This window comes from Thermobia domestica, chromosome 9 (genome assembly GCF_964235325.1).
Source record: "Thermobia domestica chromosome 9, izTheDome1.hap1.1, whole genome shotgun sequence".
NCBI classification, from domain to species: Eukaryota; Metazoa; Arthropoda; class Insecta; order Zygentoma; family Lepismatidae; genus Thermobia; species Thermobia domestica.
The window spans coordinates 20909796-20970743 of record NC_137462.1 but is presented as its reverse complement, the minus strand read 5'-3'; the positions used below and the strand labels follow the sequence as shown (position 1 = coordinate 20970743).

At 36.9% G+C, this 60948-nt stretch overlaps 1 protein-coding gene across 4 annotated transcripts; it reads left to right on the top strand.

Moving 5' to 3' along the window:
* Positions 1-561: 561 nt before the first annotated feature.
* On the top strand, positions 562-21425 carry LOC145694451 (uncharacterized). 4 transcript variants are annotated; one of them, XM_081770713.1, is made up of 4 exons: positions 562-1060; positions 2817-3453; positions 6907-7405; positions 17105-21425. In XM_081770713.1, the coding sequence occupies exons 3-4, from the start codon at positions 6975-6977 to the stop codon at positions 18777-18779; spliced, it is 2106 nt and encodes a 701-aa protein (XP_081626839.1). In that variant the 5' UTR covers positions 562-1060; positions 2817-3453; positions 6907-6974; the 3' UTR covers positions 18780-21425. The 4 variants fall into 4 exon arrangements, with proteins under 4 accessions (XP_081626839.1, XP_081626837.1, XP_081626838.1 ...); XM_081770711.1 differs by having other exon boundaries at positions 562-1262; XM_081770712.1 differs by having other exon boundaries at positions 2817-2914; positions 17105-21424.
* The last annotated feature ends 39523 nt before the right edge of the window (positions 21426-60948 follow it).

Below are 60948 nucleotides of genomic sequence, written 5' to 3'. Positions count from 1 at the left end.
TTTGAAAGGAATATACACACATAAAAAGCGTTATGAGAAAATAAATTATACGAACAATGATTTACAAAGCATTTTACTTTTCAAAGCCAGATCAGGGAGCCTTGAAACAGGGGTAAGATTGAAAAAATTTAAAGAAGTGAACGAAAAATGTCAATTATGTTTTATAGAAGATGAAACATTAGAACACGTATTGTTAAAATATGAAGAAACCCAAAAAATCAGGGAAAAATGGAAATGGATCGATGAAATGAAAGAGGAAGGAAATTTGGTTAAATTAGCTTGGAGGCTAGGTTTTAATGCAAATGGAAGGGAACTAAGTGAGAAAGAAATAGAAAATACCAAAGAACTTCTTGAATTTTGGTGGAAAAAGAAAATAAAAAACGTTAAATGAAAAAAAGAGCAATATTTACTTTCTTTTTTTTCTTTTTTCAGGATCCAAACTTCCGAAGAGAAGGAAGGAAAATACCTTGAACCTTGAACCTTGAACCCTGTTCGTAACTTCCGCCCGATTATAAATGCGCGTAAGGGAGTTTGATAGAGGCTGTACTAGTGAGTGCATCGTGGCTGGTGATACTCCGTCAGGAAGGAGATTAAGTGGGCCCTGTGATACACCTACACTACACTTACACTTTCTGTTCCATTTACACGTACATACATTCCCTTCTTTTTCCTACACTTTCTATTTCTCCTTTATCTTTTCATTTTATACTTCCCACTTTCCTCTACTTTTTTGCCCTGTTCACCTTGGCTTTTCGCCCTCTTTCCCTGTCTGACCTCCTTTCCCGACTTTGACTTTGACTTTTTCCTGATTTTGACTTTTTTCCCGACTTATGTCCTTATCCCGATTGTGTCCTGTATTTTATTCTATTTTGCTTTTGAATCATAAATTCTCTGTTTGAGGTACAATTTGACCATTTTTGCAATGGTAGCACATATGACTAGTGAGCCGGTGCACCGACCTATTTGACCGATAATGGTTTACGACAAGACACGACAGGGATGATCGCATGGAAAAGTGCCTTCGCAAGGACCGTTAACTTCTATTAAGCAGTTTATGAAAGTATGAATGATCAATGTCAAGTACTAACCTGACTCGTGCTTATAAATACAAAAGATATAAACATAAATGCCCGCATATGTAAAAATGACAAACCAAAATTTTTTGTAGGGTTGTGCAAGAAACAGTAGAAACAGTGATGTTAGTTAGTACCAGCTTTGTGTCATAGAATGTGCAATTTTTAATTTCTCAAATAGAAACTAAGGTAAGGTGCAGATTTTTTGTAGGGATCCATACATACATTCGTTGAATATATACGTCATTTTAATCAAATCATCTATCCGTATTAAACCATTCATGGTGATGAGAATATGCACATCTCTGTACAGTTTTAATTTAGGTTTGCTTCAATATACGTACACGAAGTATTGTGTCAAAATAAATAATAAATATTGCTAGGTGTAACCGAGGCATGACAGCGGACTGAACCGATACCGAGAGGGAAAGTCTGTAGGGAGCAGGCTCGTCAGTGATTGTGTGTATATGTATAAACAAGAATAGCACATCATACTGTAATAGCAGGAAAACTCCTACGTTACATGTTGGGTTATATATTTATTAGTTAGTAAAAATCTTAAGGTGACATACCGATGTTTTTATTGCTTGTACATTTGTGTTCCAAAGTAACAGCATGTTACTAACGCAAATTACGCATTACGTGGTCCCTTTACTCTTGGACGCTTTTGTGTTTGTGCGTCATGAGTTAGCACGATATTTTGAAACATTTATTTAGTTTGTTTAATATGTATAATGACTTTATGGATAAAACTGTGCATCTCAGGTTAGACTTTATTTAACGCATCTCAACGGGTAAATACACAACATGTCTCGATTGTTAACACTCTGGTTTATTAAAATATAAAGCAAAATATTTTTAATTAAAGTATTCTGCATTTTGGGTAGAACATTCACAGAAACTTATTACCAACCGAACCAAACCGTACCTACTATGTACAAGTAACATTGATCTTATTCCTTTTCCAGGCCATATCCTGTGACGAAACCTTTTGTTCTGTCCAAAGTACACTCTTACTAAATATTATTAATTTTTTTTTTTTTTTAATTTTACAAATAAGTGGATATGTATAAAAATTCTGGACCGAAAACATCTATATTGAAAACTAAGTGAGATTACTTCTTAAACCCTATGGCCATTCTTGGTTTTCGCTCCTCTATCGCACACTTTATGTTAATGGCAAACATTTCTCATCCGCTTTCTTATAATTTCCAAATTATATAAACAGGTTTCCTCAATATTATCGTTTTTTTTTTTTTAATTTGTAGATATTGGCAACCGTATTCTTATTCTGCATTGCGCTTTACTGCTTTGTTATTTTTAGTATTTTTTTTTTTTTTTTTGAATAAACTCAATAGATTACTAATTACTGTTATTGTTCATAGCTGCTTTAGATTGGTTTCCTGCGGGTATAGGAACGACCGAAATTTAAGCGTACTTTTTAATTTTTCGCTTGTGAGATCTGCATTTGTAGTAATGACGTACGTTTTACAACTTGAAACAAGCAATTTGGTACATTCTTTTTACTAATTATCACTACACTGAGCATAAATTGTAGGATTTTGTAACTCTCCAAAGGTTCGTTAAAAAAAGAAGAAAGTTGAAGTATATCAAGTATGGAATAGGAAAAAAGACCCGTCGCCGTCCCTTGAAGCACCAAATATTCAATCTATGCAAAATGTAAATATATATAAACTGTAAATATATATGATGCAGTTATAATATATTTCTTTCTTATTTCAGGTATAAAGAATGGCTGGTGGAAGTGATTACACCATTGAAAAACGTAGCGTCACAAGAATTTAGGATTAGAAAAGGCCAGAAGCAGAGAAACGTAACAGGTGTGTATAGGTTTCCCCCTACGATTCGGACGAGACAAAGAGAGGAAGGATGAAATAAAATCAAAGTGTCAGTGGAAAGATCACCAGTGAAGTATACTCGTAAGGATCGCGGAACCTCGTATCCTCTATGGGCTCTGCATAAACCTATGAAACATGAATTAAAATTACGTCTGCATTGAAATATTTATATAATTATTTTTTCATGATTTAAACCGAAGAATGGAGGCATAGTTTTGTTTGGTTTATTTTATTTTCATCTGTTCTGTACATAGAGGTTGCAGAAGACCAAGCACATAGGACACGTCAGAAAATAAAACATCAACTTAAAACGATAATAGTAAAAAGTAAAATAAACTAAAAGAAAATTAGATTACAGTTAATAACAAAATAATGGTACCAAATAATTCACCTAAGTATATACTTAGTTTAAGAATTACACTGTCAGTATTGAGAAACACTGTAAGAAGCTTTATCTACAAAAAAATTGAACATCTCATTCTTAAACACTTTTATTTTCTGAATGTTTTTAAAATGCTGTGGTAAGTGATTGTACAATCTTGTACACATAGAGTACACACTATTTCTAGTTGAGCTATAATTTTGTTGCGAGACATAAACATCCGTAGCTTGCCTTGTATTATATGAATGTACAGAAGATGTAACGGTAAAGGAATGTCAATTAATCTTAGTAAAGATAATGCTTTTGTATATGTACAGAGATTGGAGCGTCAGAATTCTATGGAGTTCAAGTGTTTCTCTACAAGATGACCTTGGTTTCAAGTTAAAAATAATACATGTGGATTTTTTCCGTATGTGGAAGGTGGATAGGCAAGGTGCAACGCTCCCTAAAAAATAACACCAAAACTGAGAAGTGAATATATCTTGCAATAGTTTAATGAAAGTAAAGTATGTCGAGAAACGGTGCATTGTAGTCTATATAAAACTAAATTTAGACTGCATAGTTTATTGTTTAAACCTAAAATATGTTCTTCCCAGACAAGTTTATCTTGAATAATTAACCCTAAAAGTTTTGCTGAAGAGGAATAACTTAAAAGTTGAGAATCGTTCTGTATTGATGGAGTTTTTAGCAGTCTGGGTGAAAGATGAAAATATAGTACCTTAGATTTGTCCAGACTTATCTCTAAGTTGTTACAGGATGCCCACGTTGTCAATCTTTCTACGGTTAGTTTAAAGTTATTTTCTAGCTGCGACATTGTGCTTCGTTTGACTAAAATATTTACATCATCTGCATATAAGACTATATCACGAGAGTCCAGAAATTGATGTAAATCTTTATGTAAATTAAGAAAATAATACGGACTGCAATAGACCCTTGAGGAACACTGTTCTGAATAATACCAGGAGATGACTCGTACTTTCTAAGTCGGCCGTTTTGTGGTCTTGAAATTTGAACAAGCTGTTTCTTCTTTAACAAATATGAAAATAAAGAGTTGTTTTCTGTACCCCTTATGCCATAGTTGTAAATTCTTTGTAAGGCCTGGTGATTCACGTTATCGAAACCTTTAGAAAAATCGTTGAATATGTCTATTGCACATTCCGTATCATTTAATATCTTGGAGACTTTCACCAAAAGTTGAAAAGGGCGGTGTCTGTTTATTTAGATTTTTGAAACCCGTGTGGAAGGAGCGAGATAATATTGTGGGACAGCAGAAAGCTATTTAATGTTGATAGTACACAATATTCAAAACTTTCGAGAAAACGGAGAGAACAGATATCGGCCGGTAATTTTTACATCATCTGTATTGCCCTTTTTGTGAAGCGGTATAACTTTCGCTTTCTTTATTTTATCAGCAAATATGCCACTTTCGAATGAGGATTTTATTTGATAACACAATGACTGCAAAAAGAAAAAGCTGAATACAGTTTTTAATAACAGACGATGGGATTTCATCTACACCTTCGGGCCGAGAATCCGAAAGATATTTTAGAAGAGAAAGCAGTTCACTTGCTGTAACAGGTCTTAAAAACATACTTCTGTTGTCTGAGTTTCTTGCTGACGTTGAGGAAATATACATATGAGATACAGTGATGGGGAGCAACTTAAAGAAAATTATCATTAAATATTTTTGCCATTCACTTGGGCTCATTTGTTATCAAATAGTTTTCTTATCTCGTTAGCTTGTGCCCCTTTCATATTCGCGTTGAATAATCGCTACGCAGCTTTTATTGTGCATATGAGCTCTTTTGTATCATACCGAACGCAGAAAAATGGCTGAGTTTTGAATATGCCATTAACTGAACCTCCCGAGCAAGAAATGACTTTTGGTCAAAGCAAAGGCATTATGTATATGAGAACATTGAGCATAACCCTTCTTCTTCAATGATACGGTTGGCACAAGGCCGTAGCCTGCCCAAAAGTGTAGAAGGTGTAGTAAAAGTTAAGGGGGACAGAGCCAACCTTATAGTAGTTCATTACCATTTGTAAGCATTTGTAAGACAAAATGTTACCACTCATTTGAAACACTCAACAGGTAGCGATCCCCACTCACTCACCATTTTCTAACTCTTCAGGAGTATATTTTTATCGGGAAACGTAAGCTTATACTGCACACAATCAACGTCGTTTCAATCAGCAGTCTTTCCAATGCTCTCAAGCGCTAAAACATACCTTAATGGCAATAGTTTTCTCATACCAGTCGCTGATTTCTGAGTTGCACAAACGTTGGTGTTTTGGTGCCGTGTCATGTTATTACAGAACAATTAGTTTGTAGCTACACTAGCAAATTGTCGTTTACCGTTTTCCAACTTTTATATCTTTATTGCTACCAAACATTTCCCGTGATTGTTGCCATAAAACATTGTCTCTAATGAAAAATATGCTTCCAGATATTTAGAGGGTAATGTGTATCCTTTTATTTTTTATTTAATGATTGATTTCAGTAATATAAGGGAAGACTATTTGTAATTTCATAAAAGGAGAAAGGGATATTATTGTGTTATAAGTATCATAACGATCCTTACATTTTCTTTTATGAACTAACAAATCCTCTTTTAGTTATATTTTAAAAAAAATCTAAAACAGAAGAGTGTTTATGAACTATACCGACGATCTGTAAGAGGTGACTCCTAACATCAAAATAAGAGAAAAAGTTCATATGGACCGATGGCAAAAAGTGCATAATTTCAAATCTAGAACTGTCCAGAACCGCGAAAAAGCCAAATTTCAGTATGCCCTGTTTTGAATTCCAAAAACTGTTGATAGCGGTCCTTATCATGCGCAATCCAAAGTGTATATTTCATTAATTTTCAGTGGGTATACAGCCTATTCCATACAGGGTGTCGGAAGTGTTAAGATCGTCAGTATCACAGTTTCTGTTACTCGGGAAAACGCATGCTGCAATATTTTCTTTCACGCTTATAAGTGAATAAAACTTATAATATGCCATGACGAAATACATCACATCACGCATTATTCCCAACACAAAAATACATGGATCTGCCCGCTCCTAACACTTCCGACTTCCCTCCGAAGTATTAAATGCCCATTGTTGTCAAGGCTTACCTTCTGTCTACTTTGGACATTGAAATCCTTGTATATCTGAAAACTCTATTGGGAGCATATGTGAGAATTACACCCTGTAGGAGATACCCTCTATAAATATTAAAAACTGACGAAATATGCACTTTGGATTGTGTATGCATGGCCTCCTTTACGCTGATAAGCACCACCATCTACAGTTTCAGGAATTCGAAATAGGGCCTATTGAAATTTGGCTTTTTCGTGATTTGGACAGCCCTAGCTCTGAAGCTATGCACAATTCACCATAGGTCCATATGAAATTTTCTCTTATTTTTATGTGAGGAATCACCTCTTACAGTGTCTCGGTATAGTTCAATAACACGCTACATATATATATATATATATATATATATATATATATATATATATATATATATATATATATATATATAATCAAAGTTGGAACGCTCTATATATTTTCAAAACTAACAATATTTTTTATTACTTTCAGAATTGTTTGTGTCTCTTGAACATTAAATACTAAAAGAGTCATACGTATATAGTTATTGAGTTTACGAAATGGCTCTTGATTATTTCAACTTAAATTCTAGAAAAGTTGGAACTAACACAGAAGACGTTCCTATTAAAGTTGAAATAAAAACAGAAAACGAATTATTACAAGAACCTTATTATAAACTAAGTACTAGTAACACTAGTGATAATAGAGATCCTCTTGCAACAAATTTAGAATGCAAGAAACAAGAAAGTGCAACAGGGGAAGAAAATATCGCTTCAGAAATGAAAGAGGATAGAGCAACAGCAGAATGGGACTTAACTTCAACAACACATATCAAACATTTTCATAGTAATAACAATGTGAAATTAACCAATTTTACAAGCAACACTGAAGAGTCAAGCAGTTATATATCTGACACTACTGGAAACCAAAATGAAGAGAACGTTCAAGGGACTTATGGTCTAAAAGCAAATAGCAATTGTCACTCCTTGAGGTACGTTTCCATGCGTTCATTTCTTAACTTATGTTTTGTATATATATTTTTTCCAAGTAGCGATGCTTTGTTAAATTATTGTTGCATGTAATTTAAAATGGGACAATAGAATTGTAAACAGTTATGCACACAAAATAACAACCTTTTGTTCACTTTTGCAAGAGGCGAGACAGTTTAGCAGTGAAAAAAATGTTCAAATGTAATGGTAACTTGCTTTAAACCTCTTTATTACACCAAGCTTTGAGAATTTGGATTGTGTGCTGACACGCTGGTGAGTAATGTTAAGAACTACTCTTCTTATATATCTTTAGAACAGCGATCACTTAGAAGCAGTATCTTAAGCAAGATATAAACCATTAATTAGTATCAAGACTACTTAATAATACTCAGCTGCTATCTTCTTAAGAGAAGAATTCGCTAACAAAGGTCTTATTATTAAGTTTTCCAATAACTAAGTTTCAAAAGTACACACGCCTTTTTTTCCGTCTAACAAGCTTTAAACTATAATGTCAAAAATCGTATATTTTCTCAATTGCCAGTCTCATATATTCTGGAGACAAACTATCTATAATTATTTGTACATCTCTCCGAAAGGGTTCATCCTTATCATTGCGTACGATAAGATTGCACTTAGCATAAATATATATCACATAATACTTTCACCCCGTTTTATTCCTTTGTGTGCATTTAATGCTTTCCTATGTGTGGCAAAGCGTGTCCTTGAAGGCAGCTATTAGACTTTGCTTGAACTTTTCGTAAGATAACTAAGGAAAACCTGTTTGCTTGGAAGTGTTATTAAACCTGTATGCCCCTGAGCGTTTTAGCAGCGAACCTAAAATCATTGTTTTTGTCTTCACTCCAATTATTCACCTGCGCTAATACTTCATACTGATCTTCATCGTATATCGTCACCCATTAATCAGAAAAAGCTCTGATCTAAAAATATCACTTAGAATGCTGGCATCTTGTTTTCTAGCCACAGCCATATCTACAGTAGAATCACAATTTAGTGAATTCAAATAAGGACTTTCAATAAGCGAAAGCGATTTTGTAAATTGTAATTGCTTCTTAATTGCTTAAAGCTGTTGTGTGAAATGTATGCCGCTTGGAGATCATGGAACAGTGTGTTCAACAGTGTTGGGCAAATTTCATTTGAATTAACAATTAACAATTGATCTGTAAATTTAATTGTTAATTGCAATTAACAATTGAAGTAAGTAATGGTTAATTGCAGTTGGCCAGTAATAAAGGAGAATCAATTGCAATTGATTGAAAGTAATTGCAGTGGATAGTAATTGCAATTGAATTCTGTAATTCAATTGCAATTGAAATTAATGGCAATTAATTCAATTGCAATTGATTTCCACAGCAATTACTTTCAATTGACTGATCAATTGCAATTGATTTTCACTGATTAATTTTCAACACTATAGTTCAGAGAGGGCGTGGGGCAATGAAAACTTTAGCCACGACCAATTGACTAACCACTCGTCGTGACACACGACCCACCGTGACCCACTCTGACCCACCACCCACCATGAACCACTCTTACCCACTGTGACCCACAGACCCACCAAAACCAATTGTCATCAACTCTGACCTATGATTCACGCCCGCTTCTCTACCGACTAAAATGTTTAAACTTGTAATAAAACAAGCCTATAAAATTATCACTCATCGGAGTTTGAATTTTTACCATTAACCGCTCAAGCACCGCACTAATACAATAACGGCGGATCTGACCTTTCTAATATAAATAAAATAGAGTTTGTTCGTGTGTCTGTCCGTCTATCTTTGTGCGGCCCGTGGACCAGACGAGTGGACCGAAACTTTTCAAAATTTGGTCACGGGTAGCTTGGTCTAGGCCCCAGACCAAGACCAAGAGTTTTTTTTTTTAATTTTCGAACTAGTGGTCTCCAGGGGACGTTTACCGAGACTTGCCTGGGGACCAGACAAATCGACCGAGAGTTACCAAATTTTGGTCAAATATACCTTGGTCCAGGTCCTACACCAAGGCAAAACGCTTTCGACAAAATTCGAACCAGGGGTTCTCAGAAGGGCGTTTACCCGGACATGTAAAGGTAGTAGAAAATGACCGATATCACTGTCGGTTTCATAGTTTTCGCGGTCGCTGAGATCAATGGTGAAACTCCGATCGCATTAACTTTCAAATTCACCCTATTCGGCTGCGGGCAGTGGGTCAACGGGAAAGGGGGGGGGAAAGTGATACCGAAACGTAAAAGTAATCCAAAATGACCGATATTAGTGTCAAATCCATAATTTTCGCGGTTGCTAATATCAATGGTGACACTACCATTAGTGATGTCTTTCAAATTCATCCACCGTTGTATGCGGGTCTTGGGTCACCAGACGGGGAAATCCCGAGATATGTAAAAATAATCGAAAATGACCGATATTAATGTCAAATCCAGTTTTCGGGGTCGCTGAGCTCAATGGTGAAACTCAAGACCGCGTTTACTTTCACATTTAGCCCCCATCAGCTAAGGAACGGGGGCATTATGAAGGGGATCACGAGACGTATAAATAATCCTCAGTGACCGATGTCAAATCCGTAGTTTTCGCGGTCGCTGAGATAAATGGTGATACTTTCATTAGGGATGATTTTGAAATTTAGCCACCATTGTATGCGGGCTGGGAGTCACCGGGGGTGGGGAATTGCGAGACATGTAAAAATAATGGAAAATGACAGATATTAGTGTCAAATCCAGAGTTTTCGCTGTCGCTGAGATGAATGGTGATACTTCCACAGGCGTTGATTTCCAAATACAGCCCCCACCGGCTGCAGTCCAGAGCCGTTGTTTTTTTCAAAATTGGAACCAGAGGATCATAAGGGCTTTTACCGGGATATGTAAAAAGTATTAGAAAATAGCAGATGTTAGTGTCACATTCATAGTTTTCGCGGTATTGATTGGGGGCCAGATGAGATTTTTTCACAATTCGAACCAAGTGGGTCTGAGGGGACGTTCACTGGGACATGTAAAAGTAGTACAAAATGACCAATATTTGTGTCGAATCCATATTTTTCGGGGTTGCTCAGATGTATAGTGACACCCCCTATAGTGTTTACGTTCAAATTCATTCCCCACCGGCCTTCCCAATAAAAACACATGTACGTTGTTGGATATATATTCATACAAAATATATCCAACTTTAGAAATGTTTCTTAATTGTTATCCCGTTGTTCAGTTTGTTTACATTGATATTTTATCTGATCCATGCGAAGAACGGGCAGAACAGCTAGTACGAAATGGTAAAGTGTTTGTTATGGACCAAATTACAATTCAATTATATAGATAATTATTATTATTATTTCCTTGTTGAATTATAGATACTTTTCAGTGGAAAAAAAGAATAAAATTTGAATCCCAAATCAACGTAAAGTATACCAACGTAAACGCCAAATGTATAAAATTTTCCATATAATTAAGCTTATAAACTTAGAATTTCCATGTAATTAAGGTAAATTTTCATTTTTGTGTCGTTTTGTGCTTCCTACAAATATGGCGGAACAAGTTAATGCTGCTCCGTCAGGAACGATTTCGAGGTCGTTTCCTTTACATCATATTTCTACCGTTTTGTAAGCCTATTTCCACGTTTTGTGAATCAATGGTAGTGGGTCAAAATGGGCATTCAATGTGGGAAGAAAAATTACCCACTCTCCCACCAGTATCGAATTTCGAGGTCGCTGTTTTCGCATTGTTTAGTGCATGTTTTTACCGTTTCTGCGCATATTTTCACGTTTTGTGCGCCAACGAAAGTGGGTCAAAGACGACCTACAAATATGGCAGAAAAAGACGTATTCATTCCACTTTCAAGATCCATTTCGACCCACTTCCACTGATGCACAAAGCGACCCACATCATGCATAAGAAATGTGAAGGAAACGACCTCGACATTCGATGGTGAAAATGGCGCTAGTGCATGATTTGTGCTCTTATTCCGCTATACTTGTAGGACATTTTGACCAATTTTCGTTGTCGCACTAAAGTGGAAATAGGCGCACAAAACGATACAAAGCAGGCACTATACGATGCGAAAGAAACGACCTCCAAATTCGATAGTGGCGGAACAATGGCTCTATTTCCTCACACCTTGATGGACGATTTTGACGCATTTCTGGTGATGCTCAAAACGTGGAAGTAGGCGAACAGAACGGTACAAAATACAGACTAAACGATGTGAAGGTAACGTCCTCCAAATTCGTTGGTGGCGGAACAGCATTAACTTGTTTCATTATATTCGTAGGTCCACTTTCACCCACTTCCGGTGACGCACAAAACTTACAAAACAGGCACTAAACGATGCTAAAGAACCAATCCCGAAATTAGATAGTGGCAGAACAGTGAAACATTAAACTCCCATTTTAAAGGCCCGTTACACTCACCTCGGTTGATGCACAAAACGAGAAATAGGTGCAGAAAATTTCTTAAAAAAGCCACTAAACGATACGAAAGTAACGATCTAGAAATTCGATAGTATTGGAACAGTGGGTCATTTCCGTCACACCTTGGAGGCTCATCTTGACACACTTCTGGTGACGAACAAAACGTGGAAATAGGGGCACAAAACAGAACAAAATAGGCACTAGTCAATGCGAAAGGAAGGACCTCGAAATTCGGTAGTGGCGGAGCAGTGAGTCATTTTCGTCACACTTTGGAGGCCCATTTTGACACTTCTAGTGACGCGCAAAACGTGGAAATAAGGGCACGAAGCGGCACGAAACATTCACTAGTCGATGCGAAAGGAAGGACCACGAAATTCGGTATTGGCGAAGCAATGGGTCATTTTCGTCACACTTTGGAGGCCCATTTTGACACACTTCTGGTGTCACAAAAAAACGTACAAAACAGGCAGTAAACGGTGCGAAAGAACTGACCCCGAAATTCGATAGTGGTGGAACAGTGGGCCATTTAACTCCCACTTTAAAGGCCCGTTTAACTCACTTCCGGTGATGCACAAGACGAGGAAGTAGACACAAAAAATAGGCACTGAACGATGTGAAAGAAACAACCTAGAAATTCGATAGTGGCGGAACAGTGGGTCATTTTCGTCCCATCTTGGAAGTCCATTTTGACCCACTGCTGGTGACGCACAAAACGTGGAAATGGGAGCAGGAAACGGCACGAAAATTCACTAGTCGATGAAAAAGAAAGGACCTCGAAATTCGGTAGTGGCGGAGCAGTGGGTCATTTTCATCCCACCTTCGAGTCCCATTTTGATCGTCTTCCAGTGGCGCACAAAACGTCGAAATAGACGCAGAAAATGGTGCGCAATGTGAAATTAACGACCTCGAAATTCGATAGTGGCGGAACTTTTGGTCACTTTCGACCCATCTTGGAAGCCCATTTTGAGCCACTTCCGGTGACGCACAAAACGTGGAAATACGTGCTCTAAACGGCAAGAAACTGACACTAAACGATGCGAAAGTAGCGACCTCGAAATTCGTTGGTGACGGAACAGTGATTCATTTTGGTCCCACCTTGGGGATTCATTTTAACCCATAGCGTAGTCGCTAACGCTCTCGCCTTCGGTGCGAGCGGTCCCGGGTTCGATTCCCGGTGAGGGAACTCGGTTGAAAAAGCGTAACAGCTTTTTCAGGCCAGCCACCCTGAATGAGGTTTTCCTGGGTTTTCTTCATTCACACAGGCAAATGCCGGGGTGGTACCTAACTTATAGGTCCCAGGACTCTTCCTTCCTTCCCTTCCCCCGGATAGTGTGCTCGCCGACGGACGTTATCCCTCAAACGTGACGGGCTAAATGGCCTTAGATGCCGAAAGCCCAGAAATCTAAATTCTAAATCCTAATCATTTTAACCCACTTACCATGACGCACAAAACGTGGAAGTAGACGCACAAAACGATGTGAAGGAAACGACCTCGAAATTCATTGGTGACGGAAGAGCAATAACGTGTTCCGCCATATTTGTAGGCCCAATTTGACCCACTTCCGGTGATGCACAAAATGTGGGAATAGGCGCATAGGCGGCACAAAACACGCACAAAAGATGCAAAACAAAGTACCTCGAAATTCGTTGGTGCCGGAACAACTTAATGACGCCGTGAGCACCAATATAAGTATATACTGTAGTTCTTATCAGGGGGCGCGGTGGCTCAGTGTTAGAGCGTTCATCGCCGGTGCTTGAGGTCCTTGGTTCGCTCGCGCCGTGTGGACTTTGTTGTGGGCAAACACCGTGCGCGTGTGTTTTCTCGGGGTTCTGCCGTTTCCTCCCACTTTCTTCATTCAATTCATTTCCCATCATCACCGTCTCCTTTAGCCTAACCGGCATAACTGTGGGACGTAAAACTAAAGATTTCATATCATTTTTTGTAGTTTTTACCATCAGGGCTGAGAACTGCACGGTTCAATTTTTTAGCCAAAGTAGAACCTCACCGGGATAGTGATGTCAACCGGCTCGGCTCGGTTCAACTGAGCGTACAGCTTGAGCTGGCTTGGTTGGGATGACCCATCGACTGGGCTCAGCTGAGCCAATGGGTTGAACCGGCTCGGTAGAGACGAGTCATCGACTCGGCTCGATTGGAGCCAATGACTTGAACCAGGTCCGTTGAAACGAGTCGATAGGCTGGGTTCGAGTCAGCCTAACTGAGCCGATGGCTCGAACTGGCTCGGTTGGGGTAAGCAATCAGCTCGGTTCGGTTCGGCTCGTGAGAGCCATCGGCTGGTTGAGCTGTAAGCTCGGCTCACTTCTGGGTTCGGCTCGATAAGTGAATGAGCTGTGAGCGAGCCGCTTGAGTCGTTGACAATCCTAAACCCGGGTCGAGCAGTTTTGAACATGTTTGGCTGGAGTCCTATAACTTTTAACAATTTTTGGCTCGAGCCCGAATACTTGCTCCTCCTGAACTCAAACTTAGAACCTCTTGACCGATGTCCTTGCCTCCTAAAGATTTGTTGACGACCGTCAACTAATTTTTAGTATTCAGATACAAACCGCCTATATTCCATGTTTATACAGGTACACGGTGTTATAATAATATATAGTTACAGTAGTAGTATCATTGATAATTACTTGTATATTGTCTATGTAGGATACTTGAAGATAATAGTACTTGAAACTACACAAAGGATTTAGCTGGAATTGGCTCGACTCGGCTGGAAGCTCGATCCGAATTTGAGTCGAGTTGGGGGAAATTTTTCGAGCCGAGATCTCGAGTCGAGCTCAAAGATGTATGCTTCGAGTCGAGTCGAGTTTTAAAGAAAACTCGCTCGAACTCGCTCGTGCCCATTCCTATTGTATGCATGACAGATATGTAGAGTTCTTTCGAGGGGAATAGATCCATAAACATAATATATTTAAAAAATACTTAGTTTCACGGCTTTCTTCCCAGGGGGGAAAGGGATAGTAGGTATCCAGCATTTCTTGTAAGTACCTTATTTGTAATATGTAAAACAGTAACAAGTGGACAATACAATATACACACATCATCTTATCTTCAGCTTTAATTGCTAATTTCAATTGCAATTAACAATTACAATTAACAATTACAAGTTTCAATTGTCAATTGCAAATAACAATTAAATGTTTCAATTGCACCCTTTGCAATTGACAATTAACAATTAAAAATTGCAATTGCCTGGTGACCAATTAACAATTGACGGAAATTTAATTGTAAATTTTATGATTGAATTCAATTGCAATTGAAATTAATTGTCAATTACAAATTGAAATCAATTGCAATTGATTTTCAGAGCAATTACTTTCAATTGATTGATCAATTGCAATTGATTTCAATTGATTTTGCCCAACACTGGTGTTCAACAACTTGTATCATGTCTAAATCTTCGTTCAAGTCAGAAAAAATGAACATTGTCGTCCTCAAAGTAACTCAAACATAAACAAAAGTAAGCATAACTAATAACACTCTAAATCAACGTAGTAATAACCTGTAGCCAAGGCATTAAGGTGAAAAACTTCAATTATTAGCTTTTTCAAACAAAATAAATTGCACAGGTAGAATAGAAATCTCAAATGTAATATAACACGACGTGTTAACAGTAAGGTTAAGTAAAAGAAGAACTCAGCCTTGAGAGATACCTTGCAGTTAATATATTTCGAAGGTATTTCTTCACCACCAGTTTTCATAGATAAAATATAAATGAATACCAAATTCATTAGTATCAATCGCAAATTCGCGTCTATGTTAAATCTGGGAAATATATTTCAGAGTTAAATTAATGGAACAAAATATGAACATAAATTCATTTTCAACAAAGTACAGCAGATGTGGATAGATATTAGAGAAATTAGAAAATATTTCAAGTGTAGCGTTGTCACTGAACTTTAACTGTAATTGCAAGTAATCCTATTTGACCTACTCGTAGATATTGATCGTGTAGACATCTTAGTCGAAGTGCTCGTCTGCCTTTAAGCAAACTCTCTTTTTCTAAGAAGGAGACACAAACCACACCACTTCACTTCCTCCTTTCTTTATAAGGATAACCGTTAACCTCTTACCTCTCTGTTAATAACGTGTTCGTAACGTTAAAGGAGAAGTTAGTTTGGATGAGTGGTAAACGTCTTGGCTAAGTTATCAAAATAAGGCTTCATGCGTCATTTCTTTCTGAAGAAATGTAATTCGGAAGGCCAAACCCCATGAACTAGCAATATCATTATTTAATTCCTACGTTAATAATCGCAAAGATGGTCATATGAGAAATCCTTAATAATATGAAATCGCCATTCTAAACTTGTAGAGTGTAAGGTGACCAGGTATTTTATCTCTACAGACAGTACATCATCGTTGGCTTGTTCGATATATTTTGTGATAAATTTTGGTCAAATTTGGGGTAGAGCGGCGCATTATTTAAAGATTCTTCCGTTTATTTTGTTTTATTCCTTGCTGTAGTGAGCAATTGCAGCAACCAATTGAACAAAACTAGCACTACGTTATTGCATGAAATTCCAGTCTGAGCAGAAAGGTAATGATTCATTTTTTTAATTTGGGGTCTACGCTTACTACTGATTAATGATATTTTCTATGCCTAGACATTATGATATTTTCTATACTTACTGGGAACCACACTAGGATTTGCGTGATGCAATTGGTGTTTACGAAAATCTAATGCAAGGCTACGTTGACGGAAGGTGGTTTTTCCCTCCTATAAAGCTGGGTTACAGAACATTTTCACAAGTTCAGGGTATAATATATTTTATGGAAGCGTGAGTTGGTTAATTTAGGGAAGACGAAATTTTGAATCAGTTAACTTGAGGTTCACTAAAATCAATTTATATTGCTATAAGCATATCTGATCTTTACAATAGGACGACATAACAGATTATGATACAACTAATGAAGTTGAGATTTTTATGATAGTTGAGTCACGTCCTTGGCATGGCTAATACACACGGTATAAAAGTTCCAATTGTAATTCTTTCAATTTCTAATCCTCCTGCTCAAAGATGGCCTACTAAAGAACATTGATATTTGAAAGTTGTAAATTTTTAAATAACTAATTTCCATACTGTAATATAAATGCTTTTGCACTCTTAATACCAGCTTTTATTTTATTACGTTATTTGAGTGCGTTAAATTAAATACTGAATAAAAACTTTATTCAGAAGAATATATATCTTTATTAATTATGGATTTATATGCAAATGTTTGCATTTTTTTGCTCCAAAAGCTTATGTTTCGATATCAGTGAATTCTTTTTTTCTTACAGGTTCCATAATCTTACTCATTCCAGAAAAGGAAAAACCTCTAGTACACGAACAAAAACTATTTCACTTCTACCTAAAAGTTCTAATGTTTGCGAGGAGTCTCACAAAGAATGGACGCGAAGATCAGGTTCGGGAAGAAACATGTTAACACCTACAAGTAAAAAACAAATTGTATGTCAAGATTGTAGCAAAGGCTTTAATGAAAGATCATATTTAGTAACACCTGTAGTAACATATACTGGTGGAATACCTTTTACCTGTGAAAAGTGTGGTATCGAGTTAAAAGGAAAGTCAGCCATGGTGACACACACCAGTAAGAAAATTTTTTTTTGTCAAGAATGTGGTAAGGGATATAGTCGAAACTCCCGTTTGAAAATACATATGTTAGAACATAGTAACGAGAATAATTTTACCTGCCAAGTGTGTAACAAGGGATTTACTATAAACTCACATTTGGAAACACACATGTTAGAACATAGAGGTGTGAAACCTTTTACCTGCCAAGTGTGTAACAAGGGATTTACTCTTAAATGTAATCTTGTAACACACATGTTAATACATAGCGGTAAGAAACCTCATATTTGCCAAGACTGTGGAAAAGGGTTCTGTACAACATCAGATTTGGCAAAACACACAGTAACACATACCGGTGAGAAATCGTTTTCGTGCGAAGATTGTGGAAGGAGTTTTGGTCGACGTTCAAGTTTGGTAACACACATGCTAGTACATACTGGAGAGAAGTCTTTTACCTGCCAACATTGCGGGAAGGGATTTGGTGTTCGTTCAAGTTTGGTATCACATATGTTAACACACAGCGGGGAGAAACCTGTTGTGTGCCAAGACTGTGGAAAGCGTTTTAGAAGCAGATCACATTTAAGAATGCACAGTGTAATACATCGAGTTGAGAGCTTTTATACATGTCAAGAATGTGGAAAGGAATTTAGAAGGAGAACTGATTTGGCAAAACACATGGTAATTCATATAGGTGAGAAATCTTACAAATGCCAAAAATGTGCTAAGTCATTTAGTCGAAAGTCATATTTGGCAAACCACATGTCAACACATACATGTAGTAAGGCGGTTACATGCCAAACGTGTGGGAAAGGTCTTACTCGACGTTCAAGTTTGGCAACACACATGTTAACACACAGTGATGAAAGACTAGCTGCGTGCCAAGAATGTGGGAAGCGGTTTAATACAAGATCATATTTGACACAGCATATGAAAACACATACTGTTGAAAAATCACTTTCATGTGACGAGTGTGGAAAGAAATTTAGAAGACGTTCAAATTTGGCAAAACACATATTCACACATTTTGGTGAGAAGCCCTTTACTTGCCAGCACTGTGGGAAGGAATTTAGTCAGATTTCCTATATGAAGAGACACTTTTTAATTCATACAGGAGAGAAACCTTTCACATGCCCAGAGTGTAGAAAAGGATTTAGTCTTAAAAGTAACTTAAGAACACACATGGCAATACACAAACATGAGAAATCTTATACATGCCAAGAATGTGCTAAGAAATTTAGTCGAAAAGAATATTTATCAAAACATATGTTAGTACATACAGGTATTAAACGTTTCACGTGCCAACAGTGTGGTAAGGGATTTAGAATAAAATGCTTTCTGATGAATCACATGCTAACACACACTGCTAAGATACCCGTTCTGTAACAACATTAGATAAGGCTTATTGAAAGACCAAATTAGGCAGCATAAATATTAAGCGTAATATTGTGAACAGCCTACCTATATAGACTAAGTAAGGATTGTCAATGCCCGCACTTTACAAAGATACACGTCAAGGGAACGTTGAAAATTCTACTGCAAGCAAAAAGTATAAAAAGATAATGAAAGTTCAAATTGAATCAGATACATATTAAAACATGCAGATCGTTAGTATTATACGTGTCGATGATGTGGAAAGAAATTAGACTGGACGCTATGTATTTGCAAATGAAGTTCTCATATACATGTAACACGTCTTACGTTTAAGAAGCTCAAGAAGAGATTCATTACAAACACGTGTATGATCAAAGATATTGCAGATGCGTCGGAACGGATTTAGTCTGAGTTTCCATTTTGCAAGTGTTGAAACGGAAGTGTGAAAATTCTGTTACCATTTGCAGATCACCAAGGCTCGACACTGATTTTAATTGAATTTTGAACTCTAGCATGATAGAATCAATGCTAGATGTAGTTATAAATAAACCGTTCAATCAACAAATTTGACGAGCTCCCTAATTTCTATATTCTTATATTACGTTCCTTTTAGGGGGATTTTAGGTTTTGATTCCCGGTGCAAACTCAGTTGATTCTGATACCGTTGAGAAACGAAAAACGTTTCATACACCCTTTCTGCTGGAATGAAAGATAAACTCTGAACCAAACTACTCCCATGTACTTCTAACTCGCATAACTCAAAGATCGAAGACGTTAAAAGAAAAAGCTAACCTGCTTCAAAATTAATTAAAAATAAATTGAATTTTAACACACATGTACACTACCTGTCACTACTACCTTCCGTACTAATAACATATTTATTATGGATTAACTAAAATATTTTCGAAAGGAATTTCAGTGGATAATTTTTAATGCATTAGCGAATTACATAGTATATGGAATGGAAATCGTGGGTTTGATTCTCTGTGACTATAGATTTTATTTATATCATACCTCAAACTTCGTAACTACTCAGAGGTTAGTTTGGGACATTCTGTCCTGAAAACTCATGTTCGTTTTTCTTAGGAGTATTTGTGACGGATACAAACCCCCGAGTAGGAATTCCGGTTACACATTAAATAATTTATTTATTATTCTGTATTCTAATTCGTTCATTATATTGAATGACTGATTCTTTGTGATAAATCTCTTCTTTTGATACGTTTATCCTAGGTAATAAACAGGAACTTTTAATTTTAACTCGTGCTATCTTTCACATTTCATACAGTCGAAGTTTTTTCGTAGTTTTTTCTTTAGAGAAGTGTAAATAATTAAATACTTGAAATCGTAAATTAGAAAGACTACCATAAAGTAAAAGGAAATTAGATGGGAGTATAGTTTATACTAACTGTGAAACTATCGGTAGTTTGTACTAACTATCGGTATATATGATACAGAATAATGACATGTCTATTTTGATTTGAAGTGTGTTTTTCAGATTCACTTTTTTTTATTGACTTGTTGAAATATACCGTGCCCTGAGTTTATAAGATGTATGTTTTTCAACTGATGGAATGAAATCCACCATGAAGTGTTAAAATTTGAAGACTGGTCCACTGTATAGTGGACCCAGAACTCCAGACTAGGGATGGCCATATCCGGATAATTTTTATTCGGATATCGGAGATAAAATTATCCGGATTTGCAATATTCGGAGGACGGATAACAAAACGGATAATATCCGGAAAATAGAAGGCTTATAATATCCGGGTAACTGATAATATCCGTTTGACGGATAACGGATATCTCGATAAGGGATATATCCGAATGACGGATAATATCAGGACAACGGATATATCCGGATAATGGATTTATCCGGAAGATGCATAAAATTCAGATAACGGATAATATCCGGATAAAAGAACATTCGGATAACTGATAATGTCCGGATGAGAGATAAAGGATGATATCCGGATAACTGATATGGTTTTAAAAAGATCATATAGGAGAGGGATATATTAGTCTATTCTGCTCATGCACTAGAGCTCATTCGTGGTTAAGCGGTTAGCATACGCGCCTTTGGCGCGGGAGACCCGGGTTCGATTCCCGGCCGGAGCTCATGTGGTTCGGATTCCACGTTAATCAGTAGGTCCACGTCTCATATAGCCTCGCTGGTGAACGGGACGTAAAACCCAAAAAAATCAATCAATCTGCTCATGCACTTATTAAAAAATGATTATCGGGTAGTGATTTTTTCTTTTAAAAAGTATTGCTTGTTAAATGTTTCCTAGTAACTTCTAACCTTCTTATGTTTTTGTTGTGGAACACGGTGGCTCAGTAGTAGAGCGCTTCCTCTTATGCGTGGCGTCCTTATTGTTTCGATCCCCGGCCAAGTAAGTTTGTGGTGGACGACATCGTATCCGTGGGTTTTCTAAGGATACGTTTTGTCCCACTTTTCATTCCACCAATTCTATTATCATTCACTTGTTTTAATCATCGTCTCTCTTAGCCTAACGAGCATAAGCGTGTGACGTTAAACTCAAAGATTTCATTTATTTTTTTCTTATGTTTTGAGATTTTGACAAAAAACAATGGAAAGTATCCAACATCCCATGGGTAGACTATATATACTTTTAAGTAAACTTTTAAAACTTGTATCAACATTTGTGTGTGGCCGTTCAACCCTGTAAACCTTACCCAGGTGTTATGAAATTTCGTATCTTTCTCCAACTTTCCATAACAACCCCATTTTGGGGTTTACATTTCCCAATAATAAAAATTTTAAAAGCAGTAATATCCATTCCACTCCAGTATAAAATATGTAAAAATTATTCGATTTTGATAAAACATTGTATCAAGTATTTTAGCGCGTTAACATCATTCCGATCGGCTTATTGCAAAAACAAGTGGATAAAATCCAAAGTAGGGAATCTCCCCTCAAATTTTGAAGCATCATTTAAATTATATAATAAAAAATTTTCAATAATTCTCGCTAAATTCTTCTAATTATGACAAATGACAAAGGATTCTGTTCTGATGCAGTATTGCGTATATTTTCTTGGATGCTTATCAGGCATCCCACTATTTGAGGTCAAATTCTCTTAAAAATATAAGAGTGAACTCCTAAATTAAAATGAAAATATGTTTCATGATAATTTTCATTAAAGAAATATACAATTTCACTTTGAAGAAATATGGCACATATACTATTTTCCTTAAGGCTGTATAATGATTCCCATTGCATGAAGTTAAAGTTAATAACGAATAATGAGATACGGGATATGTTATACTTAAACATGTTGCACGAGAACTTTCGTAAAATATTCGATTTTGATGGACTATTTATTGTTTCTCGGGCTTTAAATTCATCCTGAATGCATGTTTTTAGAAAAATCAGTGAAGAATAATGGAGTAGTTCTTCTCCGCGCGATCTATACCTATGTAGTATTATATAAAATAGTAGAAGTTGGTAAATTCTCTATCCAGGGCTCGAAACTTCCCGAAGAGCAGGATGCAAGACGACTAGCTAGAAATGTGAGTGTAGTGGATATCTCTTATTTAACATTTGTATTTCTAATTTTACCTGCCAGTTTTTTTTTATGGGGGAATAATAAAGAACAGTTTGAAGCCATAAATGGAAAGAGGCAGCTTAATAATTTAATGTTTATTAAAGTGAATGGTCCATCATAAAATAAATTAGAACCATAAAGAACAGTGGACAACTAGTGTCCCAGTGTGTTATGGTATAAAATACACACTGCTATTTTCTGGAGATTCAGTTATAAGCACCCTATTGCCTTCAATTGCAATTATGTCATGTCGTTAAAAACTCAAGGGAGGGAGACTGTTTAACACATACGTCGAAAAGAGTATCCTATTAGACCCCTCATATTAGGAAGATGAAACTTAAACTCTTTATTGAATTTATGTGGGCACATACCCAAAGTGTTGAAAATTGCCAGGGGGAACTGTGGCCCAGTATTAGAGCACTTACCTGTGGTGCGTGAGGTCCTTGAGTTTTCTGGAGCTGCTGCAGTTTCCTCCCATATTCTCATTCTACCAATAGTTTATCATCATTTATTTGCTGTAATTAGCCTCCCTTGGCCAAAAAACACATAATCGAGGGGCATTAAACTAAAAAAGATTTTCAAAAATTCCATTTTTGAGGGACAAAGGGACAATTTTTGCAATGTTTTACAATCTAATATAAATAATACCAAGAGCTTGTGTGTTTGGCTGTGTGCCGCCTGGGGACTAGACAAGTGCACCGATTTACAACATTTGGTCACGGGTACCTTGGTCCAGGCCCTAGATCAAGACAAAGCGCTTTCTTCAAATTACGAAACAGGGGGGTCTCATGAGGCGTTTAACGGGTCCGGCCTGGGGACCGGGAAAGTTGACCGAGAGTTACGGAATTTTGGTTACGGATATTTTGGTCCGAGGCCAAGACCAAAACGAAGCGTTTTTTGTCAAAATTCGATCCGGGAGTGTCCGGGGGCGCTTACCGGGATGTAATATAGTAGAAAAATTACTGATATTAGTGTTAATTAATAGTTTTCGCGGTCGATTAGATCAATGGTGAAGCACCGATCGCATTAACATAGAAATTCACCCTATTTGGCTGCAAGCCGAGGGTCACCAGGGGGGATACCGAGACATGTAAAAGTAATCCATAATACCCGATATTAGTGTCAAATCCATGGTTTTCGCGGTTGCTGATATCAATGGTGACACTTCCATTACCAATGACCTGCAGATTCGGCTACCATTGCATTCAGGCCGTACGTTAGCAGGGGGGAATACTGGAACATGTAAAAATAGCCAAAAATGAGCGATATTAGTGTCAAATCCATACTTTTCGCAGTCGCTGAAATGAATGATGATACTCCCACAGGCGTTGACTTCCAAATACAGCCCCCATATTAAGAATGGGTACATTCAGCTAGTATTAAAAATAAAATCGACGATGTCAGTCTCACCATCGCTGGAAACGAACGAATTTTTTCAAATGGATATGTAAAGCCAGGCTTTAGCCAGGTACTTATCTTGTCACTTTCATGAACTACATATCCTAAGGGAGAGAGGGAGTTAAAAAGGTACACCAAAAATAGAACCTCTGGTGTGAGGGAGATGAAACTCTATATAAAACTCGTTAAAAATAAGTGGTTGTGTGTCCAAAAGTATTCGAAAATTCAGCTTCTAAGGGGAGCAGTTTTTACATTCTCAATATTCAGCGATATATGAGCTCCCTACTAAATAGTTTTTTTTATGATCGCCGATTATTTTCAGAAATTCCGTTTCTGAACGAGGCAACTGGACACTTTCTAAAACGTTCGAATTTCCTTTTATATATATATATATATAAATGCCGAAAGTAAGAAAACGTTAGAATAGATTAAAACTAAATTTTGTGCCTAGTTATACATAGTACGTAAGTCGACCTATGATTTTGTTTCCTTTCATTGAAATGCCCATGTTAGAGGAGGAAAGGAGGTTACATTTTTCGCAAAGAATAATGACTGCACAGTCTGAAATGCATTTGTCTACATACTCTCCGCTTGGGCTACACTGTTTCTTTTTCTACCATAATTCAAATGCGTATCGTAAGGGTATTATTGAAATATGCCTTTTACATAGAACTACTCTTCTCGTCCGAAGAACACGTATTTCGGTTAGTATGAATGTATACTGTAAATAAATTATACAATATAGTTTAATTGAATACATCTTCGCAGTCTACGGTATCTCAAGGGATTAGTTGCTATTGCTCATAAAATGTACGGTATTTTTTAAGTTCTTAGTTGTTCCTAAATTATGTCTATGACCACACATTTAAAAAGGAATTATTTTATTACCAGGAATGTCTTTGAGTAACTTAGTTCGGTCGTGTTACTCGCAACAACTTGAAACACAATAGACCAGTGGTAGAGCTCCCTTCGCGTTCGTGGGGTCCTTGGTTCATGGACAAATACTGTGAGGGTGGATGTTCTCGGGGTTCCTCGTTTCCTCCTACCTTCTTGATTGTAGAATTTTATTCATTCTCATCATCACTCTCTCCTGTAACCTCAGAACTTTATCATGGAACGTAAAGCGATAAATTCTATTTTGCAACAAGTTGCTAGCATTTCTCGTGATGACATTTTGCCATGTAGTGGGGCAGACTTTGATCTTGATCTGGACATAAATCACTTTCTATTATTCTAAAATTTCTTGGCGCTGATAAACGTTTCTCTAAAATTAGATCTATGTAGGGGCCAACTTGGTCTAATCTCATTCAACCTTACGCTCACGACACATCAATCGGAGATCACGCTCACAACATTGTATAGACATCACGCTCACTCGACCTGACAATGCATCACCAATCTGACGCTCTCTCCATGTCACTCCACAAAAATCCGACTTCACGTCCACTTAACCTCATGCTCACATATTCACTGGAAATCGAGTATTTCAAACTCAACATCATACCTTCAAGTTTCAGTGAGGATGATAATGAGCTATATTGTTTCAAATCGATTCAGAATCCCAATAACGGATTCCATCTCTATCTAGATTGCTCTACTACAAATGGAAACCGATACATTTGCTCGCAGACAATACGAAATTTTACAGAATTGCCAGTATACATTCTTAAAATTATATACACACGCTATTTCTCGTACAAAGAGAAATGGCCTAAACTTTTTCTTTTAACCCTTTCAGACCTGGTGGTCACATTTGTGTACATTAAATTTTAAGATTAATATAATTACTCAGGAGGATTCTAAATGGCTGGGTTTTTATGTCAGAATTCTTTGAACTTTTGTACATCACTTTCCATTATTTCTGTGGTGTTTTAATCTGTTGTCAGGAAGCAATGCACCTTTCTTGTAGAGTACTTGCAGGGGCTATCACAATGGACAAAGCTCAGCCACATAGCCTATTTTATTTTTGGCGAAACAAGCTATTTGCAATACATTCTCCTTTTGTTTTAGTGATGTATTTTGAGTTTCTAAACTATATAGATCACAATGATGTGTTCGATTAATCCCATTTTTTATTTTACATACGTATTTCAACCCTAATGCACGCAAAATGTTTCGTCCATAATTCTCTAAATATGACATCCGCAAACGAATTGACGGTTGTATTTCATTTGTTGTCATAAAGAATAATAATTCAAAATAAAAATAACACCGGAGAGTAAACAAAAAATCAGGTCTGAAAGGGTTAATATGCATATAAAAGTGGGCTATGTACTATTTAATTACCACGTGGACTTAGAAAATACACATTTTTCCGAAAAAAAAAATAGCAAAATAATGCCCCCAAAAAGCTTTATAACTCTGACAAGTTAAAATCGAACAAAATAACAATTTTATATTCATATACAAGATCCTTACTTTTAGTTATTATTCATATAAATGTGGGCCATGTACTATCTAATTACCATATGGACTTGGAAAGATACTAATTTCTCCAAGAAAATTTAGAAAATACTCCCTTCAAGAAGGTATATAACTCGAAGTACCAAGAAAAAATCCAACAAAATAAGAATTTTATACTCATCTGGAGGGTCCCTACTTTGAGTTAATATTCCTATAAAAGTGGGCCATATAATATCTAATTACCATATGTACTTGGAAATATACTAATTTTTTTAAAAATATGAGCAAAAAAATCCCACCAGAAAAGTCTATAACTCTAAGTGCCAAGTTAAAATGTAGCAAAATAAGAATTTTATATTCATCTGGAGGGGCCTTATTTTCACTTAATATTCATATTAATGTGAGCCCTGTACTATGTAATTACATTATGTATCAATGTGTTTAGACCAGAACTTCTAGTATTGCTTGTCAATAAAGTTTCAATAATAAATGATACTTATATATTTTAAATCATACAGTACTACGCAAATTGCAACAGTATGTTCAATATATCTACATCTTCTTTAGGATCATGCAATTAAACTTTAATGTTAGTCAGTCCGTCCTTCCGTTACTCCGCACGATAACTCTTGAACGAAAGCGTATTTTTAAGTTAAGTTTTTTGCAATCGATAGCAGGACTAATTATCTCAAAGGGGTTCGTTAATAAAGATTATTCACCCACCAGGAGTAGTAGAAATTAACTATTTCCGGTTTTAACGTTTATCACTATAGAGCCAAAATTGAGAGATTTCGAGAACCTGTTTTTAGCAATCAATTAAGCGTTCCAAAATACATTTCTTCTCCATCCTTAGCACAACTGAAATCGGAAATGGTAGAAATTTACTACAACTTCCGGTTTTAGTTTAATCTACATAGAGCAAAAACTACTAGAAATAGCGAGAAGCTGTTTCCTGTGTCTTGCAATTGATTCAGCGTTCTAAGAATAAGTACGATCTTAACTGTTAACCCTGTATTCAAACCAGAAATACCAGAAATCAACCACTTCCGGTTTCCTCTTTGCTATATAGGAGGGGTTTTCAAACTGTGCGGCGTGCCTCCCTGGTGAGGCGCCGAAGGTTGCCAGGGGAGGCGCAAGGACTTTTAAGAAAAGATCCTACAAAGTAATATATTTATAATGCAACATGCATACTTAAGTCTGCACCCTCCTTTAGTAATACATAGCGAACTAAGATTTGTATCACCTCTGTTCCACATACGATCAGGGTTGTCCCTTTCACCATTGGCTTAACTATAAATGAAACATAGTTTATCATAGTGATAGTCTTTCTTTTAGGGACATGTATCTATGTTGTTGACAGATTTCAGTTTTGACAGGAATGGCAGGAAAACATAAATGCAAGTGTCTACTGTCAGCAGTTGAGCTGTTTTCAAGAAAAACTCAAAACCCTGGAGTCTGTATTTCTCAATCGCTAAGGAGTTCTCCCGTTACGAAACAACGCTAAGCCTCACATAGCTAGAATGACCCGGGACACCATCCTACGCCTTGGATGGGAAACCCGTCTGCCATACTCCCCGGATATTGAACCGTCCGATTATCACTTGTTCCATTTCTTGGACACTCACCTTAGAGAACACCAGTTCAACTCCTTAGTAGATGTGCAACATGCACTTGATACCTTCTTCGCTTCACGGCAAACCAAGTTCTACCGCGAAGGAATCCATACCCATCCCGATTGTTGGCAGAAGGTCGTTGATACTGATGGGTACTATTTTTGATCTTCAACGTACGTCTTAGATGACATATCGATGCTCTAAGGTAATAGGTCAAAAAGTGACAGAACTTTCTTCGTTAGTTTTATACACACTATACAAAACTACTGTATAAGTTCCACTACCTCGAGTTTCGACATTCGAAATGTCAAAATTCCATCAGATTCGTGTACCTCGTGGTCTAATTTACAAAATATAAAAAAGTCAGGTGGGTCCAGTTTGCTTCCCTGCAGCCGAAAAGTACATTGGAAGTGTCATCAAAGAAATCACTAAAAACAAAAGTGCAAAGGATCCCAGGTCAGTATTTGTAACACACAAGTTCACATCAGTACTTACGGTTTAGAACCCCCCCCCCCACTTTTCTGATTTTAAAATATGGCAACCCTAATTTAGCTGTGACTTGTACAACCATCGAATTATCCTTTCGCACAGTGCTGCACATATTACCGTAATAGTCTTGGAACAACACACATAAATGAATACAATTGTCTCGATTGATAGATGCTTTCACGATTGTTAATAGGTGTAATTAAAAACAGCAATCATTGTTTCTGCTTTGAAAAGGACAAACATGGTTTCGCTTATAAAACTGCAAACACAGTTTCGGGCGGCTTTCGGAAAGAGCTTCTGCGGTTTGCGTCTGGAAATCCGCTTTCGCGGTTTCGGTTTTGAAACCCGCGTTTGCAGTTTTCGGTTTTCAGAAAACCGCAAATGTCACAAAAATTCGACAGCACTATTCTTCACACAGACGATTGCAATGTAACTACAGATTCAGTCTTTAATAAAACACAAAAATCTTTCTGCTCTCCAGTCTCCGTCTTTGCACTTGGTCATTCTAACGGCAGACAGAAGAAACAATGCATGTGCATGCGTGCGTACAAAACTGTTTGAGTTGTTCTTTCATTTGATATAATATGTGTAATTGTAAGTTAATTATAATAGATACTGCAAAGTTTCAAATCCCTAATAATAATTTTGAAACATCCTGCATTACTTCAAATTGTGTCATCCAATATTCATGTCTTGTATATACATATCAGGGCCGGCCCTAGGCAATTTGTCGCCCCGTGCAATGGCATAATTTGCTGCCTCCCCGTTGCTTCAGAAAGAACAAATCTTAAAAGTCATTATTTTAAATATGCTACTGCAGCATGAACAACGAAGGGGAGGGTAAGTGCAGTCGCACTCACAAAGGCTTAAATACTTACTAAAAATACAATCTCATTGTGTCTGTTTTTTCTTTAAATATTAAGCTCTTATGTTAATAAAAGATAAAACAAACACACCTGCAGGGGAAACATGGTAATCCTTTTTATAGAATTCAATATCGAGCTTCAATCTCAGTATATCAGTTTGCAATTCCAGGGCAACTAGCTCTTTCATCTTTATTTCTTGATTTTCATCTACATCTGTTAACATTTTTTAAAAACTTGTTTCCACCTTCAATGATAAGGAAGTTGTTTGTGACAAAAACAAGACTAGTTTTCATACCAAAACTGTGATAACTAACTAAATGGAACAGATATTCGCTACTATTCGAGTATTGAATTCTTTCATTTGACGATAACACTAGTTAACAAAGGTTTTGTTACATAAAAGGAAATACCTGTTCTTAAAGGAACTTTTTGCGCTGAATTCGAATATGCACTCGGTTTTTCTCCATCATGTACGATTTTCCCGTAACAGAGGGATTTTCGGGAAAATCCCTCAAAAATTTCCCTTTTCGTTTATTTTACACCCCAAGATCTTGTCCCCTTGCATACACTAACATAGAAATTATACCTAAGTATACTTTGATTCATATTTAACAAACCCTCCAAGTTTCGTAATAATCGCTTTATTCTTTCTAGAGAAATAAATATGTTTGTATGTATTCTGTGTGTACTGTTTATTGCACCTTATAGTAATGCTTTCAGATCTCTTAAGTTGAGGTAAAACGTTTTGCTTTATTACCACAAACACATATATAAAATATAATACAATATAATTTACAAGTGTGACAATTTACAATAAACAATAATACAAATGTACTAAAAGATCATGAAAAGACAATCAAAACTATCACAATATATGAAACTTTGATTGGGTTACAAAAACGTACACTACTTCCTTCTTTTGTAAGAAATGTTGCATTCTCTAACAAGACTCCAACAATAGTCCCCCATCATTGAAGGATCCCATCGTCCCTGGTACCTTTTCTCCATTGCCATTATATCTTGGTGGAATCTTTCCCCCTGTTCGTCGCTGAGAGCACCTAGGTTAGCAGGAAAGAAGCTGAGGTGGGAGTGCAAAAAGTGGATTTTTAAAGACATCCTACAAGCCAACTCTTTGTATTTCTGTATCATGTCCTGTACGATTTCTGTGTAACTCTCAGCTTTGTTATTGCCCAGAAAGTTGCGCACAACACACTTAAATGCTGTCCAGGCAGCTAGCTCAGCACTGTTTAACTTGCTGTCAAAGCTATCATCAAGCATTAATTTCCTAATTTGGGGACCAATAAACACTCCCGCTGAAATCTTAGCATCACTCAGGTTAGGGAACGTATCTCGCAAATACTTGAAACCTTCACCAGATGTGTCCATGGCTTTGACAAAGTTTTTCATAAGTCCTAACTTGATATGAAGTGGCGGTAGTAATATCTTATTAGGATCTACCAAAGGAGCGTATTTGACGTTGCATTCTCCAGGTACGTAATTCACTCTAGGTTCCCATTCCTTCACTTCATTATGTTTGTCATCAGCTCGGCTATCCCATAAACATAAAAAACATTGGTACTTCGTGTAACCGCACTGCAGTCCTAATAAAATACCAACTACCTTGAGATCACAACATATTTGCCAACAATGGTCCTTGTAATTTATAAGATTTAGCAAAGTTGACATGGTGTCATAGGATTCCTTAATCTTCACTGAGTGCGCAAGTGGTATAGAAGGTTTTTTATTTCCATTATGTAAAAGGACAGCTTTAAGGCTGACCTTTGATGCGTCGATAAATAACCATTCTTCTGGAACGTAAGGAATTCCTAGCTCCGCCACCAACCCATTTATATCCGTACATACGCACACATTATCTTGCATTGAGAAATAGCTTGAAAATTGAACATGCCTTTTCCTGTACACTGATATGTTCGTTTCTGCATCCAATAAGTTCCACTGCTGGAGCCTTGATCCCAGAAGTTCCGCCTCTTGTTTTGTCAGGTGCAAATCACGGACTAGGTCATTAAGTTCACATTGCCGGATGAAATGTGGCTCGCGAACACAGTCAGGGATGGACGTTGGATCCTTGGATGTACATGTTGATGTCGATGGTTCATCAAGGTCATGATCATCATCAGAGTCTTTTGGCCATATCTCTTCCCAGTTGGTAGGGGGCTCGGGAAGTGGAAGTTCATCCCCGTGCGGAATAGGTCTAATTGCGGATTTAACGTTGGGATAACTTATTGTGTATTTGCTTTTTTTAGAATGTCCCTTAACTACTGTGAGACAAAAATAATAATCATCCAGATGGTTGGTGGGTTCTCTCCACACCATTGGTACAGCAAATTTCATGAACCTCCGTTTCCCTTTGGCCCATGCAAGTAAAGTGACGTAGCACGACGCACAAATTATGTTGGGTGCCCAAGTTTTGTCCTGATCTCCCACACGACATCCGAAATATATATAATATGCTAGTTTCACCGATGGCGTAATGGATCTACACTGTCCTTTAACTACAAACTGGCTACACACATAACAAAAACTATTTGGTGAGTTAGCACACGAACGCCGTCCTCTTGACGCCATTGTACTGATCACAAACTAAACTTCTGGTCTTAGTTGGGTATAATGCCGTTAAGATCAAACATGAAAGCACTCTTAGCAGCAAAGACAACTTTGAAAGTGAAGTAGTGTTAAACCACACGTCAATATAAAAATGTACAAAACTCCCTCACCAGGTGTCAAGAACACAAGAAAGAAAGAAATGCGCGGGGGGGGGGGGGGAAACGATACCGTAGTGGAAAATTCAGACTGCATTAGTTCATTGTTATCAACAATGAGTCTGTATTCCATTCTTTCTTTCTTTTGCATTCTGTTACATTTGATAACAAATATTGATAACCATTTCATGAACAAAACGAAAAAACTTGGAGAATTGTATATATATGTATTAAGATATACATATACTGTACGTTTAAAAAAATATACGTTGGAAGTATTTACAGAGAGCAATACAAGTGTGTTGTTGACTATTGTAAATATTCATTTTTATGTCTGTGTTTGTAGTAATAAAGCAAATCGTTTTTACCCCAACTCAGGAGATCTGAAAGCATTACTATCAGGTGCAATAAACAGTGCACACAGTATACATACAAATATATTTATTTCTCTAGAAAGAACAAAGCGATTTTTACGAAACTTTTAGAGTTATTAAATATAAATCAAGGTATACTTAGGTATAATTTCTATGTTACTATATGTAAGGGGACAGGAGCTAGGGGAATAAAATATCTGATAAAGGGAAATTTTTGAGGGAATTTCCCGAAAATCCCTCTGTTGCGGGAAAACTGTACGTGATGGAGAGAAACCGAGTGCATATTCGAATTCAGCGCAAAAAGTTCCTTTAAGATCAGGTGATCTTTCTCATGTAACAAACAAAAAATTTAAATTTGTTAACTAGTGTAATCAAGCAATTTGTGTTCGGATTTATTTGCCCCTTTGCTTTAGCATTGTCCATGCCACCTTAAACCAATGCGACCTAAACATAATTTAGGAATTAGTGTTCAAATAGGTCAGCTTAGTAAATGTAGCTACCATCATCATGAAGTCTGTTTCCAACAAGAAATATTTAATTTATATAATATACTTATGACAGATTTTACCGGACCCTCCAAACTTGCTGCTCCATGCAAATGCACGTGTTGCAAATATGGTAGAGCCGGCTCTGCATATCATATATATCAAGTCGACAAATTATTTATATATGATATTTAGAAAAATACTAGTAGGCAAATTAGTATTATTTTTTAGCTTTAGACAAGTTGTTTGATTTTTATACTGTTCGTGACATTATTTTTGTACTTATTAAAGGCCTGCTTTCACGAAAAAACAAAATTTCATTTCTACTTTTATTTTTTAGTTGATATTGATGAAAACTGCTATAACCCGAATCGTTAGTAGATATATTATTCATATAAATTTTTAAATTTTTGTAGCGTATCAGTATCTAGTGTTTAATTTATGTTGCATTATACGGTGATTACACATACATAAAAATATTTCATACTTAAATAGATGTAAGATGCATTACAAATCACTATTTGAAAAACAAACGAAAGGCAATTTTTAAAAAAGCGTACATTTCTGAAAAAATACGAACGTTTTTTTTCTATTTATAACACTAGTCAAGTGTTGATGAGGATGGGTTTCGGTGGGTGGTGGGTCATAGTGGGCAGGGCTAGATCTTAAATGCTGCAAGCTACGTGTTTGCAAGAGGCGCCAGGGGAAAAGGATGCCAAACTGGAAAATGAATGTTGTGTTTTAAATGTGAATATGAATTAGAGATAATGTTGTGATGAAAGCATGCGTGTCAATTGCAAGCGCAGAAAGCCAAAAGCCAATCACGCGCCAACCGGCCAAAAGCATTTTTGCTACTAGGGTACTACATATTAAGTAAAACTGTGATTACCTTGATTGCACTATTTCTTGCAGACACACTCCGATAATCACGAAATTCTCAACATACTATAAGGACTCAATAAATTCCGAACTTTCAGTATTTGCTGCTTTCAAACAATACAAGATTCACGAATATTTCAAGAGACCAGAACACTTCGAGTGTCTTGAATATTTTGAGACTCTCGAACACTTCGATAGTCTAGAACATTTCGAGTGTTTTGAACATTTGGGAAGTGTCGAGCACTTGGAGTGTATCATACATTTCGAGAGTCTCGAACACTTCTAGTGTCTTGAAGATTTCGAGGTATCGAACGTTTCGGATGTCTTGAACATTTCGCGACTTCGGAACACTCCAAATGTCTCAAACCTTTCGAGGGTTTCGATCACTTCGAGTGTTTTGAACATTTGGAAACTCTACAACACTTATAGTGTCTCATCCACTTCGAGAGTCTCGAACGCTTCGAGTGTCTCATACATTTCAAGTGTTTCGAACACTTTGAGTACCTCAAACATTTCAAGTCTTGCACATTTCGAGACTCCGCATCACCCCGAGTGTCTCAAAGATTTCGAGAGTAGCGAACACTTAAAGTGTATCGAACATTTCGAGTGTCTTGATCACTTAGACAGTCTCGAACACTTAGAGTGTCTCGAACATTTCGAATGTCTCAAACACTTCGAGTAGAGAACGCTTTGAAGTCTTGAACACTTTGAATGTCTCGAAGATTTCGAGAGTCTCGAACACTTTGAGTGTGTTGACGATTTTGAGAGTATCGAACACTTTGAGTATCTCAAACATTTCGAGAATTTCGAACACTGAGCGTCTCAAACGCTTGAGTATCTTGAACATTTTGATAGTCCCGAACACTTGGAGTGTCTCAACATTTCGAGACTCTCGAAAACTTCGGGTGTCTGAAACATTTCGAGAGTAGCGAAAACTTCAAGTGTCTCGAACACTTCTAGTGTGTCGAATTTCGAGAGTCCCGAACACTTCGAAAGTCCCAAACATTTCAAGAGTCCCGAACACTTCGAATGTCTCAAACATTTCGAGAGTCTCGAACACTTCGAGTGTCCCAAACATTTTCAGAGTTTCGAACACTTTGAGCGTCTCAGTATAAAAAAATAGTATCTTTCCAAGTGCATATGGTAATTAGATACTATATAGCCCAAATATTAACTGAAAGCGGTTACTCTCTTGATGAATATAAAGTTATCATTTATTAGTTTTGAACTTAGCACTAAACGTTATATAGCGTTTTAGGAGGGAACACTGTGCTGGTCTTTCTCCGAGAAATAGTCTCCTTTCCCCGTACGTGTGGTAATTAAATCGTACAAACTACAGTTTTACATGCATATTAATTGAAAGTGGAGATACTCTAGATTAATATAAAATTATTATTCCATTAGTCTTGAAGTTTGCACTAAACCTTCAGCAATTTCGCGGAATATATTTTTCTCATCTTTTTCGAAAAAATTAGTCACATTTTGCTGTACATATGCAAATCAGATAGTACATAGCCCACATTTATATGAATATTAACTAAAAGTGGAAATCCTTTAAATGAATATAAAATTCTTATTTTGTTCGATTTTCACTTGGCGCTAGAGTTACATAGCTTCTTAAAGTGAATATATCGGTGGTCCGTTTCGAAAAAAATATTATTTTTCCAAGTACATATGATAATTAGATAGTACATAGTCTTCTTTTATATGAATAATAACTTAAGGGTGGGACCCTCCAGATGAATATAAACTTCTTATTTTCTTAGATTCTAACTTGGAACTTACTAGGGATGATACCATACCGGGACCAAGTACCAGGGTAGACCTATATATCGTCTGAAAGCTTTGCCATGAGAGATACGAAACCGTTTTCAAATCACGGGCAAACCCGCAACTTGATCCTATAAGGGCCGGTTTGTTGGTGTTTGTGACCCTATGTATGGCATATTCGATAGAATAAAAATGAATGCTACGATGCATCACGCGTAAGCACGAGTCCTTTATGTTCCTTTTGGATTCATTGCTAGAACGTCACTCGAGCAAGAGTTTGATAATATCACTTTGCACCCAGACATACCCATTTGGTCAGTGTTGCCAACGAGCTGTAAATATAGTGTGACAGATGGTTGTTGTACCATTGGATGTATACCCGTGAAATGTGACATAAACATCATTCATCATTGGGCAAAATATACTGTGGACGTATTCCTCTCCCAAGTGCCCCAATTTGTCAGTGTTGCCAATGTAAAATGAGAAGTTCTAAAGCAGGTTCCGTACAATGAGACGTTTGTACACCAAGCTTGGCAGACACATTACACGACACTATAGCAAAAAGACGTTGAGTGTTACCATCTTCTAGCCATTATAGGTTTTCAGTGTTGCCAACCAAGCGTAAACATAATGATGTTGCAATTGACGTCCGTGCCGTTGAAGGAATATAGAACAAATGCGGCAGAAGCAACTTTGGACAATGCAAACAGTGTGAGTGTCCCCGTCTTCCAAGCACCCCAGTTTGCTGCTGTGTCGAGTGATATTTATTCCAAGTTATGTCTCTATCCCAGACAGCAATTTAAGCTTGCTGCAAGTTGCCACAAGCTTGCTGTGGCAAGGTCAATTAGCTTGCCGCAAGCTATACTATGCAAGCCAATTAGCTTGCTGCAAGCTTGTGGCAAGCTAGTTAGTTACATCGGGGCAAGGCTTGCACAAGCTTGTCTTCACAAGTTAAACACAAGTCAAATTATCTCAAACGCAATCCAAGTTTAAGCGTATTCTCATCAATGGCAAGCTTTATTAAGCTTATTGCAAGCGAAAACACGCCAAACAAGTTATATGGAATCTTTCAGTAAGCGAATTTAGATAAACAGTATAGTTTAACTGTCTGACTAAATCTATGCTACAATATGTTTTCCCCTCCCCTTCCCAATTATTGAAGCAAATGCACAACCGTGAAAACACCCAAGTCTCGGATCCGCTTCTGCAAAACATCAAAATAAGCATAATTATTACATTTTAGTTCTGACATGCAACGCGCCGTTGCTTCTTACAAATATCTAATACGTTGTTATATTAGCCACGAGTATTTGAAATTTCTACCTTTTTATATAAAAACGCAGAAAAATGTTTATACTTTAAACACAGCGTTCAGATAAAGTTTATACTGTAAGTTAAACTTGAAGTTTATATTAAAATATCTGCAACAGTTCTGTATTCTTTCGCAAAATAAGTAGGGTCAAATCTGCTGCCATCTATGTTCACATTTATGCTTTATATATAAATACTATAATTCGTTATGCCTCATGGTTACCGAAATATGAGAAAATAAAGAGTGATATTATAGGTACGTGGGACTAGAGTACTAGAGTACTAGACGGCACAATTAAAAAATAATTAAGTTTGTCCTTTATTCAAGCTGAATGCTAACAAGACGCTAACAACGCGAACACTACGTTGTCGCCGAAAGTTAAGAGGTCAGCGTCACGTGGTTTTTGAGAACAACTGAAAATCGAACGCGCGCTGGCTTTTTACTTCAATCTAAAGAAAAGCGTCTCGCAAGTCAAGCATGGGTTGCCCGTACTACAGCTTGCGCTAAGCAGAAATAAGCTTTTGTGTATAAGCCAAAGCGAAATAAAATCAAATAAAAGCGACAGGCAAGCTTGCGGTAAGCAAACATGCTGTCTGGGATGTATGCAATGGTCAGGCAACCTTTCAAGAAAATATATTTTAGAATGGTTGGAAACACTGACAATACGGATGCTTTTGGATTCACACTAATATACTACAAACCTAATATGGGTTACAGTCCAATTATGTCCGCCAATGTAGTATACTTCATGCGAAATCTTGAATGTTCGCAATTGGTTGGCAACACTGCCATACTGGGGTGCTTGGGAGGAGGGAACATCACACTATGTTTGCATTGTCTAATTCTGCTTCTGTCGCATTTGCTCTATATTCGTTTAATGGCTCGCACGTCATTTGCAACATCATGTTGTTTACGCTTGGTTGGCAACACTGACAACCTAGAATGGTTGGAAGATGGTAACGCTCAACATCTTTCTGCTATAGTGTGTCGTGTGATGTTTCTGCCAAGCTTGGTGTATAAACGCCTCATCGTACGGAACCTATTTTAGAACTTCTCATTCTTACAATTGGTTGGCAACACTGACAAACTGGGGCACTTGGGAGAGGAATACGTCCACAGAATATTTTGTCCAATAACGAATGATGTTTATTCCACATTTCACGGGTATACATTCAATGGTACAACAATCATCTGCCACACTATATTTCAGCTCGTCGGCAACACTGACCAAATGGGTACATATGGGTGCAAAGTGATATTATCAAACCCTTGCTCGAGTGACGTTCTAGCAATGAGTCGAAAAGGAACATGATAGACTCAAGTGCTTACGCGTGATGTATCGTAGCATTCATTTTTATTCTATCGAATATGCCATACATAGGGTCACAAACACGAACAAACCGGCCATTATAGGGTCAAGTTGCGGGTTTGCCCGTGATTTGAAAATGGTTTCGTACTTTTCATGGCAAGAGCTTTCAGACGATATATAGGTTTACCCTAGGTACTTGGTCCCGGTATGGTATCATCCCTATTGGAGGGAGTATTTTGGTCATCTTTTTCGGAAAAATTAGTATCTTTCCAAGTATACATGGTAATTAGATAATACATGGCCCACTTTTATATGAATATTATCTGTAAGTAGGGACCCTCCAGATGAATAAAAAATTCTTATTTTGTTAGATTTTAACTTGGCATTTAGAGATATAAACCTTTTTGGAGGGAGTATTTTGCTAATCTTTTTCGGAAAAATTAGTATTTTTCCAAGTGCATATGGTAATTAGATATTCCAGGCCCGATTTTACATGAATATTAACTAAAGTAGGGACCCCTTAGATGAATATAAAATTTTTATTTTGTTAGATTTTAACTTGGCACTTAGAGTTATATACCAATTTTGTAGGGCATATTTTGCTCATATTTTTCGGGAAAAAATGGTAGCTTTCCAAGTACATATGGTAATTAGATATTACATAGCCAATTTTTATATGAACATAAACTGAAAATGGTGAGGTCTTTTTTACTTTGTACGAGAAATAGCGCGGTAATATAATTTTAAGAATGTATACTGACAACTCTGTAAAATTTCGAATTGTCTGCGAGAAAATGTCTGCTAAAATGGAACTGGTAAAATTCACCACCACTTCCGTTTTCAGTATTGTTCTTCATAAAACACAAACGGTAATATATACTGTCCTCGCACCACGAGTAAAACTCTGATGTAGTTGTATCACATGTGTTCACCCAGGAAATAAACTTGAAAAATGGCTATTTTTCGAGAAAAAAATTATATGAAATATTTAAGTTTTACGTCCCACGCTTATGCCGGCTAGGCTAAAGGAGACTGTGATGATGAGAAATGAATGAAATGGTGGAATGAAGAAAGTGGGAGGAAACGGGAGAACCCCGAGGAAACGCACGCACACTGTGTTTGTACACCACAAGGTTTACTTGGCGCGAGCTGGGATTGACCAGTGACCCCATGCACCAGAGGTAAACTCTTTACCACTGAGCCACCGCGGCCCCACTACTTTTCGAGTTTCTTTAAAAGACTGCTTTGGCTGATATTTTTATATTTGAGGGGGCGCGGTGGCTCAGTGGTAGAGTGCTCACCTCCGGTGCTTGGGTCCCTGGTTCGATCACAGCTCGCGCCGTGTGGACTTTGTGGTGGACAAACACCATGCTCGTGGTTTTTCTCCCGTTTCCTTCCACTTTGTGCATTCCACCATTTCACTCATCTCTCATCATCACCATCTCCTTTAGCCTAACCGGTGTAACCGTGGGACATCAAACTTAAAGATTTCATTTCATTTTTATATTTGAGGAAAAATTTGTAAGTGTTAATCATGTTGACTTCTGCTCTTTAAAAAAAAAATCTGCTGGAGAAGGAATAACATCGTCTGGGATATCTCCGCAGTAACGTAGCGTGAAGTTTTGAAATAGGTAGGCTGAAATTGAAGGTAACAAAATGACAACCAGATAAAGACCAAAATGGTAATTTTACAGGAGACGTAGAAAACAAAACCAGATAAAACATGGTTGGAATTAAGTTTAACTCTTAACTGTACAAGATAGAGGAAAGTTGCTATATATGGGGAGGTTGCCTAATATGGGGTGCTGGGATTTCTCATAAACGAGGGAATTTTGTGGAAGAGAAATTGCGTTAACGGTAAATTAGTGTCACGAACTGTCAACGCGGCCTAAGCTAGGTGGCGTCGCAATTAGTTTCTTTGTCTCAGTCGAATGAAAGTGTTTCGTGTACAGGAGAAAATTTGCACCGTCTCGGAAGTAACGTCTGTGTGTCACTGTAAAGGTAAGAAATATTCAATTACACTATCTTACGCGCTTAAGTAGAAAACGAAGTTCAATAAATAGTGCATATCGTGTTTTCTAGATTTACTAATTGTTGATATATGCGTTAGAAAAATGTCAACGAAAGTTGCCTATTATGGGGTGGTGAGAAGTTCCTAATAAGGGACTCCCCAAATTACGAACCCTTAATTTATTCTGGAAATTGAGGACACTTTTCTGTCTGTTTTAGATGCCGAAAAGGAAACAATGGCAGCAAGAGAATATGAACGCATCTGTTTCCTCTCTGATGAAGAAGGAAATTGGAAGTTTCAATGCCTCTCGTATTTATAATGTACCACAAACAATGTTAGAAAGATATGTAACGCAAGCCATTGAATCAGGCCAGGATACTGCACCGAGGGAACCATATTAGGTAGGAAGCACGTTCTCCCGTTACATATTGAAGAGGACCTTGTGAATCATTGCATTAGTATGGAAAAACAGTTATTTGGCTTGTCAATTACGGGTGTACAACGTTTAGCGTACCAATTGGCAGTCAGAAATGAAATTGCGAATCCTTTTTCCCGGACAGAGAAGATGGCAGGTAAAAAATGGTTGAAACAATTTCTTAAACGTCACCCTCAGCTATCGATTAGAACGCCACAGGGTCTCTCACATTCTAGAGCTACATCATTTACTCCTGAAGCAGTAGATAAATTTTTTGACTTATTTGAACCGGCTATGGATAAAATCAAGCATTCTCCATCAAGATTGTTTAATTGCGATGAAACTGGCATTTCCGTTGTGCAAAGTAAACATATCAAAGTCATTGCTCTTAAAGAAAAACGCCAGATTTCTGCTCTCCAGTCGGCTGAAAGAGGCACTCTTATCACAGTAGTGACATGCATGAGCCCTACAGGAAATTACGTTCCACCGCTACTCGTATTCCCACGCAAGAATATGAAAATTGAACTGATGAATGGAACCCCACCTGGTTTATTTATGCATGTCACCAATCTGGTTGGATACAAAGTGATATATTTACAGAGTGGTTCCGACATTTTATAAACTATGTCAAGCCTACAGAAGAAGATCCAGTGGTTCTGGTTTTAGATGGCGATTTTTCACATGTACGGAACTTAGATGTCATAAATCTAGGACGCGAGAACTATGTTACCATTATATCGCTACCGCCACATTCCATCCATAAGATGCAGCCATTGGATCTAACATTTATGGGACCATTAAAGTGATATTACAGGCAGGAAATAGAACGGTGGTTGCGAATGAATCCAGGACGTATTGTGACTATATATCAGGTTGGGGAATTATTTGGAAATGCGTACATGAAAGCAGCAACAGCCGAAAACGCAGCCAGTGGTTTCAAAAGAGCAGGCCTATTTCCGACTAATAGACATATTTTCAGAACTCATGACTTCCTCCAATATGAAACACCAAGTGATAGTTGTAGGTCCGTAGCTGTTACGATAACGTCTCAAGCAGAAAGGATTTCCATCGAGGACGGGCAACTTTCCGAAGCAAACACATCCGATCCATGTAGATCAGTATCTGCTACCATACCACCAGAATCAGAAAGGATTTCCATCAAGGTCCGAAACCCTTCTGAGCCAAGCACACTAGGTTCAAGTAGAACTGTAGAACTGCCATCACCTACATGTACTGTGACAGCACATGATATTTCCCCTATTCCAGCACGTCCTGTTCGACTAAATTACAAGCAATCTCGAACTGAATCAGCCCAAATTATCACAAGTTCACCTTACAAACGAGGATTAGAATGCCAAAGGGAAACCAAAATAGAGACTAAGAAACGAACAGAATGTGGAACTTCAGCATCGACGAAAGAGGAGGATCCCTCGCAAGACAAATAAAGAAGATGAAGTAGCCAAGGAAGACAGCCAAAGAGTGCAGAGAAGCGGATAATTTACAAAGTAAACGATTTCAGCGTAGGTCTTTGCCACAACAAGATTCCAGTATTTCATCTAAATGGGAATATATGCAATTGTCGGATGTGTCCGACGAAGATAACAAAGAAGAAGCCGAGTGTTTCTATTGCAATGGACTATTTTTTCGAAGATCGTGAAGGCGAAGAGTGGATTCAATGTCAATGTGCAGTGTGTTCACGGTGGGATCATGTTCTCTGTGCAGGTGTTGATGATGACATTTTCGTCTGTGAAAGATGTTGCTCTAAGTAAAATTAAGGTTTGTGGAGTTTTAATTTCAGTGCAAAGCAAACAGTGGTTCTTTTTTTTTCTCGTAGATTTACAATTTAAGTAGTATACATGAAAAGAAGATGACTTTTTTTGTGTGGATTTACAATTTGAGTGAAAAAGCATCAGGCTTTTAAGTTTTTCTAGATTTCCAACTTCAGTTAAAAGGAAGAGACACATTTTTTATGTTTCGTCTATCATTTAATTGAAAACGAGAAATGGGAAAAGACTTCTTTTTTATAAGAACTATTTTCAAACAACCATTTATTATATATGCATTAGTTTCTTTAAATAGTTCCAAGATATTGTGTTCTGCATCTGAAATTATTTTTCTTCACAGTTATGTAGGCATAATGATTTGTATTAACGTTTTGTATTAGACCTAATGTTTTTCCAGCTTTAGAACAGTGTAGTTCTATTTTATTTTTGATCAACAATAATGTCAATACAATCATATTATATCTTCATATTTTCTCTTTTTATTTCATTTTCCCGTATTTATCACAATAGTTTCTCTGAAAGGTTGTGTGTCCTTGCTTTATGCAAGTAATATTGATGTAAGCATCTATATGTCATAGCTCCATATTAGGAACCCCAGGATCCCCATATTAGGAACCCCGGTAGCCTAATATGGGGAACACCAATACTGTTTGTTTTTATTTTTTTATTCTGTGACTATTGCTTTTTCTCACATTTCCATGTGTAGAATAGACGAACAAGGTTTTTGTACAGCATTACCGGAAGTTACACATATTTCCTACAAATCATGTTTAAGCAGGAAGCCTTATAAAAAAAAACCTCCCCATAATTGGCAACTTTCCTCTACTTATAGTTAACAATAAAAAATCTTTATTTTTTATTATTACAGAACATTATTACAGAAATACAAAAATGCAAATGGAGATATCTGTTTTTCACACTCACTGCAAATGTCTGCTAATCGTTCATATCTGTATCAGTATCACTCGTGTTATTTTCAATTTCTACACAGTGAAGATTGGCATACCATTCTTTATAAATGTCTGGAACATATTTGGAACATAATTTGCGCACATCTTGCAACTTCTTTGCGCTAATTGGAAGGGAAAAAATTAAATGAAATCTTTGAGATTTACGTCCCACGATTATGCCAGTTAGGCCCACGGTAGAAAGAAGACAAGGTAAGTCCATCAGCGGGCGCGTTTTCGTCCTACTCGCGCATTGACGTCACCTTCGACACACGCTCGGGACAGGAGTCACTCTGTCGTCTGCTTGCTGGCGTATATTCTCTTTGGAATCTGATGTCAAATTAGTTTTCTCCTCACTTTCAGATGTCTATTTGCTATTTCTAATTTAGATGTCTACAGCGACGCAACTAGGCTAACTGTCGCCTTACACCCCCTTCTCTTGACCAGCCAAATGAAAACGCTTCCCGACTACATCTGATATTAGCATCACACAGTAATTCTCCTATTCCATTTTTCTTCAAGTGGTAAAGCTTGATTTCAAAATTGCAGTACATAATTTAATTTTTAGTACCAGTAAACACACCAAACTAATTAGTATTTGATTGCCAAATAATCTGTGAGTAGCATGCTTGACGTATTCTTATAATCTTATCATAATAACTGCAAATCACAATGGTTTTCGAATTATATCGGGATGTTCACATGTGTAGAATGAATGAACACTCTGTTGGTTTAGAATAGAATATTTAATTATGACAACTCTCAAGCTGTTGTCTCAAGAATTATACTCGGACATTTTACAAATCTCTTAAATCGATTTACGTTAAATCAAAACACAAAAAGCTGGAACTAAAATTACACTTTGTGGGCTCTTTTGATTGCAAAGGTTTTTACAATGTTCTCAAGATAGTCTTGAAGTTAACTTATTCTCTACGGATATGATATGATCCTAAGGTTGGTGAGTCGTTGTATTCCTGTTAAGTTTCTGAGGTAATTTTTTGTGATTTTTAGTTTACTGAAACTCCTTTCCTTGCGTTATAGTAAAAATAAATAATTGTCCAGTATTGCGCTCCCCCAATCTGGCGCCCGGGGCACAAGCCCCGTTACCCCTAGTTACTATGCATGCCCCCTGCACGTCTATTATATTACTGGAATTTTATTCTGGTATGGGAATATATTTTATTTTTAAAAAAATTAAATAGAAAAAGTCTATTTACACAAGTTTCCTCACCACCCTAGAGTGCGTAGAGCGTTTTTCTCTTAAGTGGTATCCCCAGTACGCCTAATTTCTGTAAATCCCCCTGCTTTGGAAATGAATAGAAGTTGACATTCTCTCCATCAACTTTTTTATTTCGTGTGTTCGTTGTACAGCCCTACATAGCGCATGAGGGCATTGTTAAAGTTTCCAAAGTCAATGTAAGAAGTACAGATGAGTTCTATTTACACAAGATGCACAGTACGAGATATACAATATTTACACACAGAAAATGTCATACACAATAGTGTATAACAACCTAACCAAATATTTTATAAAACAATGAAAACGAAGAAAATCTTCAACACAAATGCAACGAACAACCTGCCAACTGAGAGGGCGAGACAATGATTTCTTGTACGGAGGGACAGTGACTTAGTGTCAAAGGTGACATCACGCGAAGGGAGAGACTGCGCGTGGGTTTACCTTCTCTTATTTCTACCATGGGTTAGGCCAAAGGAGACGGTGATGATGATAAATGAATGAAATGGTGGAATGAAGAAAGTGGGAGGAAACGGCAGAACCCCGAGGAAACCCACGAGCACGATTAATTTGAAGGGAGTTGTAGTAAGCTCGAAATGCATTGCTCAGGTTTACTTCACTAGTGTCCGCAATCTTCTTGACTCAGATAAAACAATCATATTCTATTTCCGGAGAGTGTCCGTGGGATACACAAATGTTTTGGTCTTTATACTGGAAAAACTTGTAAGTAATTTTGAACGCCTTGTCCTTTATGTTCCTAACGAACCAAGGAGCCAAGAAATTATGGAGTCTTTGACTGATGTTTTGCTGAACTTTTATGACGCGAAAGTTTTATGGATGCTCTCTGAACAAGAGAATACCATTCCTCATATATGCATACTCTTTTTGGTGTCTGAGTTTTCCAATCTATGCAAACTGTCTGTCACATGGGAGAAACAAGTGTCCTCATTCTAGATAGTGATGAACAAAATTTTCAAATTTCTTAGTAGCAGCAAGTAAGGACAAATGTTGGACAAGGGTTACGTTTTTGTTTTGTCCTCCACAGTTGTCTGTAAAAATGTACAGTTTTTACACTAGGGCCCACGAAATTTTCAATGTAATGATTAAGGAAAGACATAGTTTCATTTGCTCCCTTTTTTGCGACTGTTTCATCATACATATATATTTTTGATGTTCCTGTCTTGGCGGAATAAATGCACTGGTTAAAAATCCATATTTGTCTATAATCCATATTTGTAGAATATTTCTCCAATAGGTAAAACAGGGAGAGGAAAGTTCTGCTGATAGCTTAACATAAAACATCGACTGATGGATCTTCCTGGGCTTGCTTGCATTTTTTGGCATCGTAGAATTTTTGTGCTTGTAACAAATGCACCTCTCTTTCACACTGCAAGTTCATTTTATCCTCATCTATTGCACTATCTATTTTGACTTCTAATTCGTCAGAAGTAGGACACACATCACTTCGAGGATTACCAAAAGCTAAATTCAATCTGGTATTAAAAACATTATTATAATATTCGTACGAAATTTCTGGCTTACATTTGATCCCTTGAGAAATATTGTGGAAAACCTCGGGTTCATATTTCTCCAAGTAAAGTTCATGCTTTTTTTTCCAAGTAAGGTCCGGTTGTAAATATTTTCTCTGAGAATCTCTTCGAGAATAGTGTGATTTCCTGGTAGGAAAAGATTTGATATGGTCTATTAATTGAGGCATTACATTCTCTGGTTTTTTATTAACCCTGGAACACTCAGCTTTCCCTCTCATATCCATCCAGGTGCTACCGACCTTTATGTATAAGGCAAACCATTCAACCCTACTTTTTTTTTTTGATGCCATGTAAACCACAAAAGCCACTCTTACAAACGTGGTGTTCTTTGCCGTCTACGTTTACGTAATATTTATATGATGCATTTCTCTTCCCTTGAATTACAAAGTCCTTTTGTGATGGATTACCCCGTCTCTTCAATATGAGGTCAGGACGCCTTCGCTGGATCTCACAGAATCGTATTAGCGCTGACAGGTATGCATCTAGCAATATTTTATCATTCAGATTATTAAAGTCTTGTAGTATCTTATCCTTTGCTGAACTGGAAAACTGTTGTGTGCACTTACTCTTACAAGAACAGTCTTTGGAAACATGTCCTGGCATCGGCTTTCCTCTCTTATATATATATATATATGGTTTCCCGCTATTAAGATTACTTTTGCGAACGTTCTTCTTCCATATTTCTCTTCCGTTTTCTTGTTTTTCGCTGTATATGTATCACATCACGATCATCACATTCAGTTGGAATAAAATCTGGATCGGCATCTCAGTCGTCCACAAAACTACCGCTACTTAGTTCCATAATAACGCAGTACTTCTGGCACGAGGACTACAATACTCGTGTTCGTCTGAAAGCAACTACGCACAAAATGTTAGTGCCAGCTAGGGTAGCCAGGACTATTTATTCAGAAACTGAGAACGAAAACCAGATACATCCGGTCTTTGTCTAGCTCATTCTCAACAAAACAACGGGTAAGTTTAAAAGCCCTCTGGTGGGGAAATGGGTAAGCATGCAACTCTTGTTCTCACACTCACTGATAGACCACTGAACATAGATTTCGAATATATGAAAATTTCATTTTGAAAAATTGGTCTTTATCTGGTTGTCATTTTCATGTCTTCAATTAGATTGGTAACTAGAGGGTGGCTAGGAGGGGCCCAGTCCCTTGTAACTTGCGATTGTTTGTTGTATGTATATATGACTGTAAAGTGAATTCAAGTTGCTGCCCCTCCTCCCCAAAAAAATATCCCGCCCTTATTTAAACGATCACGTCATAGTGTTCTGACTACAAACCTGGCTGTAATGTTTGACAGAAAAATGCTAATTCATGCAATAGATTTTTCATACAATGCAAGAAAAAGTACAAAAGTATTTCTGCTTCACATTTCTCTTACACATACGGTTTCTTTACATATGCGATACTTGCATATCACACAAACACTGTATTACTGTTTCAAAGAAACAAATAAAAGCGGGTATAGGCAAGGGCGCCGATCCTGGGGCGCTGAGGGGGCCCGGGCCCTCCAAAGCACATGTGGATCCCTCATTGTATTTAAAAATGTACAATATTTCACATAATTTCAATGTAATTTGTCTTAAAATCCTCATATATGCTTTCTTCATCTGAATGCCCGCCCCCAAATTTACAGACAATCGGCGCCCTTGAATATAGGGCTATCTTAATTTGAAATTCTTGAAATCATAGACACAAACTTAAGCACTTCACCCGCAACAACACCTATCAGCATACTAATGGAAAACAGTAGTGCTATAGCTCTCAGTCAATTGATGCTTTTTACAGAAAAAGCTAGTACAAAAAAATTGCCTCATTCATAACGATCTCCGCAAAACTTGCGGGTCGCAACGCAAATAATGCAACAAGCAATTATAACTGCTATGTCAGTGATTTCAGTGAATTGGAAACTGTTTTAGGTTTTGCCAAAAGTTTGGGAATATCTCAGATATCAGTTAAGGAAGGTTACGAAGTGGCCTTGTGCATTTTAAAGTGTCCGTGACAGTGATGATACAAAATATTGACAAACTTGTCTTTTATAATTAATCAGTTAGAACTTCTTATGCATCCCAAAGAAAGGTACAGGCATGATAGTGGTTGCCTTTTATTTTCGTCGCTTTTACATTTCATATCACCATGTGCTTTCCGTTTCATTAGAAACTCGGGGAATTTAATCCTACCATCTGAATCAACTATACGAAAACTTTGCAAGAGTGAAGTTTCGAATCCCGGTAACTAGAAGCTAGATGATTTCTTTTTAAAATATGTTGAAGAGAAGTTTCCAATGTTACAAGAAAGTGACAAGCATGCTACACTTGGTGGACGAAATTCACATTAAGCCTTTAATGGAAGTGACGTTGCACGTAGTGCGCAAACATTTATGGTACAAAGTGTGTTCTCTAAATACAAAGATGTAGTACATATTTTACCTGTCCACAAGATCGAAACTGATGGTCTGTATCGCGTTATTCGTAAAGCAATTATAGGGCTGGAGGCAAGAGGGTTTAAAGTAATGTGTGTAATTACTGCCAATAATGGTATTAATAGGAAAGCTATGTCATATTTTTCCAGCAAACGAACTATGAGTATTATGTATCCTCACCTATGTTACAGTACAAGACCTTTGTTTTTCCTCATTGATTCTGTCCATATATTGAAATGCATAAGGCGCAATTGGTTGAATGCTAAATACAGTGAAACAAGTATGATGTTCCTTGATTTTAGTGGTGATGATTTTCATGTTGAATCTTTTGCCAGTGTGCGATTGTTATACAGCTTAGAGGGGAAAATAGTTAAATTTGGATATAGGCAATCTGTAAAATCTCTGTGGCCTTCGAATTTGGAGCGTCAGAATATAAAAATTTGTTTTGCAAGTATTCAGTGAGTTTGTGATTGAGGCAATAAAAACCTTAGGTGTCAATCACAATGTACCCCACAGTGAGACCACTGCAAATTTACGTGGTGGAAAACTGTTAATGTTAATTCTTCATTCAAAGGGCCACGTTTGATTAACAAAATGTAAAAGCCTCCAACAATTCATCCTGAAGATGAGAGACGAAATTTCTTAGAAGAGCTTGTGCTTTGGCTAAATCACTGGGCGGCGCATGAGCGTGGACTTAGCAAAGAAAAAAATGGAAGCTCCATGATATACAACAACGGGAATCCTGGAAATTTGTAGCTACTGTTGCAATGAGATACAAGCTGCTAAAATTCTACCGGGTAAATTTCAGACTGACTTCCTAGAAGCACGATTTGGAAAATACCGGCAATTAGCTGGTGCCAACTATAACGTGTCACTGCGTTAAATCCTAGAAGTAAAGAAGCTGCGTCTGGCAAGCATTTTTCGTTTGAAATTAAAAAATAAAACTATAGGCATCGTTTTTTCTCAACGGAACGATATGTTTATAGATGGCGGAAGTGAAATTTTATGCGATAATGATTCCTTCTTAAATCTTGTGTCACTTAGTGAAGATAATCTCATAAAATCTAAAAATGAAGATCTCCCTGTTCTAACATACATAGCAGGGCACTGTTCTAGGCAAGTTTCAAGAAGGTTACGTTGTGATGAATGTAGTGATGTAGTATTAGGGTTAAATTCCAAAGTTGGGCGTCCGTTTCCAGCGAAATTTTTAAAATTTACAGGAAAGATATGGATAATTTGATCGTTTGTGTGCTTGATAATATATAAGAGTGTCGAAAAATATGTTTATTTGTTATATATAAGCGGTTATAAACATGGGACTATACGGCGAGCGGAGGGAACTACTTGGCGCAAGGTAACCGAACAGTTGCATTGTGAGAAAGAAACGAGCATTTATGTTATCAACATGGCGAATGTACAAGGGCAATGAATTAGCAGTTTTAACATTTGTGAAGCAATACATTGATAACGACCAAAATCTTTTAAAAGTTTGTGAAGAGCACGGATTAATGAACCTAATAACAAATTGCAGAAAGTGTGGAAAGGGGATAACAGCAAAAAAACTTGACGAAAGCGGACGCCCAACTTCGGAATAAATGCCTAGTATTGTAATAGTAGGTAAACGTATGCAAGTGGGAGAAACGGGGAGTTCACTTATTACAAGTTTAGACCGTAAGGGTCCATCACATCCAAGTGATATTGCTGTTAATATTGTGCTTGTTGTATATTGCATTATTCAAAAACTCATTGAAAAACATAGCGAACATTTCTTGAAAGTTAATTATCAAAGATGTGTAGTTATGTGCCTTGCTGAAAACTATGTTGATCAGAAGTTCGATGATATTTTCACGCATGTAGTAAGTGACATGATTTGAAAGAATTGATTATAATTATTTGTTCGGCTACCACTAATGTGACATTAAATACCTGCTAATGTGATATTATAAAAACCGAAACAGCAGCATACCACAATGTGGAAAGAAAGGAAAATTAAGTTCTGTTATGAAGAGCTAAATAGTGTTTAAAACGCATGTTGATGAAAGCAGTTATATTTGTTATATCTATCTAAACATGTATAAGTATTCATAGTAAGTGGTTTTAGAAGTATCTGTAATTGTGTCATTGGAATAAAATTAACTTTTACAGTGCTATTAAAATTTGAAACAAAAATTTTAAACCTACAGTTAAATCTAAGTATGTCCTACGTGAATTTGTCATGAAATCATTATTTTGTTTCTCAACCTGATTGCGGATTCAAACTTGAATAAAAAAAAGATTGCATTCTTTCGTAAGTCATATTTTTTATTGTTGTGACAATACTAGTTTACTTTTTGTCAAACAAGTAGTCATTTCTACGCGAATTTACCAAAAATACGAACAAAATGATCGTAAAAGTCATTATAATGTGACTAGGACTTGTGTTTCCCTTAAGAATTCTGTGGCCTAGTGATGATGACCTCATTTTGGAACTGTAAGGCATTGTATCCAGGTGACGTTGGTTAGATTGAGTTTGTGTGTGTATGAGTGTAATGTTGTGCTTCAATATTCAATGGACAACAAGGGATCGATCTTTGACGTAGGACATCAGTTATCGAGGTGAGCAGTGACCTAATTGTGTATTTTATAACTCCTTTCTTTGGGATTTTGTTTTTTTGAAATATATGCTATTTTTTACTTTGGAAAACTTCCTCCCAACTTTCTCAATTAAAGTTGCCATTCTATCTACAAGTAAAGGTAGTGTTATCCTAATGTATAATTAAATTAACTTGTTTTGGTAATTTGGCGTAAACTTCTGTTACTACTGTCACATGCTGGTATATAGATTAATAGAAGTTGACACTTGAGGATTGATATTTCAATGTTGTTCCATTTGAGCTTCACTCATATGTTGTTTGACTGTTCTATATTCTCTGGTTAATAATATTCTCGTTGGTTTACTTTTTAGAAGACGATAAAAACTTGATTTGAAAAGCATCTGGTTCATACAATACCTGCCTAAGGGGGGTATCCAATCTCATAATGTATTTTTGTGTATGTATCGTATATGCTGCTTCTATGATGCGGTGAAATATTACTGGATGTCAATTGACCTCAATAGTGAGACCGTGTCTTCCTTGACTTTTCGGTGGGGCGTTCACTACACTACATCTCTCCACTACCCCCATAGCCTCTCATCGGTCACACAATTCTTGCCAGATGTGGTATAGGAGTTATTCAGAAAGGTCCAGCCAACACGGGTCATTTCTCAAACCAGTCAAAAACAACCAACACCTCCGCATTCCTGAAGTATGTCGTGTATTTTTTGAATGAAGTCGATCATACATAGAGCAGATTGGACGGCCAATAGAACAATTATGCAAAGAACACAACAGCTACGTCACACCTTAGCAACTCGAAAAGTGAGGGCTAGCGGAGCATACGTTCGAGCTGAGACCTATGGACAATTTTACAAATATTACAGTAATACCTAAATGTAGTAATTTTTGAAACAGAGTAATAAAGGAAGCCATAGCCATTTCACGTGAAAGCAACAATATCAATAAGCCAATGGCCTTGAACCCAGTCCTATCTGCTAGACCCTTTTCGGGAAGAAAATTCATGCGTTCAGCAAAAGCACTTCTCCTAACCATAATAACAGCCAATCGGCAGCCAGCGTTTCCCTCATTCAACAGGCTTCAACTCACTATATATATATATATATATATATATATATATATATATATATATATATATAGTGGTAGGACAAAACAATGTAAAACGTTTGGAAAAGTGTGAAAATCATACCTAGTATGGTGTGGGACCTCCTTTTGCGTCCAAAACAGCTTGGATCCGACGTGGAATGGACGTATACAACTCCTGAATCGTAGTGTGTGGAATTTTGTATCATTGGTCCTCCAAAGCATGCTCCAGTTCCTTAAGGGATACTGGTGGATGGTAATGAGACCGAACACGCCTTTCTAACTCAGACCACAATGCCTCAATGATATTCAGATCTGGTGATTGTGGGACCCAGGGGAGGTGTGATAGCTCCCGGTTATGCTTCTCAAACCATGATTTCACCGGTTTTGCAGCATGACAGAGTGCCAAATCATTTTGGTAGATGCCATCACCATCAGGGAACAATATTTGGGCCATGAGTAGAACCTGGTCCTCCAAAATGGCCTCATACGCCTTAGCATTCCTCATTCCATGCAGGGCTACGACGGGATCTGCAGAAAACCACGATATCACTGAACATACTGAAACAGAACCAGCCCCATGCATTACAGTTGGGAGCAGACAGTCTGTATCATAGGCCTGTCTTATCTGTGGAATATTACGGCCATAAACCTGGCCAAAAAGGCAAATTTTAAAATCCGTCACATAGGTGTGAAAAGCACTCCCGCGCCAAGTGGACATATCTGTGAGTCACACAATGACCACTTCCGGTGCCTGAGTCACTCCTGGTGGGTCACAACCCTAGTGGATGTTTGGGTATCAGTCTGCGCGGGTGTGTGTTTCACAAGTTCATACTTTTCGTATTCGATCAGTTTATAGTTTTCTGTGAGACTGTATATAAAAGGATCAACTTCATACTTTTCTTAGATGTAACGGAATGTAAGATCTTTTGATTTATGTACGTATATTTGCATTAATATTATTCCTTTTATTTTTTCTATTCGTCTAAACATAGAATATCTGTTTTACTATAAATTTTTGCAGAACATTTATTACCACAGTGATTCTAACACTGTGTCAAGCTCTGTCAAGCTTTATCCCATTGCTATTCTGAATCAGTGGTATACTACTTACTTGATTCAAAAATAAAATTTCCCGCAACCAGTTGCTTTTTCCTTATATATATGCTTTTGTAACATGAAGCAGATAGATTTTCAGTAAATGGATGTGATAATTACTGCCCATAATGAGGTTGAAACACAAAAATCAAATCATTATACTGTATGTAGGTGCGTAAAAGGGGTGAATATAAATAACAGAATTGTAAAACATTGATTTTGTAAATATATACACACGAATTTATCTACAAAATATATACATGTGAGTAGTGTTGCAAATAGAAAAAAAACCGTTCGTATTTTTTCAGAAATGTACGTTTTTCTTTTTTTTAGAAAAAATACATTCCCTCTAGTTTCTTTTCTAAATTTCGTTCTTTTTCAAATAGTCATTTGTTATGCATCTTACGTCTATTTAAGTATGAAATATTTTTATGTACGTGCAATCACCGTAAAATGCAACATAAATTAAACGCTAGATAGGCCTACTGATACGCTGCAAATATTTTACAATTTACATGAATACCATACCTATTAACAATTCGGGTTTCAGCAGTTTTCATCAATATCCACTAAGAAATATAAGTAGAAATGAAATTTTGTTTTTTCGTGAAAGCAGGCCTTTAATAAATACGAAAATAATGTCATGAACAGTATAAAATTCAAATAACTTGTCTAGAGGTAAAAACTAATACTAATTTGCCTAATAGTATTTTTCTAACTCTCATATATAAATAATTTGTCGACTAGAAATATATGATATGCAGAGCCGGCTCTACCATATATGCAACACATGCATTTGCGTGGAGCGGCAAGTTTGGAGGGTACGGCAAAATCTGTCATAAGTATATTATTGAAAATAAATATTTCTTGTTGGAAACAGACTTCACGATGATGGTAGTTACATTTACTAAGCTGACCTTCTATTTGAATACTACATTCATAAATTATGTTTAGATTGCATTAGTTTAAGATCACATGGACAAAAATGCTAAAGCAAATGGTCGAATAAATCCAAGCATAAATTGCTTGATTGTTGTCAAATACAAGAATTCTCAAATAGTAGAGAATATCTTTCATTTAGTAAGTTATCACAGTTTTGATATGACAACTAGTCATCTTTTTATCAGAAACAGGTTCCTTATCATTTAAGATAGAAACAAGTTTTTTTAAAAAAAAATATTAACAGATGTAGAAGAAAAATCAAGGAATAAAGATGAAAGAGCTACTTGCACTGGAATTGCAAACTGATACATTGAGATTAAAGCTCGATATTGAATTCTATAAAAAGATTACCATCTTTCCTCTGCAGGTGTGTTTGCTTTATCTTTCACTAACATAATAGATTAATATTTAAAGAAAAGCAGACACAACGAGATTGCGTTTTTAGTAAGTATTTAAGCCTTTCTGACTGCAACTGCACTTACCCTCCCCTTCATTGTTCATGCTGGAGTACCATACTTAAAATAATAACTTTTAAGATTTGTTCTGTCTGGAGAAAGGGGGAGGCGGCAAATTATGCCATTACACGGGGCGACAAATTGCCTAGGGCCGGCTCTGATGATATGTATATACAAGACATGACTATAGGATGACACAATTTAAAGTAATGCAGGGTGTTTCAAAATGAATATTAGGGTTTTGAAACTTTGTAGTATATATTACAATTAGCTTACAATAAATATTATATCAAATGGAAGAGCAACTCAAACAGTTTTGTACGCACGCATGCACATGCATTGTTTCTTCTGTCTGCCGTTAGAAAAAGCAAGTAGCAAAGATGGAGACTAGAGAGCAGAAAGCTTTTTGTGTTTTAATAAAGACTGAATCTGTAGTTATAGTGCAACCGTCTGGGTGAAGAATATTAAGGATACGCTTGCAACTATGTCCTTATCGTTTGCAGTTGTTACAGGTCTAAAGCCTACAGATTACGGTTTACGTGCCAATTTTGCAAGTGAAATATTGCTGCATAACAATGAAGATTTTCTGGATCGTGTCGTCTTCAGTGATATATCGACATTTCACCTAAGAGCTAATGTGAACACTCATAATGTTTGTACCTGGCGGTCAGCAAATCCTCAGGAGATAGTACAGTTGAAACGAGATTACCCTAAATTGAATGTGTTTTGTGCCATATGGCGGAAAGTTTATGGGCCTTTCTCGCCTATCGACTAGATGTGCGTCGTGTGACGAATGCATCTCACATTGAGCTCTTGTAGCAAAGACTGTTTGAGATGCTTTTTTACTTGATGCATTGCTTATAATTGTACGTAAATTGTAATAAGTACTACGAAGACTTAAAACCCTGATATTCATTTCGAAACACCATGCATTTCTCACCAACAGTGTTGGAACTAAGATGTAAAAAGGAGAGAAAATTTTCCTTATAAAGTTATTGTTTAGGACAACGATATTATTATTAGTCGAGACTATAACTACAACAACAACACGGATTAGTAGTCAAAAAATGTAATCAAATGTACACTCGGTAACCCAGTTGGCCAAAGTGGCACACACGGGTGTGTCACTTTTTTAATCCGCTCCTGTGTGGACACTAATTAAGATATCGGGATATTATTCTTGCCAAATATGGTTGGACCATAGTTTATCATATTAATTTCTTTTTCTTCTGGTGTCGAATTTCCTTCTCAAATTTCACCCCAGTCAAAAATTCGAGAATTTTCTAATTTCGAATTTCCTTTACTTCTTTTTTTCCTGTAGCTTCCTTCGTTGTAGAAAGACCTCCTTAAGACTTGCCCGGTAGATACCTCGAATACATACCTAACTGTTGACATCAATTGGACTGGCCTGCCAGTTAGAGAAATTAAAATTTCCGTAAATTTGGGCAAAAATTCGAAATTTTTGTTTATAAATTCGTACCTATACGTCCGAGTGCAAGTCAACTTACGCCAATCGAACATTTGTCCTTACTTACCAAACGCAAGTACAGATCGTTACAATAGGGTAATTAGGGGGCGCACGAAAAATTCGTATTTAGGTTCTCACCCTTGTTTTCTCTAGTTTTTCCCTACTTTTCTGTTTACCGTAATATATTTTTGGTAATTAGAAGCTTTGTTCCTTAAATATCGCCATAATACTTGTAGGATATATTAGTGGTGTGCCAATGTTTAATTTAAAATAGTTTGCGTCTGTCTGATAGCATATTGACAGCTACAGAAAATTTTTAATTCCAGATTTTAGGATAAAATTTTGGGAAAATTATGTGTTTTGTCTCTATTATTTCCCTCTTGTTGGCTATATCGGAACAAACGTACCAGTATCTCAAAGTATCGTCTTTGCCCTACACAACGCACTATAGAAAGTTTCAATAGGATAATTAGGGGAAGTACAGTTGAGGTTTACAGTAGACTTCGGTCTCTAATTGGAGAGATAACTTGTGATTTTTTAAGGTAGAATGAGATATTTTTTATTGACATGCTTACTTTATTACATATCGTCACAATACTTGTAGGATATATTAGAGGGATACCAAACTTTATTTTAAGATAGTTTGTGTGTGTCTGATAGCAGTGTTGCCAGCTACAGAAAATTTCAATTCCACATTTTAGGGTCAAATTTTGAAAAAAATCCATTTTTTCTATTATTTCCCTCTTGTTGGCTACATTCGGACAAACGTACCAGTGTCTAAAGAGCCTCGTCCTTAGCCTACACAGCGCACTATAAAAAGTTTCACTAGAATAATTAGGGGAAGTATAATTGAGGTTTATAATAAACTATGTTCTGGAAATGATAAGAAAATGGTAAATTTCTGAGGTAGAATGAGATATTTTTTTAAAACATTTATGCTTACTTTGTTAGATATTACCATGATACTTGTAGGATATATTCTTGGAGTACTAAGGTTTATTTTCAGACAATTTTCGGGTTGTCTGATGGCAGTGTTTCCAGCCAAAACAATTAATCCCGATTTTAGGTGAAAAATTCGGAAAATTTCTCTCTTCCCCTTTATTATTACCCTCTTGCTAGCTACATTGAAACACACGTACCACCATCTGAAAGGTTCCTCTTTGCCCTCAGAATGCACCATAAAAAGTTTCAATGGGATAATTAGAGAAGCTGTAGCTCCGACATATGTTGATTTTTGCTTCTGAGGCGTAAAAAGTGTCAAAATTTCGTGTATATGATGACAGAGAATTTTTTCTTTCCCTCTTTCAATGGAAGCCAGCGAGTTCAGGATTTCACTGTACCTTGTCAACATTCCAAAGAAATTTTTAGGTGACTTGAACCCATATAGCAGCAGTGGTGTTAGATACAAAAAATTTTGAATTTCGGTTAGGGAATTTTTTGTAAATGTTCACCCTTACATTTCCCTCAATAATTTCCCACCTGTTGGCAACACTGCAATGCAACTTGTACCTAAACATAGCCACATCCATTTTCTAAAAAAAACAAGGCCTTAGTCATATCAATCGAATGAATGGTTTTTAAACAATAAGTTACTAACTGAAAATGTAGGAAAACGCCAAAAATGACCTGGGTCCGACAATAATCACATAATTTTGCTCGTATAAGTACAAAGAAACAAAAGATTTCTAAGTTACGAAGGCTTCGACTTAAGTTCTGTTGATTATTTCAATAATCTGCAACATAAATCAATAAATAATAGTTGCCAGAAAAAAACAGACATTTGAAAAAAACATGAAAAAGAACGATGTTTTTTATTGAAAAAAAACTTAACAGAAAAAAAACGTTTTTTTACAACACTATATGTGAGCCAGAAATGCACAGAAACGAAACCTTTTAGCCGTCATTTTAATTTAGCCGTCTTCACATAAAATATATTTAATAAGTATAAAACATTATTATCGTTATATACTCAGTTTTTATTTTTTATTTTTTAGGATTCTGAAGATAGAGAAAGAGTTTAAAAGGCGAGAACTCTACGAGTTAGTTAAGGAATGCGAAATCAGAGCTGTTGAAGAGAAGTTACTATACATGGAAAACAGAGTAGCAGAAATGGCAAAATGTCCCGAAGCTCAAACAAGTGCCCTGAAACGTCTCTCCGATATTTTAAAACCCAATTTAAACAAAGATGGTCACAGTCACACAACAAGCAGGAAAGATTTTTGCAGCAGAATGAAGAATGGTTGGCGGGTGGTGTAAAGGTGCCAATGTTTTCATCTAGAGAGTTCCAGGCCGCCCTGAAAAGGAATTTCAAGAGTCCAGCGAAAGGAGTAAACGGAGGAAAACTGAAGAATTTAGACAGCAGACTACCCCTGAAGAATTAACATTCGCTGCTTCCATGAGCCTGAGGGATGCAGATAATTCTGATGCAGCAGATTTGTTTAAACAAATCACGGAATCCCCAACTAGGGCTTCTAAATTAAAAGGTATTAGGAAGTTCCGAGCATATTGAAATAAAGAAACATAAACCTACTGAGGCATTAGGCATTTTGATAGATGAAGAATTAACCAAACATCAGTATGAAGTCATACGGGATGCAAATAAATTGATATATCCCTGCTATTCATTGGTAAAGGAGGCTAAAAAGCAGTGCTATCCACCCGAGGATTCAATTACCGTTACTGAATCACTCTCTGAAGTTAAACTGCAGGGATTGCTAGACCACACAACCTCCCGATTATGTAAGTATCTGGAGGAAGTATTGGAACATGTCTCTATTGAAGAGAAACCAAACTTAGAATTCGTCTCAAAATGGGGGTGTGATGGGTCACAGCAGTCACAATTTAAGAAAAAGTTCCAGAATTTGAGTGAAAGTGATGCAAACATTTTCCAGAGTTCCTTTGTTCCCCTTAAACTGATGGCAAACGTAAATGATAAGAAAAAAGTTATTTGGCAAAACCCAACCCCTTCTTCCACTAGGTTGTGCAGACCGATACGATACGATTTGTACATGAAAGTACAGATATACCAGTAGAAGAGATCAAGTATTTTGAAGACCAAATAAAAGCGTTAAAGAACACTGAAATTCAGTTAGGTGACAACCCAGCTATCATCAAACACGCGCTTTTACTTACAATGGTTGACGGAAAAGTGTGTAACGTGGCATCAGGAACAACGTCAACTGCAAGGTGTTATATTTGTGGGTTGACGCCAAAAGATTTTAATAACCTTAAAAAACGTGGTGCTGTAAACCCTGAAAATTTGAAATTTAATCTTTCAACCTTCCCCACCAGGATTAGATTCCTCGAGTCATTTCTCCATTTGTCATACAAACTGAAAATCAAGTAGTGGCAAGCGAGAAGTCCGGAAGAGAAGAAGAATATTAGTGAAAGAAAAAAAGGAAATCCAGATGAAATGTAAGGAAGAATTAGGACTCCTAATTGATGTACCTAAACAGGGATTTGGTACCACCAACGACGGAAACACGGCCAGACGTTTTTTTTTCTGATCCAGCTACAGTCTCACAAATCACAGGAATACACTTAGATTTGATCACCAGACTGAAAGTCATCCTGGAAACAATAACAAGTGGACACCACATTGATGAGAAAAGGTTTGAAGAATATACGTATGCAACAGCCAAATTATACGTAGAGCATTATGCATGGCACTCCATGACACCGACATTGCATAAGGTCTTAGTGCATGGAGCAACTGTAATAAGACATGCAATAGTACCGACAGGACAACTCTCCGTGGAAGCCGCTGAGGCCAGAAACAAACATTTCCGGATGTACAAAAGTAAATTTTCAAGGAATTTTAACAAAACAGTATGCAACCGAGATGTCCTCAATCGGCTTTTATTAACTAGTGACCACCGTGCTCGTGGGTTTTCTCGGGGTTCTCCCGTTTCCTCCCACTTTCTTCATTCCACCATTTCACTCATTTCTCATTATCACCGTCTCCTTTAGCCTAACCGGCATAACCGTGGGACGTAAAACTAAAGATTTCATTAACTAGTGACCCCTTAATGAGCTGCTCCAGGAAGAAGTGTAAACCATTCAGCAGTGAGACACTTGCACTTCTTCTACCAGAATCAGCTGAAGGGAGCTCCTCTCGGAGTTTAGAAGAAGAAAGTGATGAGGACATCTAAACTTCAGCCCCAAAAAACTGTATGTATATGTAAATATTGACATGTCTACACTTTTTATGGTTATAGGTACATGTACATGTTTGTTTTTTTGTCGTTTTTGTTTACAAACTATTTCTCAAGTTCTTCAAGCCAACTAAGTTTACTACAGTAGGTTTAATATCGTTAATTTCCAGTTCCGATTTGCACAATTTATTCAAATGTCATTTCGTACAACTCAATATTTCTTTCAAACACATTTTGTATGTATTTAATTAATCATGTGTACGTTATTTTAATTAATATATAATATCTTATTTTGATGCGAAAAGATTCCATTATTTCCACTAGCACCCATTTTCTAATTAAATAACAGTGCATGTTGATTCAATAATGTATGTTTTCATGTCCAACTTTACAAATTCTTAGCTTCTTAAGAATATATTATTTATCACCACTTTCAATTATAGTATTGAGTATTTATAATGTGTGAACTGTTTTTTACTCAAATATAACCTTTTTATTCAAAACTAACACTGCAATATCAGGGCAAAGAGTTTTCGCCATGTTTTCAGCGCAAATACTCCACTGTGCGACGGTGTTCTCCATACGTAAACACGACCGGTTGTTGGAAACAAGGTGAGGGTCGATTCATCGGACCATATTACGTGTTGTTTCCACTGCTCATGAGTCCACGCCTTGTGGTCCTTGCACCACTGGATTGGACTCTTCGCGTTTACTGCTGTGACCAGAGGTTTGGCGATAACGGCCCTTCCATGAATTTTTTTATTTTTTGAAGTTCCCTTCGCACTGTTTACGATAAAGCCGGGTTCAGTAGGCCGGAATT

Excerpts from the sequence above, each read along its gene's own strand:
- LOC145694451 (XM_081770713.1), top strand. The coding sequence starts at position 6,975 with ATGGCTCTTGATTATTTCAACTTAAATTCTAGAAAAGTTGGAACTAAC. Across the intron at positions 7,406-17,104 it reads AGCAATTGTCACTCCTTGAG|GTTCCATAATCTTACTCATT; the intron begins GTACGTTTCCAT and ends TTTTTCTTACAG.